This window comes from Balaenoptera musculus, chromosome X (genome assembly GCF_009873245.2).
Source record: "Balaenoptera musculus isolate JJ_BM4_2016_0621 chromosome X, mBalMus1.pri.v3, whole genome shotgun sequence".
Classification (NCBI taxonomy): domain Eukaryota; kingdom Metazoa; phylum Chordata; class Mammalia; order Artiodactyla; family Balaenopteridae; genus Balaenoptera; species Balaenoptera musculus.
The window spans coordinates 95,370,643-95,442,731 of NC_045806.1; the positions used below are offsets into that span (position 1 = coordinate 95,370,643).

General features: G+C 36.4%; 1 protein-coding gene and 1 pseudogene across 1 annotated transcript; one reads left to right on the plus strand and one right to left on the minus strand.

Annotated features, from left to right (window-relative positions):
- Positions 1–19,589: 19,589 nt before the first annotated feature.
- LOC118889154 (serine/threonine-protein kinase Sgk1-like) lies at positions 19,590–21,783 on the minus strand. Its single transcript, XM_036840876.1, is given in 2 exon segments — positions 19,590–20,993; positions 20,995–21,783. Coding segments are annotated over 2 exon segments (1,293 nt in total). The 5' UTR covers positions 21,741–21,783; the 3' UTR covers positions 19,590–20,446.
- A 46,969-nt stretch (positions 21,784–68,752) lies between these two features.
- Positions 68,753–68,876, plus strand: LOC118889329 (annotated as a pseudogene).
- The last annotated feature ends 3,213 nt before the right edge of the window (positions 68,877–72,089 follow it).

The following is a 72,089-nucleotide window of genomic DNA, read 5'->3' on the forward strand; positions in this document are numbered from 1 at the left end:
CTACAAATATTTGTTGAGTGCCTACTATTTGTCAGGCACTGTGCTAGGCACTGAAGGTATTTTGATGAGCAGAGACAGGCCTGTCATCCTCTCATAGAATTTGTAGTCTAACAGGGGAGGCAGAGAAGCTAGGAGTCCCACAAACAAATGTGTAATTACAAACTGAGGCATGAGTTGTGAAGTAGAGGCATTTGGGACCATAGCAGGGAGAGTATCATGTAAAGAATATGGCCTCATTCAGATGATTAGAAAACAGTTCTCTGAGGAAATGACATTCCAGGTAGAGGAAGCAGCATATAAAGGCCCTGTGACCCTTGTTCTTAAAGTCTAGAATGAGAAATAGATTAATTATTCATGGAACAACTACTTTGCTTATAACTTTGTGTACTGTTCATAATTTTCAAAGAGTTGTTTAGACATGCTCTTTTACCTTCTTGTTGACCAAACAAATAAAAAAGTAACTTTCTTCTGGTAAGGTCACTTCTGTTTTTGCTGAGATCCTTAGATTAAGGAAACCTGATTTATCCATCAGGCTATCTTCTTAAGCATCTTCTTTCCACTCTTCTTTCCTCTTACTCTTACACAAAGATTCATTGGATGCCTATAATATGCCAAGTACTAGTATTCTTCTCTTCACAACCAAATTCTTGTTAGAGTAGTCTATACTTGATGCCTCCATTTTCTCACATTCTTAACCCATTGCGTTCTGCTTTCTATCCCCATCATTTCCCTGAAACTGCCAAATCCAGAATTCTGTTTTTCAGTTCCTCATTGTACTTGGTTTCTCTGCAGCATTTAGCCCTGTTGTTCAAGCAAACAAACAAAACACAAAAACCTCTTCTCTTTTGCCTTCTATGACAGAGTTCTCTCTTGCTTCTTCTACCTCTCTCATTAGTTCTTCATCATTTTTGCTGGCTCCTCTTTACCTAATACTAGAATGTTGTTGCTTTCCAAGTCATCACTGTCATCATTTATTTTTTTCTTGCATGCATAGTCTCTCTAGGTAATCCTATATATTTCAGTGGAATACATAGGAATTTGTATCTTCAGTAGCCTCCTTTCTCCTAAGCTCTAAATTATTGTACCCAACTGTGCACTAAATATCCCTCCCTGATACCCTGCATATATTTCATATTTAACATGTTTTAGAGTGAAATCATTATCCCTCCTTTCAGTGCAGTCTCTAACCTGAAGCCACAGTGACCTTGTAAAATACAAATATGATTGTTATCATTGCCTCTGCTTGAAAGTCTTCAATGGTTTCACATTGCCATCCTGAGTATCTTGTAGTCATAGTATAGTTTGATCTCCACTCCTTCTCCACATCAAACTACTAGCCAACCACAAAACATATCTGGGGCCTTTGCATGTGCCGATCTCTTTACCTGGAATACCCCTTTCTCATTTTCCCTTTTTCTGCTTAAATTTCACCTTTTCAATTAACTTCTACCTGGCTACTCTAGAGGGAAATAGTTGGTTTATTTCTCATATCTTTGGGCTTTCATGTCATGTAGAATATACTTCCACTGTGGCACTTAGACATAAATATATGTCTATACATGTTATATAAATATGTAAATGTAACATGAGATTTCTTAGAGTAAACTGTGTGCTCAAATGTAGGAATAGAATCTTACATACACTATGCAAAATAAAGTGGTATTTAATACATATTTAATGTATAAATGAATCTGGGGATTCCAGGAAAGGCCATATATAAAGAATTAGTTGTCGTAGGCTGATACTTGAGAATTTTGCTTTACTCAGTTACTTAGTTAGATACTTAACTCATCTTGATGATGAGAAAAAATTAACCATAATTGCATGAAGTATGTTTCCAACTTCAACTTATAGATTATCCGTTGTTCCTGATTAATGGATTTTACTATCTATAATTAATAAAAATAGCCCATCATTCAAAGTGATTTCTTGAGTCACATTTTTTTCTTTTGTCTGAAGTCTAATGTGAGGTAATCTGCAGTAGAGTACAGTGCTGTTGATTTTCTCAGACACACTTTGCCAGTTTATTAGTGAGTTAAAAGCCTATAAGGCCTGTAGCTTCTTTGGGGTTCATGGGAAAGAGTAGAGTTCTTTTTTCCAGGAAACAAAAACATAAACTTTTTGAATGTAACTATTAATTGACATATTCTTGAATATTTCTGTCAAAGGAATGAAATGCAAAGTATTTTAAATAAAGTATTTTAATTAAAATTAAATTTATTATAAAAGGCAATTCGGTGTATACATTATAAAGTGATCAGATATTTGCAGAAAATATAGAAATTTAAATCTGCATTTGTACTAAATTTAACTAAATGGAATATATCTGAAAGTTGCATTTAAAAGGTCCAAATGCCACAGTAAAAAGCAAAATGGATGTTGCATATATTGAAGTGAACCTGTTATATAAAACAGGTGTTGAAGAATAAAACCAATACCTATCTTAAGATTATTTTATTTGAAAGAACTTCCCCTCACCCTGTATGTTGTTCTGTTTTGAATGAAGTATTATAATCCTCAATATATCTTAAACTACATTTGGTAAAATCTATGTTACCTGACAACAATTTAAAAACTTTTGACTAGCATTTTGATAATGCTTAATCTAAATATAAAAATAAATATAAAGTAGAAAGTTTTCTGGCAAAATGAATCTAAATACTAACCAGACTACAATGGATTGGTGTGCAATATTTACATTTTTCCCCTGTTATTTTGGGAGGTAGTGAAGGTAATTTTTGTCTGACATGGCTTTAGTAAGCACTGGTGATTTTGGCATGCTTAAATAACTGCCTTATATGCATTCATTCTAAAAAGAAAGATCAATGGGGAAATAAAGGCAAATCAACCTGGTGAATATTTCTTAAACATTGTTGCATATTAGAATCACCACGAGAAGTTGTTGACAATGAGATCCCTAAAGTCTTCTGTAAGATTCTGATTCTGTAGTTCTGGAATAAGACACAGGAATATGGATTTTGTATGTATGTATGGATACATTTTGGATACTGTCCTATGACAATATTCAAGTCCATCTGAATAGCAGTCAGACACAATGTAAACTACTTTACACAGGGTCGGATGGTTTACAGATGACAGAGTTAGGGCTCATGAGGCATCTTGGAAGAATTTCATTGAGAATTTTCTCTATAGAGAGGGCATATCAAGAGTAAAAGTCAGTAAGTAAATAGTTTTATTTTTTTTTATTAAAAAAATTTTTTTGGCTGCATTGGGTCTTTGTTGCTGCACGCAGGCTTTCTCAAGTTGCAGCTAGCAGGGGCTACTCTTCATTGCGGTGCATGGGCTTCTCATTGTGGTGGCTTCTCTTGTTGCGGAACATGGGGTCTAGGCACTTGGGCTTCAGTAATTGCAGCACACAGGTTCAGTAGTTGTGGCATGTGGGCTTAGTTGCTCCACGGCATGAGGGATCTTCCCAGACCAGGGATCGAACCCATGTCCACTGCACTGGAAGGCGGATTCTTAACCACTGCACCACCAGGGAAGTCCCAGTAATTAGTTTTAAAAAGTGAAAAAATTTCTCATTTTCATTTTAGATTTTCTAGTAAATGTTATTTCTATATCAGCAATTTTAAATTATATATTAAAGAATTAGAACTTCTGATCCTAGCTAAAATAGAGTAACAAAGGCAAGGTTTATCCTATGTGTAGCAACTAAAAGCAAATAAACAAACAGAAAAATGAAACAACAGTTTTTGAGATAATGAACTTCAGGTAATGAATGGCAGTAATCTCAGAGAGATGGGAAACAAATGAAGTCAGCACTATGATGGCTCCAACTTAATGTATTGAGACAGTATCCAGGTATACCACAGCGAGGTGGACTGAGGTGGAGCAAAGGCATTCAGTGGAGAAAGGATAGTCTCCAACAAATAATGTTGGAATAACTGGATATCCATATGCAAAAAACCCCTTCAATCCATATCTCACACTATATATAAAAAATTAATGCAAAATAGGTCATAGTCCCAAGTACATAACCTAAAACTATAAACCTTTTAGAAGAAGACATAGGAAAACATATTTCTGACTTTGGGTTAGACAAAGTTTTTTTAGTTATGAAACCAAGAGCATGATCAATACAAAAATAAAATCTATAAAATGTACTTTATCAAAACGTAATCTTCCCTACAAAAGACACAATTAAGAGACTGAAAACACTAGCCAAAAATAGGAGAAAATCTGTGCCCAGAATACAAAGGGCTTTCATTCAGAGTTCACAAAAAATTCAGCAAACGTAATAAGAAAAGAAACAACCCGGAGGAGCTTCAAGATGGCGGAAGAGTAAGACGTGGAGATCACCTTCGTCCCCACAAATATATCAGAAATACATTTACATGTGGAACTGCTCCTATAGAACAGCTACTGAACGCTGGCAGAAGACGTCAGACCTCCCAAAAGGCAAGAAACTCCCCACGTACCTGGGTAGGGCAAAAGAAAAGAAAAAAGAAAAAACAGAGACAAAAGAATAGGGACGGGACCTGCACCAGTGGGAGGGAGCTGTGAAGGAGGAAAAGTTTCCAGACACTAGGAAGCCCCTTCGCGGGCGGAGACTGCGGGTGGCAGAGGGGGGAAGCTTCAGAGCCACGGAGGAGAGTGCAGCAACAGGGGTGCAGAGGGCAAGTGGAGAGATTCCCTCACAGAGGATCGGTGCCGCCCAGCACTCACCAGCCCGAGAGGCTTGTCTGCTCACCCGCCGGGGCGGGCGGGGCTGGGAGCTGAGGCTCGGGCTTCGGTCGGATCCCAGGGAGAGGACTGGGGTTGGCGGCGTGAACACAGCCTGAAGGGGTTAGTGCACCACAGCTAGCCGGGAGAGAGTCCAGGAAAAAGTCCGGAGCTGCCAAAGAGGCAAGAGACTTTTTCTTGCCTCTTTGTTTCCTGGTGCAGGAGGAGAGGGGATTCAGAGCGCCGCCTAAATGAGCTCCAGAGACGGGCGTGAGCCGCGGCTATCACCACAGACCCCAGAAACGGGCATGAGACGCTAAGGCTGCTGCTGCTGCCACCACCAAGAAGCCTGTGTGCGAGCACAGGTCACTATCCACACCCCACCTCCCGGGAGCCTGTGCAGTCCGCCACTGCCAGGGTCCCGTGATCCAGGGACAACTTCCCAGGGAGAACGCATGGTGGGCCTCAGGCTGTTGCAACGTCACGCTGGCTTCTGCTGCCACAGGCTCATCCTGCACTCCGTACCCCTCCCTCCCCCGGCCTGAGTGAGCCAGAGCCCCCGAATCAGCTGCTCCTTTAACCCCGTCCTGTCTGAGCGAAGAACAGACGCCTTCAGGCAAACTACATGCAGAGGCAGGGCCAAATCCAAAGCTGAACCCCATAAGCTGTGCAAACAAAGAAGAAAAGGGGAAGTTTCTCCCAGCAGCCTCAGGAGCAGCAGATTAAATCTCCACAATAAACCTGATGTACCCTGCATCTGTGGAATACCTGAAGAGATAATGAATCATCACAAATTGAGGAGCCGTGTGGATGACAGGCTCTTGGTGCTCCAACCAGGTGTCAGGGCTGTGCCTCAGAGGTGGAAGAGCCAAGTTCAGGAAATTGGTCCACAAGACACCTCCCAGCTCCAAAAAATATCAAATGGCAAAAATCTCCCAGAGATCTCCATCTCAATGCCAAGACCCAGCTCCACTCAATGACCAGCAAGCTACAGTGCTGGACAATGTATTCCAAACAACTAGCAAGACAGGAACACAACCCCACCCATTAGCAGAGAGGCTGCGTAAAATCATAATAAGGCCACAGACACCCTAAACACACACCCAGACGTGGACCAGCCCACCAGAAAGACAAGATCCAGCCTCATCTACTAGAACAGAGGCATTAGTCCCCTCCACCAGGAAGCCTACACAATCCACTGAACCAACCTTAGCCACTGGGGGCAGACACCAAAAACAACGGGAACTACGAACCTGCAGCCTGCGAAAAGGAGACCCCAAACACAGTAAGTTAAGCAAAATGAGAAGACAGAGAAACACACAGCAGATGAAGGAGCAAGGTAAAAACCCACCAGACCAAACAAATGAAGATGAAATAGGCAGTCTACCTGAAAAAGAATTCAGAATAATGATAGTAAAGATGATCCAAAATCTTGGAAATAGAATGGAGAAAATACAAGAAACGTTTAACAAGGAGCTAGAAGAACTAAAAACCAGACAAACAGTAATGAACAACACAATAAATGAAATTAAAAATTCTCTAGAAGGGATCAAGAGCAGAATAACTGAGGCAGAAGAACGGATAAGTGACCTGGAAGATAAAATAGTGGAAATAACTATTGCAGAGCAGAATAAAGAAAAAATAATGAAAAGAATTGAGGACACTTTCAGAGACCCATGGGACAACATTAAATGCACCAACATTCGAATTATAGGGGTCCCAGAAAAGAAGAGAAAAAGAAAGGGACTGAGAAAGTATTTGAAGAGACTATAGTTGAAAACTTCCCTAATATGGGAAAGGAAATAGTTAATCAAGTCCTGGAAGCACAGAGAGTCCCATACAGGATAAATCCAAGGAGAAACACTCCAAGACACATATTAATCAAACTATCAAAAAGTAAATACAAAGAAAAAATATTAAAAGCAGCAAGGGAAAAACAACAAATAACACACAAGGGAATCCCCATAAGGTTAACAGCTGATCTTTTAGCAGAAACTCTGCAAGTCAGAAGGGAGTGGCAGGACAGATTTAAAGTGATGAAGGGGAAAAACCTACAACCAAGATTACTCTACCAAGCAAGGATCTCATTCAGATTTGACAGAGAAATTAAATCCTTTACAGACAAGCAAAAGCTAAGAGAGTTCAGCACCACCAAACCAGCTTTACAACAAATGCTAAAGGAACTTCTCTAGGCAGGAAACACAAGAGAAGGAAAAGACCTACAATAACAAACCCAAAACAATTAAGAAAATGGTGGGGCTTCCCTGGTGGCGCAGTGGTTGAGAATCTGCACGCCAATGCAGGGGACACGGGTTCGAGCCCTGGTCTGGGAAGATCCCACATGCCGCGGAGCAGCTAAGCCTGTGCGCCACAACTACTGAGCCTGCGCGTCTGGAGCCTGTGCTCCGCAACAAGAGAGGCCGCGATAGTGAGAGGCCCATGCAGCGCGATGAAGAGTGGCCCCCGCTTGCCACAACTAGAGAAAGCCCTCGCACAGAAACGAAGACCCAATGCAGCCATAAATAAATAAATAAAATTATTTAAAAAAAAAAAAAAAAAAAGAAAATGGTAATAGGAACATACATATCAATAATTACATTAAATGTAAATGGATTAAATGCTCCAAACAAAATACATAGACTGGCTGAATGGATACAAAAACAAGACCCATATATATGCTGTCTACAAGAGGCCCACTTCAGACCTAGGGACACATACAGATGAAAGTGAGGGGATGGAAAAAGATATTCCATGCAAATGGAAATCAAAAGAATGCTGGAGTAGCAATTCTCATATCAGACAAAATAGACTTGAAAACAAAGAGTATTACAAGAGACAAAGAAGGACACTACATAATGAATAAGGGATCAATCCAAGAAGAAGATATAACAATTGTAAATATATATGCACCCAACATAGGAGCACATCAATACATAAGGCAAATACTAACAGCCATAAAAGGGGAAATTGAGAGTAACACAATCATAGTAGGGGACTCTAACACCCCACTTTCACCAATGGACAGATCATCCAAAATGAAAATAAATAAGGAAACACAAGCTTTAAATGATACATTAAACAAGATGGACTTAATTGATATTTATAGGATATTCCATCCAAAAACAACAGAATACACTTTCTTCTCAAGTGCTCATGGAACATTCTCCAGGATAGATCATATCTCGGGTCACAAATCAAACCTTTGTAAATTTAAGAAAATTGAAATCATATCAAGTATCTTTTCCGACGCCAACTCTATAAGACTAGGTATCAATTACAGAAAAAAATCTGTAAAAAATACAAATACATGGAGGCTAAACAATACGCTACTTAATAACCAAGAGATCACTGAAGAAATCAAAGAGGAAATCAAAAAATACCTAGAAAAAAATGACAATGAAAACACGGTGACCCAAAACCTATGAAATGCAGCAAAAGCAGTTCTAAGAGGGAAGTTTATAGCAATATAATCCTACCTTAAGAAACAAGAAACATCTCAAATAAACAACCTAACCTTACACCTAAAGCAATTAGAGAAAGGAGAACAAAAAAACCCCAAAGTTAGCAGAAGGAAAGAAATCATAAACATCATATCAGAAATAAATGAAAAAGAAATGAAGGAAGCAATAGCAAAGATCAATAAAACTAAAAGCTTGTCTTTGAGAAGATAAACAAAATTGATAAACCATTAGCCAGACTCATCAAGAAAAAGAGGGAGAAGACTCAAATCAATAAAATTAGAAATGTAAAAGGAGAAATAACAACTGACACTGTAGAAATAAAAAAGATCATGAGAGACTACTACAAGCAACTATATGCCAATAAAATGGACAACCTGGAAGAAATGGACAAAATCTTAGAAATGCACAGCTTTCCGAGGCTGGGCCAGGAAGAAATAGAAAATATGAACAGACCAGTCACAAGCACTGAAATTGAAACTGTGATTAAAAATCTTCAAATAAACAAAAGCTCAGGACCAGATGGCTTCACAGGTGAATTCTATCAAACCTTTAGAGAAGAGCTAACACGCATCCTTCTCAAACTCTTCCAAACATAGCAGAGGGAGGAACACTCCCAAACTCATTCTACGATACCACCATCACCCTGATTCCAAAACCAGACAAAGATGTCACGAAGAAAGAAAACTACAGGCCTATATCACTGATGAACATAGATGCAAAAATCCTCAACAAAATACTAGCAAACAAAATCCAACAGCACATTAAAAGGATCATACACCATGATCAAGGGGGGTTTATCCCAGGAATGCAAGGATTCTTCAGTATACGTAAATCAATCAATGTGATACAACATATTAACAAATTGAAGGAGAAAAACCATATGATCATCTCAATAGATGCAGAGAAAGCTTCCAACAAAATTCAAAACCCATTTATGATAAAAACCCTCCAGAAAGTAGGTATAGAGGGAACTTTCCTCAGCATAATTAAGGCCATATGTGTCAAACCCACAGCCAACATCATTCCCAATGGTGAAAAACTGAAACCATTTCCACTAAGATCAGGAACAAGACAAGGTGGCCCACTCTCACCACTATTATTCAACATAGTTTTGGAAGTTTTAGCCACCACAATCAGAGAAGAAAAGGAAATAAAAGGAATCCAAATTGGAAATGAAGAAGTAAAGCTGTCACTGTTTGCAATTGACATGATATTATATGTAGAGAATCCTAAAGATTCTACCAGAAATCTACTCGACCTAATCAATGAATTTGGTAAAGTAGCAGGATACACAATTAATGCACAGAAATCTCTTGCATTACTATACACTAATGATGAAAAATCTGAAAGTTAAATTAAGAAAACACTCTCATTTACCATTGAACAAAAGAAGTAAAATATCTAAGTATAAACCTACCTAAGGAGACAAAAGACCTGTATGCAGAAAATTATAAGACACTGATGAAAGAAATTAAAGATGATACAAACAGATGGAGAGATATACCATGTTCTTGGATTGGAAGAATCAACATTGTGAAAATGACTATACTACCCAAAGCAATCTACAGATTCAATGCAATCCCTATCGAACTACCAATGGCACTTTTCACAAAACTAGAACAAAAAATTTCACAATTTGTATGGAAACACAGAAGACCCCAAATAACCAAAGCAGCCTTGAGAAAGAAAAACGGAGCTGGAGGAATCAGGCTCCCTGACTTCATACTATACTACAAAGTTACAGTAATCAAGACAGTATGGTACTGGCACAAAAACAGAAATATAGATCAATGGAACAGGAGAGAAAGCCCAGAGGTAAACTCACGCATATATGGTCACCTTATCTTTGATAAAGGAGGCAAGCATATACAGTGGAGAAAAGACAGCCTCTTCAATAAGTGGTGCTGGGAAAACTGGACAGCTACATGTAAAAGAATGAAATTAGAACACTCCCTAACACCATACACAAAAATAAACCCAAAATGGATTAAAGACCTAAATATAAGGCCAGACACTATCAAACTCATAGAGGAAAACATAGGCAGAACACTCTATGACATAAATTACAGCAAGATCCCTTTTGACCCACCTCCTAGAGTAATGGAAATAAAAACAAAAATAAACAAATGAGACCTAATGAAACTTAAAAGCTTTTGTACAGCAAAGGAAACCATAAACAAGACGAAAAGACAACCCTTAGAATGGGCGAAAATAGCCACAGCAATCAGAGAAGAAAAAGAAACAACTGACAAAGGATTAATCTCCAAAATTTACAAGAAGCTCATGCAGCTCAATATCAAAAAAACAAACAACCCCATCCAAAAAAGTGCAGAAGACCTAAAAAGACATTTCTCCAAAGAAGATATACAGATTGCCAACAAACACATGAAAGAATGCTCAGCATCATTAATCATTAGAGAAATGCAAATCAAAATTACAATGAGAATCATCTCACACTGGTCAGAATGGCCATCATCAAAAAATCTACAAGCAATAAATGCTGGAGAGGGTGTGGAGAAAAGGGAACCCTCCTGCACTGTTGGTGGGAATGTAAATTGATACAGCCACTATGGAGAACAGTATGGAGGTTCCTTAAGAAAATAAAAACAGAACTACCATATGACCCAGCAATCCCACTACTGGGCATATACCCTGAGAAAACCATAATTCAAAAAGGGTCATGTACCACAGTGTTCATTGCATCTCTATTTACAATAGCCAGGACATGGAAGCAACCCAAGTGTCCATCGACAGATGAATGGATAAAGAAGATGTGGCACATATATACAATGGAATATTACTCAGCCATAAAAAGAAACGAAATTGAGTTATTTGTAGTGAGGTGGATGGACCTAGAGTCTGTCATACAGAGTGAAGTAAGTCAGAAAGAGAAAAACAAATACTGTATGCTAACACATATATATGGAATCTAAAAAACAAAAACAATAAATGGTCATGAAGAACCTAGGGGCAAGACGGGAATAAGGATGCAGTCCTACTAGAGAATGGACTTGAGGATACGGGGAGGGGGAAGGGTAAGCTGGGACAAAGTGAGAGAGTGGCATGGACATATATACACTACCAAATGTAAAATAGATATCTAGTTGGAAGCAACTGCATTGCACAGGGAGATCAGCTCAGTTCTTTGTGACCACCTAGAGGGGTGCGATAGGGTGGGAGGGAGGGAGATGCAAGAGGGAAGAGATGTAGAGATATATGTATATGTATAACTGATTCACTTTTTTATAAAGCAGAAACTAACACACCATTGTAAAGCAACTATACTCAAAGATGTTAAAAAAAAAAGAAGCAGGGCTTCCCTGGTGGCGCAGTGGTTGAGAATCTGCCTGCCGATGCAGGCGACACGGGTTCCAGCCCTGGTCTGGGAAGATCCCACATGCCGCGGAGCAACTGGGCCCGTGAGCCGCGACTACTGAGCCTGCGCGTCTGGAGCCTGTGCTCCGCAACAAGAGAGGCCGCGATAGTGACAGGCCCGCGCACCGCGATGAAGAGTGGCCCCGGCTCGCCGCAGCTGGAGAAAGCCCTCGCCCAGAAACGAAGACCCAACACAGCCAAAAATAAATAAATAAATAAAAATAAATAAATAATTAAAAAAAAAAAAAGAAGCAATGTGCAGGGTGAATTAGAGTAGAGACAGGCATGTACTATCAAAAACCCATTTGTTAGCTCCCTTTGTAGGATGTGATGATAGGCATGTAGAATGACTATTGAAAACAAGAGAGAGAACGAGAACAATGGGTCATAACAGAAGGTCAAGTTATGTCTCATTTAACCAGTTAGAACTCTTGGTATCATACGTGACTTTTGTGAAAAAACATGTCTGTCAGTTATAAACACATTTTTAACATTAACTGGTTATTTAACCTATAGGCTTAAAATGTAGTGGGTTCCCAGAGTTGAATCAGTGAATGCTTCTGAAAAGAAATTAAGAACGTGCCACAGGGGGAGGGAGTAGGTTAAGCTGGGTCGAAGTGAGAGAGTAGCACTGACATATATACACTACCAAATGTAAAACAGATAGCTAGTTGGAAGCAGCTGCATAGCACAGGGAGATCAGCTCGGTGCTTTGTGATCACCTAGAGGGGTGCATTAGGGAGGGTGGGAGGGAGACGTAGGAGGGAGGGGACATGAGGATATATGTATACATATAGCTGATTCACTTTGTTATACAGCAGAAACTAACGCAACATTGTAAAGCAATTATACTCCAATAAAGATGTTAAAAAAATATTTTTTAATTTAAAAAAAAATAAAAAAAGAAAAGAAACAACCGAATAAAAAGTGGGCAAAATATTTTAACAGATACTTTACCAAATAATATATACAGTTGGCTAATAGAAACATAAAAATATGTTCAACATCATCAGTTATTAGGGAAACGCAAATCAAAATCACAACATAATACCATAACAATCTATTAGAATGGCTAAAATTAAAAAGTCTGAACATATGAAATATTGGTTCAACTGGGACTTTCACATATTGCTGGTGTGAATATAAAATTGCCCAATCACTTTGGAAAACAGTTTGGTAGTTTCTTAAAAATTAAGCATACATCTATCATGATCCAGCCATTCCACTCTTAGGGGTTTACCCAAGAGGAAAGGAAGTATATGTCTACATACAGACTCTACACAAATGTTCATAGGAGCTTTATTTGTAGTAGCCTCAAACTTGAAACAACCCGAATGTCCCTCAAAAGGTGAATGGATAAACAAATTTTGCTATATTCACAAAATGGAATACTACTCATCAACAAAATGAATAAACTACTGATACCATAATATCAATATATACCACATATATACATACTGAAATATACTATTCATACCTAATATGAATAATCTCATAATAATTTTGATAAGTGCAAGAAGCCAGAAAACTAAGAGTATCTAGTTTATTATTCCATTTCTATAAAATTCCAAAGAATGCAATCTAATCTATAGTGACAGGAAGAAAATGAGTGGTTGCTTGAGGGGGGAGGAAGAGAGGGCTTATTAGTGCTATAAGTAGAGTCTTAGGGGTGATGTATATGCTCACTGTTTTGCTTGTGTTATTGGTTTCACGTGAGTATAGATATCAGAACTAACCAAATTGTACACATAAAAATATGCAGTTTATATTTTATCATTTATACATCAATAAAGCTTTTAAAATGCATCGGGCCTTTTTCTTCAAATAAACTCTATTTGGAAGCCCAATAAATAAAACCAAAAACAGGGCAGAAGCCTCTTACCATCTTATTTCTGAAGAGATCCAAGGAACTCTCATTTGAAAACCTCTAATATAGAACATCTGACTTCCAGAAATATATTTGGCTGTATAGATAGATATATGATATTTTACTTTAGCTCAAAGCCTCCTGCCCAGAAGTCTTGCGTTGCCAGTAGTCTTACGTACACTTACAGTGAAATCTGAACCATTTAGAAATTATCTGAAAATGAGCTATTTTGGATACCTGCGTGTTGGGCATATTCCTTTAAACATTATTTTCAAAAGATAATTTTAACACTGTTTTTCATAATATGTGACCCACTTTTCCATCACCTTAAAGAGAGTAAATATGCCCTTTTATTTAGTCTACCTTTTATTAATGGTTCAGGGCCATCATTATGAGCATCAAGCTTTCATTATGCTCAGGACTTCATTAAATGTGCTTCCATATTTTCTCCAGTAATAAGTGGCTTAAGACAAGAGCATTTTTTTTTCCTTTTTGTGGGAAGAAAAGGTGATTACATCTGCCACTTCTATATTTCTGTCTTCTGTGGTATCATATGTCACTTTTGCAGAGTGTGACTTCCTGGTTCAACATCCCTTCCTTCATTCTAATATATAGACTCTAATTGGTAAACCACATAACCAAGATTGTTAGAATTGTATGGACAGGGGCTATGAATAGAGGACTGGGAAGTTTTCCTTTAAGTAAAATACATGAGTTTTTGTGCATGGGCTATTTTCACTGAATGAAACAATTCATTTTTTATCCTCTGGTTTTCAGCTCTGTAATGGACAATTTGGTTTGCTGCAGAATTCATTTCCAAACAGGTGAGATATTATTTTGTTACATGTACAAAGACCTGCAATAGAGAGGCTAATTTTATACACTTTCACCACCAGAGTCCCTACTGAAAATATTTATTACTTCAGCTATCAGTAAAAGTCAGGAACATTTTTGGGGATCTGACAATTTGAAAGTACCATTCTGAGAATATATGTCTGATGAATTTCTTGGTCTTGTTAGTTGTCAAACTAACAGGTAGTGTGCTGTTAGTTGCTCTCTTGGTCAGTAATTTATTTTATGTCTCTCCTTTGATATTAAGTATAAGCTATCAGAAGAGATGTACAAAACATGAATGATTCTTAAAGTTTCAAAATAGATTAATAACCTCTTCTTCAAATTTCCTTTTGCAAAATAAGTCTGACCTTGTTTTTTTTTAAAAGTCACATTTTTGTTCCTCAATTCTAAAGGAAGCTTCAGAAAGCACTGACAATAGAAACAGTGGCTGAATTCAGCAACTCATTTGGTAAAATGCCATTTCTCTATATTGAGGAACAGAGTAAGCTTATTTTCGAGAATAGTTGGAAAATATTCTGGGCCAGTAAGTGTATTATAAATAAGAACCATAGTTATCAATTTAGTTGTTCTAATTTCCCACCACAATATACTACCAGAAGTCTTGGTTGAGTGCCGAAAGGCCTCACAGATTAGTGTTTATCTTGATAAATTCACTGTGGTTCAGGGTTTGGTCATCAGGAATTTGATTCTCTTAGCACATCAAAAGTAATTGTTTTGGGCTTCCCTGGTGGCACAGTGGTTAAGAATCCACCTGCCAATATAGGGGACACGGGTTCGAGCCCTGGTCCTGGAAGATCCCACATGCCGCGGAACTACTAAGCCTGTGAGCCACAACTACTGAGCCTGCTCTCTAGAGCTCGCAAGCCACAACTACTGAGCCAGCATGCTACAACTAATGAAGCCTGCGTGCCCAGAGCCCATGCTCCACAACAAGAGAAGCCACCGCAATGAGAAGCCCGCGCACCGCAACGAAGAGTAGCCCCTGCTCGCCGCAACTAGAGAAAGCCCGCGCGCAGCAACAAAAGACCCAATGCAGCCAAAAATAAATAAATAAATAGGGGCTTCCCAGGTGGCACAGTGGTTGAGAATCTGCCTGCCAATGCAGAGGACACGGGTTCAAGCCCTGGTCTGGGAAGATCTCACATGCCGCGGAGCAACTAGGCCCGTGAGCCACAACTACTGATCCTGAGCGTCTGGAGCCTGTGCCCCGCAACAAGAGAGGCCACGATAGTGAGAAGCCCACGCACCACGATGAAGAGTGGCCCCCACTTGCCGCAACTAGAGAAAGCCCTCGCACAGAAACGAAGACCCAACACAGCCAAAAATAAATAATAAATAAATAATAAATAAAAATTTTAAAAAAAGGGCCACAGTATGTGGCTTGCTGTCTAATAGAGTATGGATGAGGAACATAAGGAGAAATCTTAAAAAAAAATAAATAAATAAATAAATAATTTGTTTTTTCAGTAATTGTTTCTTTTGTGAGAGTGAGGAAGGGAGGAAGCTTGGATTAACATTAGTCAAGGTAGCAAAGATGGATATATAAAACAAAATGTCTATTTATTCTGAGAAATAAAAATATCAAGAAGGCTAGAATGCTTGTTTCTCCACATCTAGAGAATCTCTCCCTGTAATCAAGACAAATAGTCAGATTAAAAATGCTTTGGTTGTGGAATCAGAATAGTGCCACATAAAACACTCTTCCCTGGACAATATTTAGGTAGACACTGCCCACATCTGGCTCTTTGGGCTTCACAAATTCTGTAATTTTGGCTGACTCTTCTGTTCACCCATACAGTTCATTAAGTTTCCAAACAAGATAAAATTCAGCTGATTATGTACCCATTTAATTTAACTAAAATTACACTCCTGCCTTGCCTCCTTGGGTCATCTTGATTGGACTTTTTGTGTCTCTAAACTTTTCTGAATCACCAATTTACACATAATTCCCTATTTATTTTCTAAGGTGTTTATTCACACAATATTAGTGAATTTTACTGAATTACATTTCAGAAGACTATCTTATTTTCTTATTTTCCTTATCTCTAGTTCTTAGGGTCAATTCATAATCACCACTAATATTAAAAATGAAAAGCATATGGTGCCCTCCCCACAAATCTATAATACCTATACATTTCGTCTGCCTAATTTTAAGAGTTTGGCTTAATATTTTTGCTAACTATATGATACCTTTAAAATCAGTTCATATTGAAGATTTACCTGAATATATTATTAGTTTGTCAACATATATCAATGACACACTGTGGACAATGCATGCTATTAATTTTTGAAAGTTACAAAGTACATTGATCATATAATATACAGGAAAACTCAATATATCACTATTTGTTATAGAGAAGATTTTTGTATAGGACATATCTTTCTTGGGCTCTATTCAATAAAATATAGTTACTTAAATGTCCAAGTGACTTATTCTAAGGAAGTCTTCTTTATTATGAATAGTTTCCAGCGTGTACTCCGAAGACAAAATACCAAGGTACCTCAATGTATTGTCATGATGATCATTCCATAATTATCAACTATCAATTATCAAAATCCATGTTTGATTTTTACACATATTAGTTTATTTATATCCTACCTAATATGCCTCTGGAAAGCCTTTATTCTCTGTTAGTTGGTGTGTGTTTCAGGGAAGGTAAGCTAATTTTAGTATAACCCTAAGGAAATAGATTCTCAGAATATCCATTTGAAGGGAACTTAGAGTACTTGAGTCCTTGATAATTACTCTATACAGTATGCACAAATCACCTTTATATCACTGTCTTTTGAGTAGTCACTCAGTATTTGCTAACATTTTTGATGATGAGAAATTTATTCCCTCATAAAGCAACCCATTCCACATATTTAATTGGCAAAAGTTTTACTTCTGTTTGGCTAAAATATATCTTTGTAATTTCATTTGTTGGTTCCAATTCTGTAGTCTAGAGCAAAATAGAAATAAAACACAATAAATTGTTTAATCCTAGAAATTAAGAATGTAAAACTTTGGAAAAATGAATAATAAAAAATAAACCCAATTAGAAAACCAATAAAAGTTGCTTGCAGTTATCTGATGTTTTAGATAATCAAAGCCAATGATATATTTAGAAAACGAAAGAATAATAGATATACTGTTGACTCTTGATCGATGTGGGGGTTAATCTGTGTATAAGTTATAGTTGATCCTCCATATCTGATGTTCCTTCACATCCACAGATTCAACAAACCATGCACCGTGTAGTACTGTAGTATTTACTATTGAAAAATATCCGTGTGTAAGTGGACCCATGCAGTTCAGACCTGTGTTGTTCAAAAGTCAACTGTATACAAAAAAGTAGTGATAGAAATATATATGTGACAGTAGCAATCATATGGAGAAATATACACCCATGGTAAATGATTTACATAGGAAGAAGGATGAAGATTGGGCTCCCTCAAGGTGGTTGGAGAGGGTGAAACCAGGTAAAACTATCATATATATATATTTTTTTTTAACAGCTCTTAAATGTTATATATATATATATATATAACATTTAAGAGCTGTTAAAAATCTTAGATATTATCTAATATCCAATGATTTTATTTAATAAGTGAAGATACTCTGGACTATTGTTGACTATTGTTTAGAGAAGTCATATTTCTAGACTCACTCAGTGGGTCAGCAGAAATAGCAAAGTGGAAATTATGCTTGGAAACAACCTAATCAACCTAGCAATATACTATTTAGATTTGCTAAAGTGCTACCAAAGTCTTCAAGTTAACCAAATGGAGAGATTTCCTTATGTGGTCTCGTATATTTTTTTCCCCTCAAATCTTATCAATTCTATAGAATTTCTACACAAAAGTGAAGAAACATGGATCAAATAGGATTTTCTTCCAGGGGCTGACCTTGTGCCTTTTCACAAGCTAAGTTAAATAGATAAAAATGTTAATTTTTCTTTTGCAGATAAAGTGTTTGTCACAGCAGTTTCCAGGAGAAATAATGTGATTTGACTGCAGAAAAACTCATTCTGATCAGTCAGACTATATCTTTTAACACATCAGGACTGAGCTTCAATGAGTACATAGGAATTCTGTTTCCTGCAGACTCCTTTTTGTTCCCCAGAGAAAAGATTTTACTTAGTATTCATTCTAATTTTCCATTATGTAAACATTAATGGTTTGTTTTTACTTTCTTTTCCTAATGCTGATAAGTAATTCAAATAGAAAGTTATTTATTGCATGTGTGGAAGAAAATATAAATAAAATGTCAGGAAGCTTGTAATTTTTACAAATACCACCTTGTAAGGCAAATCTTGTCCTTAAACCTCAACAGTTCATTGATTTTAAAAGTACTTTCTAGTTCCCTTCAGGTTAGGCATATTGAAAATGGTCTATTATTTTTTTCTTGAAAGAATTTATTTTTTCTCTCATCTCCTCTTTTTTTAAATATATTTTTAAATTAATTAATTTATTTATGTTTGTCTGCGTTGGGTCTTTGTTGCTGTGTGCGGGCTTTCCCTAGTTGCGGTGAGTGGGGGCTATTCTTCTTTGTGGTGCACGTGCTTCTCATTGCAGTGGCTCCTCTTGTTGCAGAGCACAGCTCTAGGTGTGCAGGCTTCAATAGTTGTGGCTCGCGGGCTTAGTAGTTGTGGTTCACAGGTGCTAGAGCACAGGCTCAGTAGTTGTGGTGCACGGGCCCAGTTGCTCCACGGCATGTGGTATCCTCCTGGACCAGGGATTCAACCCGTGTCCCCCACAATGGCAGGCTGATTCTTTTTTTTTTTTTTTTTTCCTGCAAATATTTTTCAAGGTTTTATTGCAAACCAAAGTTGGTTTATCACACACACAAAAAGGTGTGTAGTAGGGAGGGGGGAAAGAATTGTACATTATTATAACCATGTTAATTACAGTACATTAAAATGGTGGTTTACATTACAAACAAGCCTGTAAGTTTAAATATACTAGTGTTATAACCCAATGTACAGACTTTCTTTTTTTTTTTTTTTTTTTTTTTAAATTTTTTTTTATTTTTAATTTTTTTAATGCTATTCTTGTCTGCTTACATTCTTTTTATGTATGTATGTATGTATGTATGTATGGCTGTGTTGGGTCTTCGTTTCTGTGCCAGGGCTTTCTCTAGTTGCAGCACGTGGGGGCCACTCTTCATCGCGGTGCGCGGGCCTCTCACTATCGCGGCCTCTCTTGTTGCGGAGCACAGGCTCCAGACGCGCAGGCTCGGTAATTGTGGCTCACGGGCCTAGTTGCTCCGCGGCATGTGGGATCTTCCCAGACCAGGGCTCGAACCCGCGTCCCCTGCATTGGCAGGCAGATTCTCAACCACTGCGCCACCAGGGAAGCCCCAGACTTTCTTTATACAATACATATAATTATCAGGAATGCAAAAAAGAAACAAAAAAAACAGAAACATAAATAATGCCCATTTTACAGGTGATATTTTAAACAATGAAAACACCAGGCTCTGACTGACAACTGGGGCATTGGTCCATAAAAACCTTTTCTAAAAATAGAAATATTTGTAGCAGCAATGCTTCTTTAAGCATCTGGATACAAGTCATTGCAAGACCATTTTCGATAAATTTTAGTTATTAACTATATCTCACACACAAAGAAAAACAGCCTACACATAAATTTATCTTCCAAATATGGAAGAAACAAACAATGTCCCACGTTGTAGTGTCCTGCAAGTGTCACATTGATGCTTATAACTGAGTCCTTCTGTGAGCAAGCATACCACACTCATACGGCTGATCACACAGGAAGTCCACAAGGAAAAACAGAATGGAAACACACGGCAACAGGAAGAACTTTGGAGCTAACACGATCTCATCAGAAAAGGCACGTTTCATAAGATTCGTTACATCACGGCCCGGGACAGACCTTCAGAAGCTCCTTCTCAGAACAAGCGTCCTCCTTCGAATGAGACCACTGCACCTGTCTGGGGCGGCCCTCTACTGCTCACTTCAGAGATAGCACCACATTGGAAGGAAGAATAAGGAAAACCCCACGAGCTCACCGGGGAGGATGTGCTCTTCGAAAAGCTTCCAGCGAACAGTGTGCAATAAGATTGCCAAGATGTGCAAGCTTCCAGGGATGTGCAAATTCTCTTCTAAGATGTCCTGTCAGCTGGCAGCTCTGCCAAAAGGCTAACTGAAACATTTCAAAAACGCCCGTAAAAATCCTTCGCAACCAACCCTAAGACCATTCAGAGGAAGGAGTCCACGGGAGGTGCGTAGGAAAAGCCCAGGAAGGCCTCGGCCGCTTCCTTGACGCTGGCTGTGAGGAGGATGCTGTCGGGCGACCGACCGATGGAGTTGGGGACCGGCTCTTCGGTAAACTCGGGATCAAAGTGCCGCAGGTCGCTGGGCCCACTCACATTTGGGTTAAAAGGGGGAGTAATCTTCTTATTAATGAGATCATCCCAGTTAATTAGGGAGAAGAAGACGTGATTCTTAATCTCCATAAAGTCATCCTTGGCACCAAGCCTCTTTGTCCTGTCCTTCTGCAGGAGGCCCTCCAGGACGTGTCTTGCAGAATTTGTAATATTTGGCTTCAGCTGGAGGGGTTTGTTCAGAATGTTGTCGTACATCTCAGCTGTGTTTCGGCTATAAAAGGGAGGCAGGCCATACAGCATCTCATATAAGACGGCCCCCAGACACCACCAGTCCACGGTCCTATCATAAGGCTGCTTATGAAGCACCTCAGGTGCAAGATACTCGGGTGTGCCGCAGAAGGTAGACATCGTGCCATTGTTCAATGTTCTCCTTGCAGAGTCCGAAGTCAGTAAGGACAATGTGTCCCTGTGAATCCAGCAAGATATTCTCTGGCTTTAAGTCTCTATAAACGATGTTCAGGGAGTGCAGGTAACCCAAGGCACTGGCTATTTCAGCAGCATAGAACCGAGCCCGTGGTTCCAGGAAGCATCGCTCCCTCTGGAGATGGTAGAACAACTCTCCACCGTTAATGTAGTCTAGGACAAAGTACAGTTTATCAGCCGTCTGGAAAGAGAAGTGAAGGCCCACCAGGAAAGGGTGTTTCACGTTCTTCAGGAGGACATTCCGCTCCGACATAATATGCTTTTCCTCCTTCTTTTTCAGGATCGCTTTCTTTTGTAAAACTTTGACTGCATAGAATGCTTCTTCGGCTTTGTGTCTTGCCAGGAGAACCTTTCCAAAACTGCCCTTCCCGATCACTTTCAAGAAGTGAAAGTCAGATGGTTTAGCATGAGGATTGGATGATGGGCCCAGGTTAATTTGCTGAGAAGGACTTGGTGGAGGAGAAGGGTTGGCATTCATGAGCTCAGGCTCCTGAGGTTGGGAGATTTTCAAAATGGACTGAACTTCAGGGTGTTTGCATGCATAGGAGTTATTGGCAATCTTCTGAATAAAGTCGTTCAGGCCCATCCTTCTCTGTTTCATGAAAGCGATGAGAATTGCCACCATGCCCCTCATCCTGGAGTAAGTGAGGGTGTCCCTAGCAGCCTCGGTTTTCACCGTCATCACCACACAGAGGGAGCACGAGGAGTCGTCAGACACGGGAGACCGGCTCGGCCAATGCTGGCAGGCTGATTCTTAAACACTGCGCCACCACGGAAGTCCCTCATCTCCTCTTAAAGAGTGTCTTCTAATAGAAACTTTCACAAAAATGTGACTATTGTAGCCTGGTATATATAATTTTGTGTTTAACTTTTAGACCTTCTATTAATTAGATTAAAAGGCAAAGTCTATTAGCTATATTTTCTTAGGCTCGATTTCCATAGTCATAAATGTTGACACTGTAGCTATTTAAAAGCTCTGTAAAGAATAATGAGGGTACAGTAAATCTAAAAGATATTTCCATAAAAAGTAGAATAAAATCAAACATAACAGTCCAGAAGTCACCAGGCTCTAGCATTCAATGTGGGCTCTTGCTCAGGGAAAATGAGGGATTTTTAAGAAGACAACTAATGAAACTATTCTTAGTTTTTTGTTCTTTCCATTTTTATGACATACATTAAAAGCCTAACTCACAGAAGCCATGGATACTATTCCTTAAGGAAAAGGTAGTTGGAGATTGGTTCAAGATGGCGGAGTAGAAGGACATGCTCTCACTCCCTCTTTTGAGAACACCAGAATCACAACTAACTGCTGAACAATCATTGATAGGAAGACACTGGAACTCACCAAAAAAGATACCCCACATACAAAGACAAAGGAGAAGCCGCAATGAGACGGTAAGATGGGCACTATCACAATAAAATCAAATCCCATAACTGCTGGGTGGGTGACTCACAAACTGGAGAACACTTATACCACAGAAGCCTACACACTGGAGTGGAGGTTCTGAGCCCCATCTCAGGCTTCCCAACCTGGGGGTCTGGCAATGGGAGGAGGAATACCTAGAGAATCAGACTTTGAAGGCTAGTGGGATTTGATTGCAGGACTTCGGCAGGACTGGGGGAAACAGAGACTCCACTCTTGGAGAGCACACACAAACTAGTTTGCGCATCGGGACCAAGGGGAAAGAGCAATGACACCATACGAGACTGAACCAGATCTACCTGCTAGTGTTGGAGGGTCTACTGCAGAGGCGGGGGGCAGCTGTGGCTCACCAAGGGACAAGGACACTGGCAGCAGAAGCTCTGGGAAGTACTCCCTGGCGTGAGCCCTCACAGAGTCCACCATTAGTCCCACCAAAGAGCCGAGTAGGCTCCAGTGTTGGGTTACCTCAGGCCAAACAACTAACAGGGAGGGAACACAGCCACACCCATCAGCAGACAAGAGGATTAAAGTTTTACTGAGCTCTGCCCACCAGAGAAACAGCCAGCTCTACCCACCACCAGTCCCTCCTATCAGGAAACTTCCACAAGCCCCTTAGGTAGTTTCATCCACCAGAGGGCAGAGAGCAGAAGCAAGAAGAACAGCCTGTGGAACAAAAACCACATTCACAGAAAGATAGACAAGATGAAAAGGCAGAGGGCTATGTACCAGATGAAGGAACAAGATAAAACCCCAGAAAAACAACTAAATGGAATGGAGATAGGCAATCTTCCAGAAAAAGAATTCAGAATAATGATAGTGAAGATGATCCAGGACATCAGAAAAAGAATGGTGGTAAAGATCGAGAAGATGCAAGAAATGTTTCACAAAGACCTAGAATTAAAGAACAAACAAACAGAGGTGAACAATACAATAACTGAAATGAAAACTACACTAGAAGGAATTAATAGCAGAATAACTGAGGCAGAAGAACGGATAAATGACCTGGAAGACAGAATGGTGGAATTCACTGCTGTGGAACAGAATAAAGAAAAAAGAATGAAAAGAAATGAAGACAGCCTAAGAGACTTCTGGGACAACATTAAACACAACAACATTCGCATTATAGGGGCCCCAGAAGGAGAAGAGAGAGAGAAAGGACCAGAGAAAATATTTGAAGAGACTATAGTCGAAAACTTCCCTAACATGGGAAAGGAAATAGCCACCAAAGTCCAGGAAGTGCAGAGAGTCCCATACAGGATAAACCCAACGAGAAACATGCCAAGACACATAGTAATCAAATTGGCAAAAATTAAAGACAAAGAAAAATTATTGAAAGCAACAAGGGAAAAATGACAAATAATATACAAGGGAACTCCCATAAGGTTAACAGTTGATTTCTCTGTAGAAACTCTACAAGCCAGAAGGGAGTGGCATGATATACGTAAAGTGATGAAAGGGAGGAACATATAACCAAGATTACTCTACCCAGCAAGGATCTCATTCAGATTTGATGGAGAAATCAAAACCTTTACAGACAAGCAAAAGCTAAGAGAATTAAGCACCACCAAACCAGCTCTACAACAAATGCTAAAGGAACTTATCAAAGTGGGAAACACAAGAGAAGAAAAGGACCTACAAAAACAAACCCAAAACAATTAAGAAAATGGTAAAAGGAACATACATATCGATAATTAGCTTAAACATGAATGAATTAAATGCTCCAACCAAAAGACACAGGCTTGCTGAATGGATACAAAAACAAGACCCATATATATGCTGTCTACAAGAGACTCACTTCAGACCTAGGGACACATACAGACTGAAAGTGAGTGGACGGAAAAAGATAATCCATGCAAATGGAAATCAAAAGAAAGCTGGAGTAGCAATACTCATATCAGATAAAATAGACTTTACAATAAAGAATGTTACAAGAGACTAGGAAGGACACTACATAATGATCAAGGGATCAATCCAAGAAGAAGATATAACAATTATAGATATATATGCACCCAATATAGGAGCACCACAATACATAAGACAACTGCTAACAGCTATAAAAGAGGAAATCGACAGTAACACAATAATAGTGGGGGACTTTAAGACCTCACTTACACCAATGGGCAGATCATCGAAACAGACAATTAATAAGGAAACAAAAGCTTTAAATGCCACAGTAGACCAGATAGATTTAAATAATATTTATAGGACATTCATCCAAAAACAGCAGATTACACGTTTTCTCAAGTGCGCACGGAACATTCTCCAGGATAGATCACATCTTGGGTCACAAATCAAGCCTCGGTAAATTTAAGAAAATTGAAATCATGTCAAGCATCTTTTCTGACCACAACGCTATGAGATTAGAAATGAATTATAGGGAAAAAAACGTAAAAAACACAAACACATGGAGGCTAAACAATACGTTACTAAAAAACCAAGAGATCACTGAAGAAGTCAAAGAGGAAATGAAAAGACACCTAGAGACAAATTACAATGAAAACACGACGACCCAAAACCTATGGGATACAGCAAAAGCAGTTCTAAGAGGGAAGTTTATAGCAATACAAGCCTACCTCAAGAAACAAGAAAAATCTCAAATAAACAATCGAACCTTACACCTAAAGGAACTAAAGAATGAAGAACAAACCAAACCCAAAGTTAGTAGAAGGAAAGAAATCATAAAGATCAGAGCAGAAATAAATGAAATAGAAACAAAACAATAGCAAGGATCAGTAAAACTAAAAGCTGGTTCTTTGAGAAGATAAACAAAATTGATAAAGCATTAGCCAGACTCATCAAGAAAAAGAGGCAGAGGACTCAATTCAATAAAATTAGAAATGAAAAATGAGAAGTTACAACAGACACAGCAGTAATACAAAGCATCCTAAGAGACTACTACAAGAAACTCTATGCCAATAAAATGGACAACCTGGAAGAAATGGACAAAATCTTAGAAAGGTATAACCTTCCAAGACTGAACCAGGAGGAAATAGAAAATACGAACAGGACCAATCACAAGCAATGAAATTGAAGCTGTGATTAAAAATCCTCCAGCAAACAAAAGTCCAGGACCAGATGGCTTCACAGCATCATTCTATCAAACATTTAGAGAAGAGCTAACACCCCTCCTTCTCAAACTCTTCCAAAAAATTGCAGAGGAAGGAACACTCCCAAACTCATTCTATGAGGCCACCATCACCCTGATACCAAAACCAGACAAAGATACTACAAAAAAAGAAAATTACAGATTAATATCACTCATGGTTATAGATGCAAAACTCCTCAACAAAATATTAGCAAACAGAATCCATCAACACATTAAAAGGATCATACACCATGATCAAGTTGGATTTATCTCAGGGATGCAAGGATTCTTCAATACACGCAAATCAATCAATGTGATACACCATATTAACAAAATTGAAGAAGAAAAACCATATGATCCTCTCAATAGATGCAGAAAAAGCTTTTGACAAAATTCAACACCAATTTACGATAAAAACTCTCCAGAAAGTGGGCATAGAGGGAACCTACCTCAACATCATAAAAGCCATATATGACAAACACACAGGAAACATCATTCTCAGTGGTGAAAACCTGAAAGCATTTCCTCTAAGATCAGGAACAAGACAAGGATGTCCACTCTCACCACTATTATTCAACATAGATTTGGAAGTCCTAGCCATGGCAATCAGAGAAGAAAAATAAATAAAAGGGATACAAATTGGAAAAGAAGAAGTAAAACTGTCACTGTTTGCAGATGACATGATACCATACATAGAGAATCCTAAAGATGCCACCAGAAAACTACTAGAGCTAATCAATTTGGTAAAGTTGCAGGATACAAAATGAATGCACAGAAATCTCTTGCATTCCTATACACTAATGATGAAAAATCTGAAAGAGAAATTAAGGAAACACTCCCATTTACCATTGCAACAAAAAGAATAAAATACCTAGGAGTAAACCTACCTAGCGAGACAAAAGGCCTGTATGCAGAAAACTATAAGACACTGATGAAAGAAATTAAAGATGATACCAACAGATGGAGAGATATACCATGTTCTTGGATTGGAAGAATCAATATTGTGAAAATGACTATATTACCCGAAGCAATCTACAGATTCAATGCAATCCCTATCAAATTACCAATGGCATTTTTTACAGAACTAGAACAAAAACTCTTAACGTTTGTATGGAGACACAAAAGACCCCAAATAGCCAAAGCAGTCTTGAGGGAAACAAATGGAGCTGGAGGAATCAGGCTCCCTGACTTCAGACTATACTACAAAGTGACAGTAATTAAGACAATATGGTACTGGCACAAAAACAGAAATATAGATCAATGGAACAGGATAGAAAGCCCAGAGATAAATCCATACACCTATGGTCAACTAATGTATGACAAAGGAGGCAAGGATATACAGTGGAGAAAAGACAGTCTCTTCAACAAGTGGTGCTGGGAAAACTGGACAGCTACATGTAAAAGAATGAAATTAAACACTCCCTAACACCATACACAAAAATAAACTCAAAATGGATTAGAGACCTAAATGTAAGACCGGGCACTATAAAACTCTTAGAGGAAAACATAGGAAGAACACTCTTTGACATAAATCGCAGCAAGATATTTTTTGATCCACCTGCAAGAGTAATGCTAATGAAAACAAAAATAAAGAAATGGGACCTAATGAAACTTCAAAGCTTTTGCACAGCAAAGGAAACCATAAAGAAGACAAAAAGACAACCCTCAGAATGGGAGAAAATATTTGCAAATGAATCATAGGACAAAGGATTAATCTCCAAAATATATAAACAGCTCATGCAGCTCAATATTAAAAAAACAAACACCCCAATCCAAAAATGGGCAGAAGACCTAAATAGACATTTCTCCATAGAAGACATACAGATGGCCAAGAAGCACATGAAAAGCTGCTCAGCATCACTAATTATTAGAGAAATGCAAATCAAAACTACAATGAGGTATCACCCCACACCAGTTAGAATGGGCATCATCAGAAAATCTACAAACAATAAATGCTGGAGAGGGTGTGGAGAAAAGGGAACCCTCTTGCACTGTTGGTGGGAATGTAAATTGATACAGCCACTATGGAGAACAGTATGGAGGTTCCTTAAGCACTAAAAATAGAATTACCATATGACCCAGCAATGCCAGTACTGGGCATATACCCAGAGGAAACCATAATTCAAAAAGACACATGCACCCCAAAGTTCATTGCAGCACTATTTACAATAATCAGGTCATGGAAGCAACCTAAATGCCCATTGACAGATGAATGGATAAAGAAGATATGGTTCATATATACAATGGAATATTACTCAGCCATAAAAAGGAATGAAATTGAGTCATTTGTTGAGACGTGGATGGATCTAGAGACTGTCATACAGAGTGAAGTAAGTCAGAAAGAGGAAAACAAATATCATATATTAACGCATATATGTGGAACCTAGAAAATGGTACAGATGAACCAGTTTGCAGAGCAGAAATTGAGACACAGAAGTAGAGAAAAGACGTATGAACATCAGAGGGGAAATCGGAAGGGGGTTGGGATGGGGGTGTGATGAATTGGGAGTTTGGGATTGACATGTATACACTGATGTGTATAAAATGGATGACTAATAAGAAAATAAATAAATAAACATTAAAAAAAAAGAAAAAGGTAGTTCAGTAACTGCTTTAGCTAAATTTACCTTTCTTTAAAAAAGTTAGTCAGGGATATTCCCTGATGGTCCAGTGGTTAGGGCTCCATGCTTCCACTGTTCACTGTTATATCCCTGGTCAGTGAACTAAAATCCTGCATGCTGGATGATGCAGCAAAAGAAAACAAAAATTAGAAATACCAACTAAACTAAAAGGACCCTGAGTTGGGTTTTTTTGTCCTCTGCTTGAAGCTTTAGCACTTACAAGTTCTGTGATTGAAAAAGTTGCTTAATTTCTTTGAGCACTGTTTGTTTGTTTTTTTTCTTCATTATTTGATGCTGTATCATATGTTCAGATAAGACAGGAAAGAGCTCTGGAGTTATAAAACAGTTATGTGTTTAGGTATGGGAGTAAGGGTCAGGCAATGGTAGTGGGAAATGATATAGTTCCTCAATAAGGACCTGCTCTGTTGCTAACAAGTCGATTTCCTTAGTAGAAAGCAAGACACATGAAGGCAGATTTGGCCTAGAAACAGTTGAATGGAACAGACCTAAGTTCAGAAACTTTGTCATGGTGAATGTATGAAATATATCTGTACTCCCCAAAACCCAGATGGGCCAACCAAAGATTGTACATCAATAAGATATTCCAATTGGTTTAACTTAGATGAGATCTAGGTGTAGTGGCAAGCTTTGAAATGTAGCTGAGAGAACTATTATCTAGCTCCACCAGCATAGGCAGTTAGCTTCCTATGCTTTTGTTCTTGTTATTTTTAGTTCTTAAGGGTTTGTTTTTTATAGGTTGACTTAAATTGTTTTCAATATAATTCATCCCTGTAATAAACTAAAATAACATATTAATTTGCAAAGCTTCCCTGAAGTCCTCTCCTCAATTCCAGATATAACCACTCTTAAAGGTTTGTAGTATATTCTCTAGACCTTTCTTATTTTTTTATTTGGCTCTTGAAAAAGCCTTCTTATTATTTGTGGTATACACCGATAATTGCCTAGTAAAACTGTTAAAGACAGTACTTGGTATCGGCAGATTAAAACATCATCACTCCATCATTATCCATTTTCTTTCTTACTAGCTACAGAACTCCTACTTAACCCAGGATGGTAAAATCTCTAGCTCAGACCACTTGACTTCCCAGGTTCCCTTGTAGTTACCATTGGCTATGACCCAATTCCGGTCGAGGAGATATACGTGGGCCTTTTATTGGCTGGAGATCCCAGTAAAACTGTAGTTTTTCTGATGAAAAAGTCCAAGACTCAATTGGCATGTGTCTTTTGCCACTCCTCCTTTTCCCTCTTCCTGCAGCCATTTAATAAGCACTATAACAGAAGTCTGGATCCTTAATGATGTTGTAAAGCTGCCACAACAGTTCTTGATAGCTATCTCCAGAATTCTTGTTACATGAGAAAAAGAAACTTTTGTGTTTTTGCATGTTATTTGGATGTTCTGGTACATAAAGCTTAGCACTATTAGCTGATATAAAAACCATTTCCTTTTGTGTGGCTTGCAAAGTTATGGAGACTCCTCACATGGAACTGACACATATTTTGACTGCGAGGGCCTAGATGTGATCCTTACAGGAAAGATTGTATATCTCCTGAACTATCTGTACAATGACAAATCTATATGGCAAGATAGGAAGGGGCTGACAGGGAGACATTGCTTTGGGATCTGTGTAAACTGATGGGAGATCCCTGAAATATGGCCACATTTCTGATCATAGACAAATCTATGGAGGAAAGGAAGGGTGCCTTTGCTGCCTCACTCACCTCACAACAGAGCTAGTCCTTAGGGTACAGTACCAAGATAAAGTAATGTGATGAACAAATTCATTCCAGAGTTCTACTGATGACTAAGTTTTCTTTTCCCTTTCTGGGAAAGTATTTCTAGGAAAGATATGGTTTAATCCATTGATATGAATTTCTCCTGGTAGAAGTGTAGAGGTCTGTGGCACCAGGTAGAAGGGCTATTCTACTGATAGATCAGAGGACTTTTTTGTGGTGGCTAAACTCACACAGCAGTCATGATGTCTTAATCTGCCTATACCTAGTACTGTCTTTAACAATGGAAGGAGAAAAGAATTTTACTTTATTTTTGTTGACCTGGTGGTCACGTTTATGAATTTTTGAGGACTAAAACATATTTGCTAACAAGTGTCTTCCATTCAGCCTTCTAGCTTTTCCAGCCTTCACTTTGAGATAAATGAAGTTAAATTCTGGAGACTTATGGTTTCTAATCTCTGCTAGACCCTCAGCATTGCTTGGTAATTATTATACTTGTCCCTTGTCAACCTAATGATACTTTATATGACTGTTCCAAACTTTAATCACTGTTTTCTAGGACCCTATATCATGTTTTCCTCCTTGCCTCATACTACCTGATTTCAAAATATATTACAAAGCTACAGTAATTGGAACAATATTGTAGTGGTATAAAGACCAACGGAATAGAATAGGGAGTCCAGAAATAAATCCATACACTTACAGTCAACTGATTTCTGCCAAGGGTGCCAAGAACACACAAAGGGAAAAGGATGATCTATTCAACAAATGTTGTTGGGGAAACTGTATATCTACATGCAGAAGAATGAAGTTGGACCCTTATCTCCCCCATATACAAAATAAAAACCTCAAAATGAATTAAATATTTAAACATAAAACTTGGAACCATAAAACTACCCGAATAAAACATAGGCAAAAGCACCTTGATACTTCTCTGGGCATTTTAAAAAATATGACCCCAAAAGCATATTCAGCAAAAGCAAAAATAGACAAGTAGGATTGCATCAAACTAAGAAGTTGTGTATAGCAAAGGAAATAATCAACAAAGTGAAAAGGCAAACTACAGATTGAGAGAAAATATTTGCAACCCAAATATCTGATAAGTGGTTAATATCCAAAGTATATAAAGAATTGAACTCAATAACAAAAGCAAAATTAAAAATCCACAACCAAATAACCCTATTTAAAAAATGAACAAAGAAACTGAACATACATTTCTCAGAAAAAAAAAAAGATACCAATGGCCATCAGGAATATGAAAAAGTACTAAACACGACTATATCAGGAAAATACAAATCAAAACCACAATATTATCTTGCACATGTTAAAATGGCTATTATCAAAAATACAAACGATAACAAATGTTGTCCAGGATATGGAGAAATTGAGACCTTTGTACACTGTTGGTTGTAATGTAAACTGGTACAGTTATTATAGAAAACTGGAGAGTTTCTTCAAAAAATTAAAAAATACAACTACCATATGTTCCAGCAATCTCACTTCTAGGTATTTATCCAAAAGAATTGAAATCAGGATCTTGAAGAGATATCTGTACTCCCACGTACATCACAGCAATGTGTACAATAGTCAAGATGTGAAAACCATCTAAATACCCACTGAAAGATGAATGAGCAAAGAAAATTGGTATGTGCATGTAATGGAATACTATTCAGATTTTTAAAGAAGAAAATTCTGCTATATATGATAATATGGATGAACCTGGAGGACATTATGCTAAATGAAATCAGCCAGACTCAGAAAGACAAATACTGCATGATCTCACTTATATGTGGAATCTTTAAAAAAAAATCAAACTCACAGACGCAGAGAGCTGAATTTTGGTCGCGGGGAGCTGAGGGGAGCGGAAAATTGGGAGCTTTTGGTCAAGTGGTACAAAGTTTCATTTATGCAGGATAATAATTTTTGGTGATCTGATGTATAGCATGGTGGCTGTAGTTAATAATACTGTATTGTATATTTGGAGTTTGCTAAGAGAGTGACTTTTATGTGTTCTCACCACAACAAAAAAAATAGTAACTATGTGACATGGTAGATATAGATTAATTAGCTTAAGTGTGATGATCATTTCACAATGTATAGGTATATCAAAACATCACACTGTACACCTTAAATATATACAGTTTTTATGTATAAATTATACCTCACTAAAACTAGAGGAAGGAGGAGAAAATGAAGCCCATGTTGACCAAGGTTAGCAACCCCAAATCTAGATGCTGTTGATTAGAGAAACTATATATGAAGATCCTTTTTAATTTATTTTAAAAATCCCTATAAATTTCAGAAAACCAAACAACACGAAAGCATTACTTTATCATCAAAATCCATTGCTATATTTTACAGCAGGGAATGGCAAAATTTTTTTTGTAAAGGGTCAGATAGTAAATATTTTCAACTTTTGGGCTTCATGGTCTCTGACATTGTAGCTGGAAAACAGTCATAGACAATATGCAAATTAATGGGTATGGCTGTGTTCCAATAAGACAGTAAAATAAGACAGTAACATTTGAATTTCATGTAACTCTCACATGTCACAAAATATTCTCTTTAAAAATGCTATTGCAATAAGCCTCAAAATGATACAGCTTGAAAATTACTTTCTTAGCTTAAAATAAAGATCTATACAATTTTTTCTGGATGTATATAATTAACATTATTTTATTCAGTAATTGAGTAATTTTAAAAGAAAGTGAAACTTTTAGACATGCAAAATGAACTTTTCAGAAGAACAGAAAAATGATGGATCAATAGCTATGATATAATTTCTCAAATGAGTTTTTTATCTATAGGAATGTATTGACCATTTCTTCTTTACTTCTTTATTGTACATACATCTTTTGAGTTGTTCTTCAAGGCAGAGGCTCTATCCTATCCATGTTTTGGTATTCACCACCTGTCTGAGTCCCTGGTGCATAGTAGGCCCTTAAAATATACTTGTTGAATTGAACAAAACTAATAAAATTAATCCAGTTTATGGCTATACTTCTGAAATTTAATTTTTTGTGGAAATGTAAAAATTTATTTATATATATGGAGTTTAAAAAATGTTCCATTTGGAATTCTGAAAATAAAAGTATCTAATTTTGAATTAGAACAAATTAGTTGTTTTACCAAGAAAAACCCAAATTAAATAGAATAAAATAATAGAAACCAAAATCTTATGCCTAATAAAGTAAAAATCAAGCCATGGTTAAAATACAGGAGGATTTCCAAGTAGGAACGCCACCAAGGTAGGTAGACCTTGAGGTAGAAATCTTCTTAGTGTGTTCAAAGACCAGAAAGAAGGCCACAGTAGTTGAAGTGGAGTGAGTGAAGAGAGGAATGGTTGGAAATTTGTTTGGAGAGATACCGAGGGTCTTAATCACATAGGGCCATGTCAAGGTCTTGACATTTCATTCTAAAAGTTATGGGAAGGCATTTGAAAGGCTTTAGCAGTGGAGTGGCATGGTCAGATTTATGTTTTAAATGGAACATGTTGGCTGTTGTGTGGATGCTGGAGAAACAAGAATGGGAAAAGGGAAAACAGTAAAGAGGCTAGTGTTGTAGTCCAGACCAGAAATAATGGCGACCTAGAATAGGGTGGAAGTATTTGAGTTGGTGAAACGTGTTTCGATGCAGCATTGATTTCAGAGAGAAAGTGGATTGTGTTTGATGGTGGACTATTTGTGAAATATGAGAAAGAGGAAAGTCAAGGATGCTGCCAAGATTTTTGCCATGAACAACTAGGTGAATGGTGGTCTCATGTAGTAAGATGAGAACCATTGTAGTATTTACAAATTTTGGAAGCAGGGGTTAAAAGTTCTGTTTTGTATGTATTATATTTCAGATTCCTATTAGACATCCAAGTGGATATATAGGGTAAGTAGTTGGATATGAGAATCTGGATTTCAGAGGTGAGATTAGAGCTGATGATACATATTTGGCAGATTCAGGCAAAGCTACCCATCAGCTCCATTTTCTTCCCTCTTTCCTTGAAGATATTCATTACTCTGAGGCTGGTGTGTAGCCTTCCTCTGAATGTGTTTTTATTGATTTGTTTTTCATTTTTTTATATAGCCATATCTGTATATGGTACTATTTTGAATGCTTTCAAAATGAGAAGACATGCTGTATACATGTATATATTTTTTTTCAAATTTCTTTTGCAGCTCAATTTTGTTTTTGAGATTTACTTAGTTGATCCAAGCATCTACAGTTCATTAACTGTTCAATTTACTGTATGACTAAATAAGATTTTAATTAGCATTCCTTTTCTGAAAGAGTTAGTTTCTGATTTTTCTTAATGCAATCAGTGTGGCAATGAACATCGTTGTACATGTTTTTTTCATGTACCCATGTGCAAAAGTTTCTCTTGGGAATATAAATAGAAATGCAATTGCTGGAAACTAGGATATTCACATATTCAGGTTTACAAGATGTTTTCAGATTTATCTTTAAAGCAGTGTACCAACTTACACAATGGCAGGACTCTAGAGTTCCTTCTCTCAATATCTGAAATTAGAGTAAATGTGATTATGTATGATGTTTACATTATTTTTTGTTAGATACATTTCATCTGGTTAAGAAAGTCTCCATAGATTTCTGATTTTCATAGATATTTTATCAAGAATTGATGTAGAATTTTATCAACTGCAGTTTGTGAATCTGTTGAAGTTGTCACTTTTTTGTTCTTTTAATCTGTTAATATGGCAACTTGCATTATTAGACTTTCTAATGTTTTTCATGCTTGCATTTTGGGATAAATTCTGCTCAATATCCATTTACCTATCTATTTACTTATTCATCCACTCATCCATATAACATTTAATTAAATATCTTCAGGTAGGTATCAGGTTTATCTTGTTACACAGGTTTTCCTCCTATTCTATTATCTGGAACACAGGGTTTAATATTAGGGATTATCCACTAGTTTAGTGGACTTACCTGAAAAAAATATGTGGCCCTGATACCTTATGTGAAAGTTATTAGTATTCTTATATGACTTATAAAGGTTTAAGTGTATCTTCTAATATGTTCTCCTTTTCATTTTTAATGAAATGCTTATTTTTCCTTCTTTCTTTTATTCTTGATCAATTTTGCCAGAGATTTGTCTAAGTTAATAGCTTTATCCGATGAAGCAGTTTTTGGTTTTGCTGATCCTCTCTATGATTTCTTTGCTTTTCTATTTCATTAATTTCAGCTTTATTTGTTATTTACTTATTTTTTCCTTTGTGTTTATTTTTTAAAAATTAAGTTGAATTGTTAGCTCACCAATATTATATTTTTGTAATATTTGATATATTAATACATATTCAAATATACATGTTTATAAAGTATATATAATATTTATAAGAATATTTGAAATGCATATGTGAATTATGAAGCATAACAATAATAAAATGAACATCTGTGGATACACTATCCAAACAAATAAGTAGAAATAATCAATAATGTTGAAAATAAGTTCTAACCTGTTTTTATCTCAATAACTCATTACGTATATATTAGGAAATATTTCAAACATGCAGACAAAGATATAGATTCATCTATTCTTTTCTCCAGCTTTATTGAGATATAATTGGCATATAACGTTGTGTAAGTTTAAGGTGTACAACGTGATGATTTGACACAAGTATGTATTGTGAAATGTTTATCAAAATAAGGTTACTTAACATATCCTCCACCTCACTTAATTACCATTTTTATTGTTGTTATGGTGAGAACATTAAAGAACTACTCTCACAGCAACTTTCAAGTATACAATACAGTATTATTAACTATAGTCACCATGGGGTTCCTTAGATCCCCAGAACTTATTCATTGTATAACTGAAAGTTTGTAACCTTTGACCAGTATCTCCCCATTTCCCTCCTCCCTCAGTCCCTGGAAACCATCATTCTACTCTCTTTCTATGAGTTTGATGTTTATAGATTCCACATGTAAGTGAGGTCATACAGTATTTGTCTTTGTCTATCTGACTTATTTCACTTAGTGTAATGCCCTCAATGTCCATCCATGTTGTCACAAATGATAACATAGATTCCACATAGCTCCCTTTTCAAATATTAGTTGATCATACATGTGTGGGTTTATTTCTGGGTTCTTAGTTCTTTTCCTTTGGTCTATGTTGACTGTTTTTATACCAGTACCATACTGTTTTGATTTCTACAACTTTGTAATATAGTTTGAAATCAGGAAGCATGATGCCTTCAGCTCTGTTCTTTCTCAAGATTGCTTTGGCTATTCAAGATCTTTTGTGATCCCATAGAAATTTTAGGATTTTTTTTCTATTTCCATGACAAATGCCATTGGAATTTTGATAGAGATTGCACTGACTCTATAGATGGTTTTGGGTAGTATGGACATTTTAACAATATTAACTCTTCCAATCTGTGAATATGGGATACCTTTTCATTTATTTGCAACTTCTTAAACTTCTTTCATCAATGTCTTATAGTTTTCAGTGTATAGATCTTTCATTTCCTTGGTTATATTTATTCCTAAGCATTTTATTGTTTTTGATGCTACTGTAAATGGGATTCTTTATTTCATTTTTAGATATTTCATTATTTGCATATAGAAATAAAAGTGATTTTTGTATATTGATTTTGTATCCTAAAATGTTACTAAATTTATTTGTTAGTTCTAACAGTTTTTTGGTGGAGACTAGGATTTTCTATGTACAAAAGGCTGGGGAGGCTTGTCAGTCACCCCATTCTCCCTTTCTCGGGAAGGGGAACTCTTTCTACCTGGGGGGTTCCCTCTTGGCATTGAGCAGTGCTGGCCTGGGAGGTGGGATGATGCAGGTAAAATCAAGCTCTTCTTCCTTCCCATTTTGCATGGTTATTTTCAGGGTTTCTGTTCCACTGTGTTGCTGACGTTTCTTAAAGTGGACTCCTGAGCTCTCCCAGAGCTGTTTTTGTTTGTGAATAGCTCTCTAACTGTTGATCTTTGTGGAAGGATGAAAGCTGGGGTCTGCTGCTTCACCATCTTGGTGACATCACTCCCTCTATCCTGTTTAAAATGTACCCAAGTTTCATTCAGGTACAGCGAGGCCAACAGATTAGAAGATGATTCCCATTGAAAAATATCATTTATTATTCACAATTCCCAAGAGGAGGGGAGCATGCCATGCCACGTAGAGTCACAAGAGAGAACACTGGGGTCAGTCATAGACAGAGAGAAAGAGAGTGAGGAGAACTGTGGGAAAGCCTTTATTGTGGTTTTCTTGGTAAGGAATGGGCAAGGCTATATAAGTGGGCTGCCCAGATTTAGGATTGGCTAGCTTGATAATTTCAGTGTGCTCAGAGGTCTAATAGGAGCTGCCCCTAGTTCTCTGATGCTTGATCCTAGGGTGATTAGGGCAGGAGGTTAGTGTCTTACAATTGTTAGTACACAATAAAGAAGGTGTTTGGGGTGTATGGGCTCTGGATTGGTTAGTTTGCTCATGAAAGCTATGCTCACTGTATAGTTGCTTCTACCTGTAGAAATCAGCTAAGTCTGGGAAAGGTGGTCCCTCTCTAGTCAACAAGATCCCATAATGACAAAATATCAGATAGAGAAACTAAAAAACATTTTAAATTCATATACCTACAAACTCTACTTTTTGTTTTTATTATTACTTTATCTTTTATGCTATATATACTAAGATACAATTTGTATAAAGCTCCAACAATGAAACTAGTCAATATATCATTTAGGTACATATACATATGTAACAAAGATTTAAAATCCATTCATTTTTTAATTAAAAACTTTTTTCTAATATGTACATTTAAGACCATTTATTTCTGATTACAGCAAGAGCTGTACCTCAATTTTTCCCATTTTGTCTTTAATGAAATTCAGATAGGAATGTTTTTATATTTGTATAATTTCTACTTGGCACATGAGTTATTTAGAAGTTTTCCTTTTTTTCTGAAGGTGATATGTTTATTTGATTGTATATTTTTGTTTAATAATTTAAGGAATTTGGTCTTCATTCCTAGATTCTTTGGTATTTATTGACTTTTATATATTTGTATTATATTATTATATCTCAAGTTCTTCTTCTAAGTTCAGTTTTCCTTTTTGCTAAAGTGAAAGCTATCTGTTAATAGCTCTTTCTACAAGGATTTATGAACTAAGTGCAAGGATTTCTAAACTTAGTTAAGGTAAGTCTTTTTTTTTAAATGACTATTTCACTCTCACTTTTGAATGGTAGTTTAGCTGGTTGTGGCCTTCTAGGTTGACAATTGTTTTTCTTCAGCATTCTAAAGATATAATTCCACTGTTTAGGTAGTCTCTGTTGCTGCCAAAAATTTGCTCTCGTTCTAGTTATTGTTTCTTAATAGGTAATCTCTCCCCCCTCTCTTTTTGCAATTTGGTTTTTCTCTTTTGATTTTATTTAATGTTCTGAAGTTTCACTAAATTTTACTTAATAATAATAGCTGCTATTATTATTGTTGTTACTAGTATTATTATCATTTAAATTCTGCTTAGGAGTTGGCATACTTCAATTTGAAGATTCATTTCTTAAAAACATTTCCAGAAATTTCTAACCATTGCCATTTTGGATATTCTCTTTCCCATTTTTTAAAAATGTTTTCCTTCTGGAACTTCTAATAAAAATATTGTATGTTCTCTAAGTCTGTGAGGCTGTTTCTGTTTTATAAATAAGTTCATTTGTATCATTTTTTTAAGATTTTGCATATAAGCAATACCATATGATATTTGTCTTTCTCTGTCTTACTTCACTTAGTATGATAATTTCCAGGTCCATCCATGTTGCTGCAGATGATATTATTTTATTCTTTTTAATGGCTGAGTAATATCCCATTGTATATATATACCACATCTTCTTTATCCATTCATCTGTTGATGTATAGCACAGGGAATGCTGCTTAACATTCTGTAATAACCTAAACGGGAAAAGAATTTGAAAATGAAGAGATACATGTATATGTATAACTGAATCACTCTGCTGTACACCTGAAATTAACACAACATGGTTAATCAACTACACTCCAATAAAAAATAAAAAGTTAAAAAAATATTGTATGTTTTCCTTCTATATGTCATATATTTTAAATTCTCTGTCAAGTTTCCTATCTCTTTACCTCTCAGTATTGCATTTTGGTGTTTTCTTTAAAAATTATTTTCCAGTTTTTAAATTTCTCTTTAGCTTTGTCTAATTTGCTATTTATCCATCTATTGGCTTTTTTAAAAATTACAATGACAATAATTTTTAATTTCCAAAAATTCTATGTGGATCTGTTACCAATCTATCTGCTCTTGTTTTTCTTTATCTTATTGTATTATTTTCTCTCTTTTTAGCTTGCATGTTTTTTCTCTCTTTTAACTTTTAATCATATTTATTTCATAATTTATCTATTTGCTCAATGTTCTATTTGCTCAATGTATTTATAATCTAATTCTCCTGTATTCTGGATCCATCACAGTTGGCCATTCTTTTCATGTGTTTCTATTTTTTATAGTGAGCTATATTTGGAAAGATTTTTTTTTCATCGTTGGTGTCCATGTACTCTGAATTTTAGAAAAGTCTTGGAAAGCAGACTTACATTTGCATGTTACAAATATCTCAGGAATTTCATTGATCTTGGTACAAAATTTATATTAATTTCCCTACTTTATATTTCTTACAGAACATACTTATTTTAAAATCAGACTATCTATCTCACATACATGGTATTTTAATTTCTCACAGGTATTTTTTATAAATCCAGTCTCATATATAAACAGATTATCTTGTTACTTCCATGTACATATGAGTGGAGTCTCTGTTTTCCCTGTTCCAGCTTTATTCAGCGGTTTTGCTTAAAATTCCCTATCTTAAGAGTCCCATGTGTGGAGATTACACTGTAATTTCCTAACTGTTAGGGTGTATATCTGTGTATTGGGACTCACCATACATACTAAGAGAATAGCTCACTATCCTACAACTTAGTTTCTGCCACCTGGGAATTTCCCTTTCTTTCTTTTGGGTTTACTATGTAAACTTATTCTGTGATAATTCATCCAGCATTTCTAGATATATAAAGGGAAGTTCTTGTTAGTTCAGTGTGTAGGTTGCCACCTATTCATTCTTTGACCTATTGCAATTTGGTTTCCACTGCCACCACTCCACTGAAACTGTTTCCCAGTTCTTAATTTCTGTGACTTCATGCTCTCATCTCTGTTATTTGACATTATTGACCCTGAGATCTTTGAATTTTTTTTCCTTTTTTTTCTTAAATTCTATAAAACCTCTCTTATTTCTTTGACTCCGTTTGGAAAATCCATCAGTCTTTTTTACCTGTTCCTTTTCCTTTTTAAAAAGAAATTTTAATAGAAATATTTAAAATATTTAAAACATATAAAAAATAATACAATGGAGCCCGGAGGAAGATGGCAGAGCAGAAGGATGTGCTCTCACTCCCTCTTGCAAGAGTATCAGGATCACAACTAGCTGCTGGAAAATCATTGACAAGAGGACACTGGAACTCACCAAAAAATATACCCACGTCCAAGGACAAAGGAGAAACCACAGTGAGACGGTAGGAGGGGTGCAATCACAGTAAAATCAAGTCCCATAACTGCTGAGTGGGTGACTCACAGACTGGGGAACACATATACCACAGAAGTTCACCCACTGGAGTGAAGGTTCTGAGCCCCACGTCAGGCTCCCCAACCTGGGGGTCTGGCAATGGGAGGAGGAATTCCTAGAGAATCAGACTTTGAAGCCTACTGGGATTTGATTGCAGGACTTTGACAGAACTGGGAGAAACAGAGACTCCACTCTTGGAGGGCACACACAAAATGGTGTGCGCATTGGGACCCAGGGGAAAGAGCAGTGACCCCAGGGGATACTGAACCAGACTTACCTGAAAGTGTTGGAGGGTCTCCTACGGAGGCGGGGGATGACAGTGGCTCACAGTGGGTACAAGGACACTGGCAGCAGAAGTTCTGGGAAATACTCCTTGGCATGAGCCCTCCCAGAGTCCGCCATTAGCCCCACCAAAAAGCCCAGGTAGGCTCCAGTGTTGGGTTGCCTCAGGCCAAACAACCAACAGGGAGGGAACTGAGCTCCGCCCACCAGAGCAACAGTCAGCTCTACCCACCTCCAGTCCCTCCCATTAGGAAACTTGCATAAGCCTCTTAGGTAGCCTCATCCACCAGAGGGCAGACAGCAGAAGCAAGAAGAACTACAATCCTGCAGCCTGTGGAACAAAAACCACATTCACAGAAAGATAGACAAGATGAAAAGGCAGAGGGCTATGTACCAGATGAAGGAACAAGATGAAACCTCAGAAAAACAACTAAATGAAGTGGAGATAAGCAAACTTCCAGAAAAAGAATTCAGAATAATGATAGTGAAGATGATCCAGGACCTCGGAAAAAGAATGGAGGCAAAGATCGAGAAGATGCAAGAAATGTTTAACAAAGGCCTAGAAGAATTAAAGAACAAACAAACAGAGATGAACAATACAATAACTGAAATGAAAACTACACTAGAAGGAATCAATAGCAGAATAACTGAGGCAGAAGAACGGATAAGTGACCTGGAAGACAGAATGGTGGAATTCACTGCTGTGGAACAGAATAAAGAAAAAAGAATGAAAAGAAATGAAGACAGCCCAAGAGACCTCTGGGACAACATTAAACAAAACAACATTCATATTATAGGGGGCCCAGAAGGAGAAGAGAGAGAGGAAGGACCAGAGAAAATATTTGAAGAGATTATAGTCGAAAATTCCCTAACATGGGAAAGGAAATAGCCACCCAAGTACAGGAAGTGCAGAAAGTCCCATACAGGATAAACCCAAGGAGAAACATGCCGAGACACATAGTAATCAAATTGGCAAAAATTAAAGACAAAGAAAAATTATTAAAAGCAGCAACGGAAAAATGACAAATAAAATACAAGGGAACTCCCATAAGGTTAACAGTTGATTTCTCTGTAGAAACTCTACAAGCCAGAAGGGAGTGGCATGATATACTTAAAGTGAAGAAAGGGAAGAACCTACAACCAAGATTAGTCTACCTGACAAGGATCACATTCAGATTCGATGGAGAAATCAAAAGCTTTACAGACAAGCAAAAGCTAAGAGAATTCAGCGCAACCAAACCAGCTCTACAACAAATGCTAAAGGAACTTCTCTAAGTGGGAAACAAGAGAAGAAAAGGACCTACAAAAACAAACCCAAAACAATTAAGAAAATGGTCATAGGAACATACATATCAATAATTACCCTAAACGTGAATGGATTAAATGCTCCAAGCAAAAGACACAGGCTTGCTGTATGGATACAAACATAAGACCCATATATATGCTGTCTACAAGAGATGCACTTCAGACCTAGAGACACATTCAGACTGAAAGTGAGGGGATGGAAAAAGATATTCCATGCAAATGGAAATCAAAAGAAAACTGGAGTAGCAATACTCATATCAGATAAAATAGACTGTAAAATAAAGAATGTTACAAGAGGCAAGGAAGGACACTACATAATGATCAGGGGATCAATCCAAGAAGATATATTATAAATATATATGCACCCAACATAGGAACACCTCAATACATAAGGCAACTGCAAACAGCTATAAAAGAGGAAATTGACAGTAACACAATAATACTGGGGGACTTGAACACCTCACTTACACCAATGGACAGATCATCCAAAATGAAAATAAATAAGGAAACAGAAGCTTTAAATGACACAATAGATGAGATTTAATTGATATTTATAGGACATTCCATCCAAAAACAGCAGATTACACTTTCTTCTCAAGTGTTCATGGAACATTCTCCAGGATAGATCACATCTTGGATCACAAATCAAGCCTCAGTAAATTTAAGAAAATTAAAACGATATCAAGCATCTTTTCTGACCACAACACTATGAGATTAGAGATGAATTACAGGGAAAAAAATGTAAAAAACACAAACACACGGAGGCTAAACAATACGTTACTAAATAACCAAGAGATCACTGAAGAAATCAAAGAGGAAATCAAAAAATACCTAGATACAAATGACAATAAAAACACGATGATCCAAAACCTATGGGATGCAGCAAAAGCAGTTCTAAGAGGGAAGTTTATACCTATACAAGCCTACCTCTAGAAACAGGGAAAATCTCAAATAAACAATCTAACATTACACCTAAAGGAACTAGAGAAAGAAGAACAAAATAACCCCCAAAGTTAGCTGAAGGAAAGAAATCATAATGATCAGAGCGGAAATAAATAAAATAGAAACAAAGAAAACACCAGCAAAGATCAATAAAACTAAAAGCTGGTTCTTTGAGAAGATAAACAAAATTGATAAACCATTAGTCAGACTCATCAAGAAAAAGAGGGAGAGGACTCAAATCAATAAAATTAGAGATGAAAAAGGAGAAGTTACAACAGACACCGCAGAAATACAAAGCATCCTAAGAGAATACTACAAGCAACTCTATGCCAATAAAATGGACAACCTGAAAGAAATGGGGAAATTCTTAGAAAGGTATAACCTTCCAAGACTGAACCAGGAAGAAATAGAAAATATGAACAGACCAATCACAAGTAATGAAATTGAAACTGTGATTAAAAATCTTCCAACAAACAAAAGTCCAGGACAAGATGGCTTCACAGGTGAATTCTATCAAACATTTAGAGAAGAGCTAACACCCATCCTTTTCAAAAACGTCCAAAAAATTGCAGAGGAAGGAACACTCCCAAACACATTCTATGAGGTCACCATCACCCTGATACCAAAACCAGACAAAGATACTACAAAAAAAGAAAATTAGAGACCAATATCACTGATGAATATAGATGCAAAAATCCTCAACAAAATACTAGTAAACAGAATCCAACAACACATTCAAAGGATCATACACCATGACCAAGTGGGATGCAAGGGATGCAAGGATTCTTCAATATATGCAAATCAATCAATGTGATACACCATATTAACAAATTGAAGAATAAAAACCATATGATCATCTCAATAGATGCAGAAAAAGCTTTTGACAAAATTCAATACCCATTTATGATAAAAACTCTCCAGAAAGTAGGCATAGAGGGAACCTACCTCAACATCATAAAGGCCATATACGACAAACCCACAGCAAACATCATTCTAAACGGTGAAAAACTGAAAGCATTTCCTCTAAGATCAGGAAGAAGACAAAGATGTCCACTCTCGCCACTATTATTCAACATAGTTTTGGAAGTCCTAGCCACAGCAATCAGAGAAGAAAAAGAAATAAAAGGAATACAAATTGGAAAAGAAGAAGTAAAACTGTCACTGTTTGCAGATGACATGATACTATACATAGAGAATCCTAAAGATGCCACCAGAAAACTACTAGAGCTAATCAATGAATTTGGCAAATTTGCAGGATTCAAAATTAATACACAGAAATCTCTTGCATTCCTATACACTAATGATGAAAAATCTGAAAGAGAAATTAAGGAAACTCTCCCATTTACCGTTGCAACAAAAAGAATAAAATACCTAGGAATAAACCTACCTAGGGAGACAAAAGGCCTGTATGCAGAAAACTATAAGACACTGATGAAAGAAATTAAAGATGACACAAATAGATGGAGAGATATACCATGTTCTTGGATTGGAAGAATCAACATTGTGAAAATGACTCTACTACCCAAAGCAATCTGCACATTCAATGCAATCCCTATCAAACTACCACTGGCATTTTTCAGAGAAACAGAACAAAAAATTGCACAATTTGTATGGAAACACAAAAGGCCCCGTATAGCCAAAGCAATCTTGAGAAAGAAAAACAGAGCTGGAAGAATCAGGCTCCCTGGCTTCAGACTATACTACAAAGCTACAGTCATCAAGACAGTATGGTACTGGCACAAAAACAGAAATATAGATCAATGGAACAGGAGAGAAAGCCCAGAGATAAACCCACACACATATGGTCACCTTATCTTTGATAAAGGAGGCAAGAATATACAGTGGAGAAAAGACAGCCTCTTCAATAAATGGTGCTGGGAAAACTGGACAGCTACATGTAAAAGAATGAAACTAGAACACTCCCTAACAACACCATACACAAAAATAAACTCAAAATGGATTAAAGACCTAAATGTAAGGCCAGACTCTATCACACTCTTAGAGGAAAATATAGGCAGAACACTCTATGACATAAATCACAGCAAGATCCTTTTTGACCCACCTCCTAGAGAAATGGAAATAAAAACAAAAATAAAACAACGGGAGCTAATGAAACTTAAAAGCTTTTGCACAGCAAAGGAATCCATAAACAAGATGAAAAGACAACCCTCAGAATGGGAGAAAATATTTGCCAATGAATCAACGGACAAAGGATTAATTTCCAAAATATATAAACAGTTCATACAGCTCAATATTAAAAAAAACAAACAACCCAATCCAAAAATGGGCAGAAGATCTAAATAGTCCAAAGAAGACATACAGATGGCCAAGAAGCACATGAAAAGCTGCTCAACATCACTGATTATTAGAGAAATGCAAATCAAAACTACAGTGAGGTATCACCTCACACCAGTTAGAATGGGCATCATCAGAAAATCTACAAACAACAAATGCTGGAGAGGGTGTGGAGAAAAGGGAACCCTCTTGCACTGTTGGTGGGAATGTAAATTGATACAGCCACTATGGAGAACAGTATGGAGGTTCCTTAAAAATCTAAAAATAAAATTACCCTATGATCCAGCCATCCCACTACTGGGCATATACCCAGAGAAAACCATAATTCAAAAAGACACATGCACCCCAGTGTTCATTCCAGCACTATTTACAATAGCCAGGTCATGGAAGCAACCTAAATGCCCATCGACAGATGAATGGATAAAGAAGTTGTGGTACATATATACAATGGAATATTACTCAGCCATAAAAAGGAACGAAATTGGGTCATTTGTTGAGGGGTGGATGGATCTAGAGACTGTCATACAGAGTGAAGTAAGTCAGAAAGAGAAAAACAAATATTGTATGTTAACGCATATATGTGGAACCTAGAAAAATGGTACAGATGAACTGGTCTGCAGGGCAGAAATTGAGACACAGATGTAGAGGACAAACGTATGGACACCAAGCGGGGAAAGCTTTGGGGTAGTAGTGGTGGTGGTGTGATGAATTGGGAGATTGAGATTGACGTGTATACACTGATATGTGTAAAATGGATGACTAATTAGAACCTGCTTTATAAAAAAAATATATATATATATATATATTATTATTCAAGTCATCCAAAAAAAAATTAAAAAAATAATAATACAGTGATCACCAGGATACCCAATATTGAGCTTAAACCATAGAATATTACCAGAACTTTTGAAACACCCTTTGTTCTCTCTTCAGTGTCGTCTCCCTTATTTTCTCCCAGAGGGGATCGCTACTATAAATTGTATGCATTATTGGCATACATTTCTTTATATATTTTTATATATATGCATCTATGAATAATATATAGTATTTTGTGCTTTTAAGCTTTCTGTAAATTATTATACTGTACATATGCTGCAACTTGTTTGCTAAATGTTATATTTTTTGAGTTTCATCCATATTGATATCTGTAGCTCTAATATATTAATTTTCACTGCTAGATAATACTGTCTTTTATGAATATGTCATAATTTATTTAGAGTTGACCGTAATGGCCTTAGTCCTTTGTTGCTTTCAGCTTACATATGCCTAGTTAAGTGGACTTATCGGTAATATCTAATTTTAAATAAATTCAACTTCACAAAATGGAAAAGTATCTTAACAACATTCTTGTGAAAAAAATCTTAGAGTTAACACAATACCAATAATGTAAGCTTAAATGAACAAACAGAACATTGCAGAGCTTATAATTCTATTCCTAGTAAAAACTTTTTGTCAGCTACAAAGCAATGTAAAAATATATAATATATATAAACAATATTAAGCATATGAAAACAATCAAGTATGAAAAGAAGTCAGGTTTAAAATTTCTACATTATAAAGAAGAATATTTTAAATATGGTTTACATCTGCTGTTATAAACAAAGAACTTGACTTACATGTTTATTGTGTCTTCAGATAGTAGTATAATAGCATATAGTAACAATGATTACCAAGCCATTTAAAAACTAAGCATGCAGAACATTAAAAATGGTAATAATAATTATAGTCATAATAACAATTTTTTATATCATTAAATAATGTCATTTTTCTCATTCTTTTTAATTTCTGTTTTTGTCAGTTTTAAGGTACATAATGTTTAGTAAGGTAGAACGTGAATAATTTAGAAATAAATGTACATATTTATTAAGGAAACATGCTCAATTTTTTTTCTGATAAGTGTGATAATCCACCTTGGACAGCAGAAAGCAGGCGGGACATGGCAGCCATCTTTGCTACTAGGGGGAGAAGGAGTCTACCATTTATAGGGGGAATTGACGTCAGGTTGGCTCATCAGTTACCAGGGAAACCAGCAGCTGGGGCAGGCAGCAAGCATGTAGGCAGTTACTAATTAAGCCCTATGATTAAGAGGATTGGATAGTCTTGTGAGTGAAGCAGGGACTGGTCAAGCAGGGAATGTACAGAGAGCAAGAGAACAGCCTTCTTGAAAGGCCTGATCATACAACTTTATTTCTTCAGGTGTTGCTCTTTAATCCAACTTCTCATGGTCTGCCATGTGAACACTTTTCTTTCAAGACTCAGCTCAAATTCTGCCTTTTCTTTGAAGGCTTTGAGTTACGTAGAGTTAAATGCTATATTAGTATTATTGTTTCCATGTTACAAACACTTAATGGAGAACATTTAATGTGTTTGTTCCCTTTTTGTTCCTACTATTGGTTTGGAATTTATATCTTTGTATTTTGTTTCTTTTTACTCATTACCATTAAATGTTTAACATGCGTACCTCACTTAACACGGTGTAATATTAACCAGTATTTCTACTCTCTTGAACAATACATGGTGCTTAGACTGCTTTAACTTAGAACCCTTGTCTCATTTCTTCCATGTCATGCCCAGATTTTAGTTCCTCTTTGTTTTTATATCCTTTCAAGTTAGTCATTACGATTTCTGCTCTTGTTTTAGGCAGACATTGTTTCTTCAGATTTATCTACATGTACGTCTTTCTTTACTCATTGTTTATTCTTTTTGTTTGTCTGAATATATATTTGCCCTCGTTCTTGAATATTGGCTTAGCTGGATATAAAATTCTAGGTTAGTATTTATTTTCCTTAGCACTTAAGGTTATCATCCCTCTGTCTTCTGGATTCCATTCTTGCTGTTCAGAAGTCTGCTCTCATTCCAGTTGACAATCCTTTGAGGTTAATATGTCTTTTCTCATTAGTTGCTTTTAAGATCTCTTTGTCTTTGATTTTATTTAACTTCACTATGATTTTTTCCCCTCCCCTCCATACTAAATGCTGATTGAAACTTGACATTCATCCTCAATACGAAGATAACCTTCTTAAACAAATTCTGGAAACTTGTCTTTGTTATACTTTATCCAACACTTCCATGAATTTTGTAGGGGGAGATATTTGAAGTTATATAATCTGCTTTATTGCCGGAAACTGAACTGATCTGTATAACATCATATTATACTGCAAATTTTGTTTAAACATTTCTCTTCTGCTAGACTATGAGTTCCTTTAAGGTGGGGAGGAGATAGTACCTCTTTTTGCATTCCTGGAACCTATTGTAGTACCAGGGGCATAGTAAGGTTCGATTAGTGTTAATTTAAGTGACAGTTATTGGGGGAATTTAAAGCAAAGTAGTGCTTTTTCTGAATTATCTGAGTGTTTACAAGTCAAAGCAAGCTTGCTTTCTTGTCTGTTACTTGGGCCATTTCACTAATCATACATTTTATTTTGGCTATTAAGACTTTGTTTGAATTCCTTTTCTTCCCTATTTTCATCTCAATGTAACAAAATTGTTACCTGATTATAAGTAGAATTGATAGTTCCATCTCTATTTAATGATATATTTCAGCTTCATAGAGCAATCAAAACTTGTTATAAAACTTAATTGGCAAATAGCATCTTCATTTATTTTCGAAAGCAAAATGAGCACAAAATTTATCTTTAAAACAAACAAAAGAAGATAGATTTTAGAAGCTTCTTCTCATACCATTTGGTAGTTATTATCATGCACTAGCCTCTTCTTTAAAATTCTGGTGCTCCATGCATATATACAGATATTTCTGATAACTAGAAAAACTCATATTAGTATTTATTAGAAACAATACTTCCCTCTGCCAATGTGTTTGGAAGTCTATTACATCAAATGCCATTTGTTGAAACCAATGTCTAATGACCTCTCTTTATGATTCCATTAGCTGCTAAATGGAAATTATTCTTTGAAGTGAAAATAAGGAAATAAAATTCATGCATAGTAGCAGCTGATTCAGTACTGAATCAGGGTTTTAGCACATTTACAAAATCCATAAAGGTCTTCTAAATGGCTATATTTTCTAGAGCTCTAATAACAAATTATATGATATAGATCTCTCTTTCATCATGTCAGTTAAGGATACATTATTTTCCAGGTGCTTTTCTCTATTTTCATCAAAATATGATATTTAATTTGAACTTCCATATGGGTGAGCAATTAAGAAACTGGCATTTGAATAGATCAATTTTTCTTATATTAAAGTTAAATCAGGTTACTTTATTTTCTTCAGAGGAAGAGTGAGAGAGTCGATGTGTGAGAACAGACATCATTTGTGAATTAACAAAATCTGACTGGGTTTATATTCTTAGCAGCAGAACCCATATAGAAGACACACTGAAACTGTAACTTTGGTCAAAACAATCACCTGCAATCTGTTTACAGAAAGACAAGAATGGCAATGACATAGCCATCGAAATAATTATATGATGGCAGTAGAATACAAGTTTAATCCAAAAGTATTTACTAAGCTCTTTCTATATGTCCAACATATTGTTAGCAGCGTGGGAAGACATAAAGTGGTTATTTCTCTGAAAGAGATTAAAGTTTCATTAGGAATGGAAAGAAATGTTAAAGCATGCATGTATGTATCAACTTAAGAGGAAATGTATATGATATCCCCTATGAAATTTCAGTGGATGATCATATCGAAGTGAGCTCATGCAGCTTGGAAAGGCTTCTTGGAAGAGGTAGCGACGTTATCATGGCATGAGATATCAAGAATGAGAAAGAGCTTAGTGCATTGAGTGCACAATTTGTGGAATTGTGTGGGTGAAGAAAAAACCTTTATGAACTGTAGAAATAGGATTCTCACTAGAAGTGGCAGTCAGGGCAGATTGTAGATGACTTTAAATGACAAAATATGGAGTCAGAATGTAGTTAGTAGTCAATGGTAAGCTGTTGAGGGTTTCTTTGAGGTTTTACTACATGATATTGTTAGGATTCCTTTGTTAAAACTCCTCTCACCTCAATCTCGCAAAACAAAAATCTTTCTTTCTTAACCCTCCCTCTTTCACTCACCACTGCAGGACACTAAACAGGGAAGTTTTGAGTAGAGGGATGGGGCTTGAGCAGAGAAAGAAGTTGAACCCAGGGCACTGGTAAGAGGGGACAGGTCTAGATAACGCAGACCAGACCAGTCAGGGTCTTAGAGATCTAGTGAGTTGCAAGTGACAAGCACATGAAAGCAGGGATCTAGAAAGAGAAGGGAAGAAAATTATACCACCTACTTCCCATCAAGGGAAAATAATTTACAATTTTTAGTATGAGTCCAGAGAATTGTAGTGCTTTCTTTATCTCAAAGAAAAGATCATCTTCCCTGTGGCACTTTGCCTCTCAGCTCCTTTATAATTTACATGAGTTATTCTTTTCTTTATTGTGGTAAAAAGACTTAACATGATATCTATCATCTTAATGAATTTTAAGTGTATACAGTACTGTTAACTATAGGCACTATATTGTACAGCAGATCTCTAGAACTTGTTCATCTTGTATAATTGAAACCTTATGCCCATTGAACAACCCTCCCTATTGCCTCCTGCTCCCAGCCTGTGGAAACCACCATTCTTCTCTTTGTTTCTGTGACTTTACATATTTTACCTCACATAAGTGGAATCATACAGTATTTGTCCTTCTGTGACTGGCTTATTTCAGTTGGCAAAATGCCCTCGTTTCATCCATGTTGTTGCATATGGCAGGATTTCCTTATTTATTTAATTTATTTTGTTTTTGGCTGCATTGGGTCTTTGTCGCTGCATGGGCTTTCTCTAGTTGCAGAGAGCGGGGGCTACTCTTCCTTGCGGTGCGTGGGCTTCTCATTGAGGTGGCTTCTCTTGTTGTGGAGCACGGGCTCAAGGCATGCGGGCTTTAGCAGTTGTGGCCTGCAGGCTCTAGAGCGCAAGCTCAGTAATTTTGGCACACAGGCTTTGTTGCTCCGCGGCATGTGGGATCTTCCCAGACCAGGGCTAAAACCCGTGTCTCCTGCATTGGCAGGCGGATTCTTAACCACTGCGCCACCAGGGAAGTCCCATGATTTCCTTTTATTAAACTGAATAATATTCCATTTTATGTATATTCCACATTTTTTGATCCATTCATCTGCCAATGGACAGATTGTTTTCATATCATGGCTATTGTGAATAATGCTGCTATATCACTTCGACGTGTTGATTTCATTTCCTCCAGATATATACCCAGAAGTGGGATTGCTGGGTCATATGGTAATTGTATTTTTAATTTATTGAGGATCTTCCATACTATTTTCCATAATGCTTGTACCAATTTACATTCCCACCTATAGTGTGTAAGGGTTCCCTTTTATCCACACCCTCATCAACACCTGTTAAAAGATTATCTTTTTGATAACAGCCTTCCTAACAGTTGTGAGGTGATATCTCATTATGCTTTAGATTTCCATTTCCCTTATGGTTAGTGATGTTGAGTATCTTTTCATGCACCTATTGGCCATTTGTATATTTTCTTTGGAGAAATGCCTATTCAAGACCTTTGCTATTGAGTTGTTGGGGTTCATTGTATATTTTGGAGGTTATCCCCTTTTCAAATATAGGGATTGCAAATATCGTCTACCAAACCATAGATTGCCTCATCATTTTGTCGATTGTTTCCTTTGCTGGTCAGTATAACACATCTTCACATAAAATTTATTTTTCGAACATCCCAGGAAACACTGAGCACAACCTCTGGCATTTAGCATAATATTAGGAGGCTTTAGCCACATCACCTCCAATTTGTAGAAAGTTAATGAAAATTTAGGATGCAGATAGACTGTGAGTAAATTCTTAAATATAAATGAGATACATTATGAAATTGATTGGTTAAGATATATATCCCTTCAGAATTTGGCATCATATGTTACAGTATATTGCTATAGTATAACTTTGGAAACAGGTAATGGGTCTAATACATTTTAACAATAATAATCTCTGCATAATCATTAACTATGTGATTTTCCATTAGGAGTACAGGGCATAGGATTGGATATAACATTGGTTCCCAGAGCCTACTGTGAAAAGTTGAGGAAAGGGAATTAAGCATTTTTGTAAATCTTACTGCCACACAAATGAAAAAGCAATCTAGTTCCAGAGTAGGAAGCTCAACATACTTGTCACTCCATAATAGGGTCTGAAAGAATAGTTTCTGATATTTTCTTACTATTAAAGGATCTTCCTTGTAATGTACGCTTGTAGCCTGGACCCTAAAGGTAGTGTAAAAGCAAGCATCCAGCACTTTTCCTTTTTAATCTCTACTCCATTATACTAATTCCTCTCTCCTTCCCTGACTTTAACCCCTCTTTTCAGTCTTTTCACCTTTCTTTCTCCCTCCTTATTCTACTCCCCAGTCTCTTTATTCTCTCCTACTGCTTGCTATTCACTCTGGAAATACTTTACACATTTATCTTAACCTTTATGAAGGTAAAGGTGAAGAAGCATAATCCCAATGAATCCTAAGAGCTAAAGAATTGCTTTTCAAGCAAAAAAGCACTGCTGTGACTTCCTTATAGATTGTTGTCTATGCCTGATCTAGAAGTCCTAGCATATAAAGAAATAAAATTTAATATTCAGTATAGAAAACTCAGATTGCTCAAACTTACCTTTAACATGCTTTTTTAAATGACTAAATCATCCACTGAGTAAATTCTCTCTTACTTCTGCCTCTTCTCGAAATCTCATGCCCACTTTTTTCTAACCAGGTAGGCCACAGACACAAAGGCATTGACTTTATTCTTTCAGCTTCTGAGAATGACTTTGTAAAACATCTCAAAAGGGTTAAAATTATAGTATCTGAAATCTGCCTGTAACAATGTTGCCTGATATGGTCTTTGGTTACTTTATTCACCTCTAATTTAATATAATGTAGCTATTATATTTTGCAGATAGTCTTCATAGTATCTATAAAATAATATTAGAACATATGCGCTGAGAAAATTTGCTCATGTGAGGGGAGGAATAAAGTAGGTGGCAAACTTTCCAGGCATGGTCATCCAGAGTAAAATGTCTACAGCCAGATTTATAGAAATTCAGAAGTCAGTAGATAAACACTAAAGCTGTGATAAGAATTTATTTTTTACAGAGGAAAAGAATGGCAATAACAGTTATATTTTTCCCCAGAGCACTTTACAATACATTCCTTTTCTGTATCAAAACCCAGTGAGGGAGATTGTTATAAATGCTTAAAATGCTTTTTCAAGTGGAAAGCAGCAAAGGCCCTTCTTATATCCTAAAACTTGAACTGAAAACTCTCAGGGGGTTTTGTCAAAGTTATATGAAACTGAATTAATATGAATAGGAAGTGAGTAGTGTTCTCAAATCTCACTGATCCAACTCACATAGTTATAAATCTTGAGATTGAGTATCTCAGAAGAAGCTCCAGAAAAACACTCCTATTTTTTAATCAAAAAAGAAATGCATTATAGAGGCTTTTTCTAACATGGACATTTCTAAGAAAATATTTACTCCCATGTGTGGAGATAAAGGTGGCAACCTGCAGGGCCTGCTTCTCTTTCTCTGACCTCAGCTTGGTTCAATGCCTTTAGAGACCTGTCAGGAATTAGCCTTCAGGGTACCTCCTGAAATTTTAGCGAGTTTACCTGAAATAATCATTCTGCACACCATGTGTGGTGCTTTATGGAAATATAAATGCTAAATGAATTTGATTTTCAATTTGTGAACTTTTCTCTAGAGCCCTTTTATCTTTGGGTTCCAAGGCACTGAAGATATTGCCTAGGGGAAACAAACACCTATGCTGCTACTTATCATACATAACAATGTTGCTTAATTTTTAAAAAATCTGACTCTCTGAGCTACCAACTAGTGACTATGTGTGTACAGTTATTGTTCATCAGAAATTCTTATTGGGTAAATGAATGGTAATGGTGACACAGGACTGTTTCTGGGGCTAATCTAATTCTACCATTCATTCATTTGTTTATTCAGCACCTACCATGTGCCAAGCCCCGTGTTAAGCATTGGAGATGAAGCAGTGAACAAGTCATTTTCAATATCTTGTGATGCTTGTAGTTTCTTGGAGGCTACAGGCAGTAAATATGTGATTACAATAATGTATGATGAATGTAATGCTAGGGGAATGACAGGGTGCTATGGGAGCATACAATCAAAGGGTTAATCAAATCAAATACTCTTAACCTAGTCTAGAGTAAATAAATATATCCCTGAGGAAGGGATGTTTAAGATAAAACCCAAAGATAAAAAGAAGCTAGTTAAATGAAGAAGGGTCTGGAAAAACATTTCAGGTAGCAAGAAGAATGCGTGTAAAAATCTCCAGGCAAGAGAGAACATGACATGCTCTAGGAACTGAAATCTATCATATATGGCTGTAGTGTGTATTGTGATATAAAGAATTTCAAGAGGTAGTTAGAGGCTAGATTATGCAGGAAAACGGGAAGTTTGGGCTTTTTCCTACCACGAGCTGCTTTTGTGGTTGTCATCTCTCTGACAAGAGTATGTATGTTTAATGACTTTGCAGCTACTTTTTATGAGGGCTGTACGGGGGCTGTCAGACAGTGATCTACTCTAATGATCATCTTGAGTAATATTTGGCTAACTTCATTTTTTACGGCTGATTTCCTTTTAAAAGAGGATTTGATAACCAGGTTATTAATTGCTATATATAAAGTAAACTTCAAACCTTGGAGATCTTTAGTAAAATTTACTCATTCATCTTCCAATCTCAAAATTAATATTTCTGTTTGTATTAACATACCTTAAAAGAGTGCTTATGGCATGCACACACAATATTTAAAATCTTTTACTTCTGACATTTGCCTATAATTTGGCCATTCTATTATGTGTAAATGATAAAAAACCTAAATATTCTGTATGAGGTAATTAGTCACCAGCAGGTGAGAATACAGTTATTATTCTTTTAGCTGAACATTGTCTTGGTAAATTGAAGACTGGTTACTTATATTGCACCAGTCTTAAAAGTAAAGGGGTAATTAACACACAAAAATCAGTTGTATTTCTATACATTAGCAACAAACAATATAAAAAGGAAATTAATAAAAAAAATTCCATTTGCAATAGCGTCAAAAAGAATCAAAAAGAATAAAATATTTTAGAATAAATTTAACCAAACAGGTGCAAGACGTGCACACTAAAAACTACAAAATATTTCTGAAAGAAATTTTAAAAGACCAAGACAAATGGAAAGATATGTTCATGGTTTTAAAAACTTAATATTATTAATATGGCAATACTATTCAAAGGGATTTACAGATTTAATGCAATTCCTATCAAAATCCCAACAGCACATTTTGCAGGAATTGTAAAGCCAATCTTAAAATTCACATGGAGTTGCAAGTGACCCTGAATAGCCGAAGCAATCTCTATAAAGAACAAAGTTGGAAGATACACGCTTCCTCATTTCAAAACTTACTTACTACAAAGATACAGTAATTAAAACAGTATGGCACTGGCATAAAGATAGACATATAGATGAATGGAATAGACTTGAGAGTACAGAAATAAACCCATACATCTATGGTTAATTGATTTTTAACAAGGGTGGGAAAAAATACCAACTTGAACTAACAGTGCTGTGACAACTGGATACCCTGCACAAGAATGAAGTTGGATCCCTACCTAATGCTACATATAAAAAGTAGCTCAAAATGGATCAAAGACACAAATATACAATTCCTAGAAGAAAATGTAGGGGTAAATTTTCATGACCTTGGATTTGGCACTGGATTCTTAGATAAGACACCAAAAGCACAAGCAACAAAAGAAAAAAATAGACAAATTGGATTTCGTCAAAATTATAAACTTTTTGTGCCTCCAAGGACATTACCAAGAAAGTGAAAAGACAACCTACAGAATGGGAGAAAATATATACAAATCTTATATCTAATAAGAGTCTAGCATCCATAATATGTAAAGAACTCTTAAAACTCAATAACAAAAGACAACACAATTTAAAAAGTGGACAAAGAACTTGAATAGAAATTTGCTCAGAGAAGGTATACAAATTGGCAACAAGCACATGAAAATAATATTAGTCATTAAGGAAATGCATATCAAAACCTTGATGAGACACCACTTCATACCCACTATGATGGCAATAATAATAATTTTAAAAATGGAAAGTAAGTGTCATTGGATAGGATATGGAGAAAATAGAACCCTCATACATAGCTGTAAATGTAAAATGTAAAATGGTACAGCCGCAGTGGAAAACAATTTGACAGTTCCTCAAAAAGTTAAACATAGAATTATCATGTGCCCCAGCAGTTCCACTCTTAGTAATATACCTCCAAGATTTGAAAACAGGTAATCAAACATATACATGAATATTCCTAGTGAACTTTTAAAATAGCTGAAAGGTGGAAACAACTAAAATGTCCATCAAAAAAAAAAAACTGATGTCAGGACAGAATCAACTCACAGCAAAAGCTTTGTATTTTCTCCCTGAATATGGCTTGTTTTTCCATTCTCTTAACAACTTATTTCTTAGAGTAAAGGTTTATAATTTAAGGAAGTACAATTTATCATTTTTTCCCAGTTAAGGATTTTTGCCTTTGTACTGTAGATAAGAAAATTTTTTCCTAACCCAAGGTAAAAAATATTTCCACCCATGTTCTTTCCTAGAACAGATATTGTTTGAGGTTTTACTTTTAGATCTATGATACACTTTGAGTAAATTTTTATATATGGTGCAAGGTATAACTCAAGGTTTATTTTTGGTATGTAGATGTCAGATTGTTCTAGTTCCATTTGCTAAATTCTGCCAAATTTTGATAACCTCTATTTTCAGTAGGACCTTGTTGTTTATCCATTCTATATATAATAGTTTGCATCTGCTAATCCCAAACTCCCAATCCATCCCTCCCCCACACCCACTCCCTTGGCAACCACAAGTGTGTTCTCCATGTCTGTGAATCTGTTTGTGTTTCATAGATAAGTTCATTTGCATCATATTTTAGATTCCAGATATAAGTGATATCATATGGTATTTGTCTTTCTCTTTCTGACTTACTTCACTTACTATGATAATCTCCAGGTCTGTCCATGTTGCTGCAAATGGCATTATTTCATTCTTTATTTTTTTAACATCTTTATTGGAGTATAATTGCTTTACAATGGTGTGTTAGTTTCTGCTTTATAACAAAGTGAATCAGTTATAAATATACATATGTCCCCATATCTCTTCCCTCTTGCATCTCCCTCCCTCACACCCACCCTATCTCACCCCTCTAGGTGGTCACAAAGCAGCAAGCTGATCTCCCTGTGCTATGCGGCTGCTTCCCACTAGCTATCTATTTTACGTTTAGTAGTGTATATATGTCCATGCCACTCTCTCACTTTGTCCCAGCTTACCCTTCCCCCTCCCCGTATCCTCAAGTCCATTCTCTAGTAGGTCTGCATCTGTATTCAGATCTTGCCCATAGGTTCTAAATGAACTCTTTTTTTTTTTTTAGATTCCATATATATGTGTTAGCATACGGTATTTGTTTTTCTCTTTCTGACTTACTTTACTTTGTATAACAGTCTCTAGGTCCATCCACCTCACTAAAAATACCTCAGTTTCATTCCTTTTTATGGCTGAGTAATATTCCATTGTATATGTGTGCCACATCTTCTTTATCCATTCATCTGTTGATGGACACTTAGGTTGCTTCCATGTCCTGGCTATTGTAAATAGAGCTGCAATGAATATTTTGGTACATGACTCTTTTTGAATTATGGTTTTCTCAGAGTATATGCCCAGTAGTGGGATTGCTGGGTCATATGGTAGTTCTATTTTTAGTTTTTTAAGGAACCTCCATACTGTCCTCCATAGTGGTGGTATCCATTTACATTTCCACCAACAGTGCAGGCGGGTTCCCTTTTCTCCACACCCTCTCCAGCATTTATTGTTTGTAGATTTTTTGGTGATGGCCATTCTGACTGGTGTGAGAGGATATCTCATTGTAGTTTTGATTTGCATTTCTCTAATGATTAATGATGTTGAGCATTCTTTCATGTGTCTGTTGGCAATCTGTACATCTTCTTTGGAGAAATGTCTGTTTAGGTCTTCTGCCCATTTTTGGATTGGATTATCTGTTTTTTTTAATATTGAGCTGCATAAGCTGCTTGTTAATGGTGGAGATTAATCCTTTGTCATTTGCTTCATTTTCAAATATTTTCTCCCATCCTGAGGGTTGTCTTTTCATCTTGTTTATGGTTTCCTTTGCTGTGCAAAAGCTTTAGGTTTCATTAGGTCCCATTTGTTTATTTTTCTTTTTATTTCCATTTCTCTAGGAGGTGGGTCAAAAAGGGTCTTGCTGTGATTTATGTCATAGAGGGTTCTGCCTATGTTTTACTCTAACAGTTTGATGGTATCTGGCCTTACATTTAGGTCTTTAAACCATTTAGAGTTTATTTTTGTGTATGGTGTTAGGGAGCGTTCTAATTTCATTCTTTTCCATGTAGCTGTCCAGTTTTCCCAGCACCACTTATTGAAGAGGCTGCCTTTTCTCCACTGTATATTCTTGCCTCCTTTATCAAAGGTAAGGTGACCATATGTGTGTAGGTTTATCTCTGGGCTTTCTATCCTGTTCTGCTGATCTATATTTCTGTTTTTCAGCCAGTACTATACTGTCTTGATTACTGTAGCTTTGTAGTATAGTCTGAAGTCAGGGAGCCTCATTCCTCCAGCTCCGTTTTGCTTTCTCAAGATTGCTTTGGCTATTTAGGGTCTTTTGTGTTTCCATACGAACTGTGAAATTTTTTGTTCTAGTTCTCTGAAAAATGCTATTGGTAGTTTGATAGGGATTGCACTGAATTTGTAGATTGCTTTGGGTATTATAGTCATTTTCACAATATCTATTCTTACAATCCAAGAACGTGGTATATCTCTCCATCTGTTTGTATCATCTTTAATTACTTTCATCAGTGTCTTATAATTTTCTGCATACAGGTCTTTTGTCTCCTTAGGTAGGTTTATTCCTAGATATTTTATTCTTTTTGTTGCAATGGTAAATGGGAGTGTTTTCTTAATTTCACATTCAGATTTTTCATCATTAGTGTATAGGAATGCAAGAGATTTCTGTGCATTAATTTTGTACTCTGCTACTTTACCAAATTCATTGATTAGGTCGAGTAGTTATCTGGTAGCATCTTTAGGATTCTCTATGTATAGTATCATGCCATCTGCAAACAGTGATAGCTTTACTTCTTCATTTCCAATTTGGATTCCTTTGATTTCTTTTTCTTCTCTGATTGCTGTGGCTAACACTTCCAAAACTATGTTGAATAATAGTGGTGAGAGTGGGCAACCTTGTCTTGTTCCTGATCTTAGTTGAAATGCTTTCAGTTTTTCACCATTGAGGGTGATGTTGGCTGTGGGTTTATCATATATGGCCTCTATTATGTTGAAGAAAGTTCCCTCTATGCCTACTTTCTGGAGGGTTTTTATAATAAATGGGTGTTGAATTTTGTCAAAAGCTTTCTCTGCGTCTATTGAGATGATCATATGGTTTTTCTCCTTCAGTTTGTTAATATGGTGTATCACGTTGACTGATTTGTGTATACTGAAGAATCCGTGCATTCCTGGGATAAACCCCACTTGATCATAGTGTATGATCCTTTTAATGTGTTGTTGGATTCTGTTTGCTAGTATTTTGTTGAGGATTTTTGCATCTATGTTCATCAGTGATATTGGCCTGTAGTTTTTTTTCTTTGTGACATCTTTGTCTGGTTTTAGCATCAGAGTGATGGTGGCTTCGTAGAATGAGTTTGGGAGTTTCCTCCCTCTGCTATATTTTGGAAGAGTTTGAGAAGAATAGGTGTTAGTTCTTCTCTAAATGTTTGGTAGAATTCTCCTGTGAAGCCATCTGGTGCTGGGCTTTTATTTGTTGGAAGATTTTTAATCACAGTTTCCACTTCAGTGCTTGTGATTGAAGTCTGTTCATATTTTCTATTTCTTCCTGGTTCAGTCTCGGAAGGTTGTGCATTTCTCAGAATTTGTCCATTTCTTCCAGGTTGTCCATTTTATTGGCAAATAGTTGCTTATAGTAATCTCTCATGATCCTTTGTATTTCTGCAGTGTCAGTTGTTATTTCTTTTTCATTTCCAATTCTATTGATTTGAGACTTCTCCCTTTTTTCTTGATAAGTCTGGCTAATGGTTTATTAATTTTTTTTTTCTTCTCAAAGAACCAGTTTTTAGTTTTATTGATCTTTGCTATCGTTTCCTTCATTCTTTTTCATTTATTTCTGATCTGATCTTTATGATTTCTTTCCTTCTGCTAACTGTGGGTTTTTTTTTGTTCTTCTTTCTCTAATTGCTTTAGGTGTAAGGTTAGGTTGCTTATTTGAGATGTTTCTTGTTTCTTAAGGTAGGATTGTATTGCTATAAACTTCCCTCTTAGAACTGCTTTTGCTGCATCCCATAGGTTTTGGGTTGTCGTGTTTTCATTGTCATTTGTTTCTAGGTATTTTTTGATTTCCTCATTGATTTCTTCAGTGATCTCTTGGTTATTAAGTACTGTGCTGTTTAACCTCCATGTGTTTGTATTTCTTACAGATTTTTTTCCTATAATTGATGTCTAGTCTCATAGCGTTGTGGTCGGAAAAGATACTTGATACAATTTCAATTTTCTTAAATTTACCAAAGCTTGATTTGTGACCCAAGATATGATCTATCCGGGAGAATGTTCCATGAGCACTTGAGAAGAATGTGTATTCTGTTGTTTTTGGATGGAATGTCCTATAAATATCAATGAAGTCCATCTTGCTTAATGTAACATTTAAAGCTTGTGTTTCCTTATTTATTTTCATTTTGGATGATCTGTCCATTGGTGAAAGAGGGGTGTTAGAGTCCCCTACTATGATTGTTTTACTGTCGATTTCCCCTTTTATGGCTGTTAGCATTTGCTTTACGTATTGAGGTGCTCCTATGTTGGGTGCATAAATATTTACAATTGTTATATCTTCTTGGATTGATCCCTTTTACATTATATAGTGTCCTTCTTTGTCTCTTGTAATAGTCTTTATTTTAACGTGGATTTTGTCTGATATGAGAATTGCTACTCCAGCTTTCTTTTGATTTCCATTTGCATGGAATATCTTTTTCCATCCCCTCACTTTCAGTCTGTATGTGTCCCTAAGTCTGAAGTGAGTCTCTTGTAGACAGCATATATATGGGTCTTGTTTTTGTATCCATTCAGCCAGTCTATGTCTTTTGGTGGGAGCTTTTAATCAATTTACCTTTAAGGTAATTAATATGTATGTTCCTATTACCATTTTCTCAATTGTTTTTGGTTTACTATTGTAGTTCTTTTCCTTCTCCTGTGTTTCCTGCCTAGAGAAGTTCTTTTAGCATTTGTTGTAAAGCTCGTTTGGTAGTGCTGAAATCCCTTAGTTTTTGCTTGTCTGTAAAGGTTTTAATTTCTGCATCAAATCTTAATGAGATCCTTGCTGGGTAGAGTAATTTTGGTTGTAGGTTTTTCCCTTTCATCACTTTAAATATATCTTGCCACTCCCTTCTGGCTTGCAGAGTTTCTGCTGAAAAATCAGCTCTTAACCTTATGGGGATTCTCTTGTATGTTATTTGTTGTTTTTCCCTTGATGGTTTTAATATTTTTTCTTTGTATTTAATTTTTGACAGTTTAATTAGTATGTGTCTTGGCGTGTTTCTCCTTGGTTTTATCCTGTATTGGACTCTCTGCACTTCCTGAGTTTGATTGAATATTTCCTTTCCCATATTAGGGAAGTTTTCAACTATAATCTCTTCAAATATTTTCTCTGCCCCTTTCTTTTTCTGTTCTTCTTCTGTGACCCCTATATGTCGAGTGTTCGTGAGTTAAATGTTGTTCCAGAGGTCTCTGAGAGTGTCCTCAATTCTTTTCGTTCTTTTTTCTTTATTCTGCTCTGTGGTAGTTATTTCCACTATTTTATCTTCCAGGTCACTTATCCGTTCTTCTGCCTCAGTTATTCTGCTCTGGATCCCTCTGGAGAATTTTTAACTTCATTTATTGTGTTGTTCATCCTTGTTTGTTTGCTCTTTAGTTCTTCTAGGTCCTTTTTAATCATTTCTTGTATTTTCCCCATTCTATTTCCAAGATTTTGGATCATGTTTACTATCATTCCTCTGAATTATTTTTCAGGTAGACTGCCTATTTCCTCTTCATTTGGTCTGGTGGGTTTTTACCTTGCTCCTTCATCTGCTGCATATTTCTCTGTCTTCTCATTTTGCTTAACTTTCTGTGTTTGGGGTCTCCTTTTTGCAGGCTGCAGGTTCGTGGTTCCCATTGTTTTGAGTGTCTGCCCCTAGTGGGTTAAGCTTGTTCAGTGAGTTGTGTAGGCTTCCTGGTGAAGGGGACTGGTGCCTGTGTTATGGTGGATGAGGCTGGATCTTGTCTTTCTGGTGGGCAGAACTGCATCTGGTGGTGTGTTTTGGGGTGTCTGTTAACTTATTATGATTTTAGGCAGCCTCTCTGCTATTAGGTGGGTTTGTGTTCCTGTCTTGCTAGTTGTTTGTCATGGGGTGTCCAGCACTGGAGCTTGCTGGTCGTTGAGTGGAGCTGGGTCTTAGCGTTGAGATGGAGATCTCTGGGAGAACTCTCACCAATTGATCTTACGATGGGCCAGGAGGTCTCTGGTGGACCAATGTCTTGAACTCGGCTCTCGCACCTCAAAGGCTCAGGCCTGACACCTGGCTGGAGCACCAAGACCCTGTCAGTCACACGGCCATCTGGTCATCACGTTGTGGCCTAACACCTTGGCAACATATGACTCTCTATTTACTTTCTTGATAGTGTCCTTTGACTTGCAAAACTTTTAATTTTGATGAAATTAACTTATCTATATTTTCTTTTATTGCTTGTGCTTTTGATGTTGTATTTAGGTATTTACTGACTTATCAAATATTACAAGTATTTAAGTCTATGTTTGCCTCTAAGAATTCTGTGGTTTTAGGTCTCACTTTAAATCTTTGATCCAATTTGAGTTAATGTTTGTAAACAGTTAGGCAGGTTTCCAAATTAATTATTTTGCCTGTGGATATCTACTTGTTTCTACACCATCTGGTGAAAAAACTATTCTTTTCCATTTAATTGTCTTGACACTGTTGTTGAAAATCAATTGACCATTAATATGAGAGTTCAGTTCTGAACTCCTGAATCTATTCATTCATTCTGTCTATCATTCTATCATCTATCTATCTATCATCTATCTATCTATCATCATCATATATATATCTTATATATAAAAAATATATATATATACATCAAGATACTATATCTCTGTGTGTGCATGTGTGTGTATCTTTTGCCAGAACCATATTGCTTTGATTATTTTGCCTTTTAACAATTTTTGAAATTGAGAAGTATTAGTTCTCCACTTTTTTTTTTATGATTGTTTTGGCTACTTGGGGTCCCTGGCAATTACATGTGACTTTTCTTATCAGATTTCCATTTCTGAAAAAAAAGCTATTGGAATTTTGATAGGAACTACAAGGAAAGTGTAGATCAATTTGGAAGAATTGGTGTCTTAACATGTTAACTTTTCCAATTCATGAACATGGAATATCTTTGTATCTATTTAGTTTATCATTAATTTATTTTATCAACTTTGTAGTTTCCAGTATAGAAATCTTGCACTTACTTGGTTAAATTTATTTCTAAGTATTTTATTTTATTTATTCCAATGTAAATGAAATGGTTTTCTTAATTCATTTTCAGAGTGTTCATTTCTATTATAAAAATACAACTGAATTTTGCATGATGATTTTGTATAATGCAGCTCTGGTGAACTTGTTTATTATTTCTAATATGATTTTGTGAATTGTTTGGAAGTTTTATACAGATCATGAAGTCAGCAAATAGAGGCAGTTTTACTTCTTCCTTTCTAATCCGGACATCTTTAATTTACTTTTCCTTGTGTAATTACCCTGGCAAGAATTTCCAATACAGTGTTGAATAAAAGTGGTGAGAGAAGGCATCTTGTACTGTTCCTGGTCTTGTGGGAGTATGCTTTCAATCCTTCGCCATTAATTATGATATTAGCAGTGGGTTTTTCATAGATGTCCATTGTTAGGATGAGGACGTTCCCATTTATTTCTAGCTTTTTTCTTTTTATATTCTTTTTTTTTTTTTAACAGTAGGTCCTTGTGGTTATCTATTTCAAATATAGCAGTGTGTACATGTCAATCCCAAACTCCCAATCTATCCCTCTCCCCACCCTTTCCCCCGGTAACCATAAATTCATTCTCTAAGTCTGTGAGTCTGTTTCTGTTTTGTAAATAAGTTCATTTGTATCATTTGTTTAAGATTCCACATAAAAGTGATATCATATATTTGTCTTTCTCTGTCTGACTTACTTCACTTAGTATGATAATCTCCAGGTACATCCATGTTTGCCGCAAATGGCATTATTTTGTTCTTTTTATGGCTGAGTAATATTCCATTGTATATATGAACCACATCTTCTTTATGCATTCATCTGCCAATGACACTTAGGTTGCTTCCATGTCTTGGCTATTGTAAATAGTGCTGCAATAAACATTGGGGTGCATGTATCCTTTCAAAGCATGTTTTTCTCCAGATATATGCCCAGGAGTGGGATTGCTGGATCATATGGTAGCTCTATTTTTAGTTTTTAAAGGAAACTCCATACTGTTCTCCATAGTGGCTGTACCAATTTACATTCCTACCAACAGTGTAGGAGGGTTCCCTTTTCTCCACATTCTCTCCAGCATTTATTGTTTGTAGACTTTTTGCTGATGGCCATTCTGACTGGTGTGAGGTGATACCTCTTTGTAGTTTTGATTTTCATTTCTCTAATAATTAGTGATACTGAGCATTTTTTCAAGTGCTCTTTGGCCATCTGTATGTCTTTTTTGGAAAAATGTCTATTTAGATCGTCTGACCATTTTTTGGTTGGATTATTTGTTTTTTTTTTGGATATTGAGCTGTATGAGCTGTTTGTTTACTTTGGAGATTAATCCCTTGTCAGTATAAAATTGATGCCTAATAAGAACCTGCAGTATAAACAAACAAACAAACAAAACAACTAATACTAAACTTTCATTGGGTTATTTGTATGGAAATATGTTAATATAAATGTTTCAGATATTACATGAAATTTCTATTAGAATTTATTAGAAAAGACACCAACCTTAGCTAACTTCTTATATTTTTATGATATGAGAAGCAATTTAGGAATAACAGAGTATTGAGAGAAGCCTTTGGAAACCCTCCCTTGATATAAAGTAGATCAATTAAGTTAGCTTTGTTTCAGATTCTTTTATTCCCCCACTGGACTTCCTTTCATTTAGTCTTATAAAAAGGTATAGAAAAATCTAGTTATTTTCTAGAATTAAACATATGGAGGGATTATATTACAGCTCTATTCCTAGATATGATTTTCACCCTCCTGCTTTTTTACTCCATAATTAGTTGAGTGGTAACTTGACTGAGTTTTAAATGTTATCAACACTGGAAACTCTAGCTTTGAGTATACATATTTTCTCCTACAGTATCTGAATGGTCTAAAATTAAATCACTTCCCTGACCTTATTGATTTCTAGAGCTAGAACTTTAACTTGGACGTCCTTGAAGAAGCTGGGAGCAGTAATTTTAGGTGTAGAGGCTCCAGCCTTCCTAAAAAGGGTGACTAAGGAAAGGGAACCATCTGAAATGATTGTGCAGAATGATATGCAAATGCCTGCAGCTGCTGAAAATGACCAGGAAAGGCCTGCAAATGTAGTATCTATATGAAATATATTTACTAGGGGAATGAAAAGAAGTATTTTATGAAGATAACAGTGGGCTTGGGCTCCTGCAGAATTAAGAAGACATAGACCAATTCTTAATTCTTGTAGCTGACTTGGTTGGCTTTGGTGCTTGACAAGCCTGAACCAATTCTGTGCAGAGAGTATTTTACTTGTGCTATCATAAGGTAAGAACATGTAATATAAAGGCCAGGGAGGGTGGAACTTCCTTGAGGAAGAAGTGCCCAGTGGATCTGCATGAGTGTGCTAGACATGTGGATGGGTATGCATAGTTTAAACAAATATAAAAAACTATTTGTTAGAGCAACTTTTCTCTCTGAATCTTGGGAAAATCATCTCCCATTTAAACTTGAATGTAATGACAACATTGTTTCATTTGTCTTTGGGGGTGGGGAGGAGGAGGCCAGCTAAAGGAATCTGTGCAGAACCATTGTCATTCCTCATTTGAAGTAATAAAAATAAAAGAAAAGGAAAGTTGGATTCTAAAGGCTCAAATAAAATTCTAAAGAGGCAAAATAAATAAAAGAGTATGTACTTTTTTCAGTGCCTTAAAAATATCACTAAGCACCCTTTAGCAAAGGCTCTCTAGGCAAATTAAGACAATTAAGAAGCTTGCTAACCAAATGCAAAGCACATGTCTTGTTTTATAGCCAAGAAGAAACGCCTAAAAGATCTGACTTACAGGCTGAGGGCCTCAGGAGGCAGTCCCACAGAGATTCATAAACAGAGAGGTTTTGTTCCTTAAACCAGGGATTGGCAACCTTTTTCTGTAGAAGTCCAGGTAGAAAATATTTTAGACTTTGTGAGACGTATATTCTCTGCCCCAACTATTCAACTCTCCTCTTGTAGCATGAAAGCAGCCATAGACAATACATAACCAAGTGGATGTGGCTGTGTTCCAATAAAACTTTATTTACAAAAACTGGCTGTGGTGAGATTTGGCCCCAGCTGTAGCTTGGCAAGTTTTGCCTTAAACCAAAAGCCTTCGGATAATTTGCTGTAAAAAGGCAAGGGTACATTCAGCATAAAACCCAGTTATGCCTTCTTATATGAGCAAATAAGATTTCTGTACTTCGCCCTTCCTCCTTCACCCCTGTACTTGCTTCATAGCCTAAAGGCAATGTAGAATGCTGGTCTAGTGGGAACTCTGCAGCTTTTTAAAAAAAGGTGCCACTTTTGAGCTTTTCCTGGAGGTGCCAAACATGAAAGATAAAGGGCACACTAGTTGTCTTTTCTGGAAAAGCAAACTCATTTCTTTTTAAGTGGCTCAGAATGGCATTCGACTCAACATCAGTTGAGCTCCAGGGGATCCTCATGAACTTCTACAAAAACTGTGTATTCAGAGATGCTTCTGAATATTTCAACCTCATCTATCCTCAGTTACTTGCTCTAGGTCCAGCTGACCTTGAAATGTGATGTAGTGAGAAGAGCCTGAGCTCAGATCTCAGCTTTAAAACACAGTAGCTGTGTGACTTCGTTATTTATCCTTTAATTTGTCTATTTCCCAGTTTCCTCATCTGTAAAATGGTAAAATGATCATGCCCATTTCACAGAATTTTTATGAATATTAAATAATATGAAATATATGATGCATGTAGAGCTCTGTACCTATATAGATAGATATTATATATTTATATACAGTCTAATAAAAAGGTATAGGAAAATATAGTGATTTTTCTGGAATTAAACACATGGAGAGATTTTATTACAAGCCTATTCCTAGTTATGATTTTCACCTCAATTTTTTTTAGTCTATAATTGGATGAATGGTAACTGAAAGGTCTGGTTTATGTTATATATACATATGTCTATATATATCTCTCAGAGGTCAGTCATTCAATTCTTGTTTATCTTTGTAACCATGGCAATGACTTCATCTACCATTTGCTATCTGAAGTGTGATACAAAAATATGAAGAACTGACTTCATTTTCCTTCTTCTTTACTGACAGTGATTACCATGGATCTATAACATGTAAGCACAAGCACAAGATGCTGATAGCTCATACATGTGCTTCACTTAGTCAGCTTTTTCTTGTGGTACTGCCATAAGTGACACTCTAGAATCCAGTACAGCTGCCTTGGAGACATCTGTGACTGCCCCAAAGGAGGCTGGGCATGAGTGTACTGCTGGACTATCAGAGACAAATTGCAGAAAAGGCATACACATGCTCAAAGTATTAATAAATGACCATCAGCAGGATTTGTTGACCATTTGAGTCCCTGTCAACTCTTAGAAGTTCAGTCGTGTTAAACATGTTGGATTGATTAGCACTGCTTCTACTCAAGAACACGCCATCCTTTTTGTTTTTTTATTTAATAATGTGACTGTTCACCCTCTTGTCTAGGTAACAAGGTAATTTTCAAGGATTATATTACAGTTGCTTGTTGTTTGTACATAGTCAGAATTTGTTTCTTCAAATGTCAGAATAAGGTTAGTAGAGATGTTTGTCATGGCGCAAGGTATTTCATCAAGTGAAACTAGGCAGGTCAGATTTCTTAAATGTTGGAAGCTACACAGTTAATTCAGGTCATCAAAGGTTGTACAAAAGTGATGAAAATAATAAACTGCTATATTAAAACGTCGATTCACATTTTTTTTCTGATTCCAGTGGTTTGTACATCAACTTTTTCTTCTGAATCAACTTTTAATGTATCTTTGTGCAGTGGCAATATCACAGCTCATGAAGTTTATCTGAGGCACAATTATTGCTGATTGAAATGTTTAGAGTAATGATTTTTCCCACATAATGTTAATTATTTCTATAATATAATTATGCATTTTGATTTAGGAATTTTAATGAATATTTGAAGGATAGATGTGACTTGGGAGTTCATTAGCTATGTGGTTTTCAAGGCCTGTTCAGAGGAGGTAGAGACTGAACATATAGTTGAAAGAACACTAGTCTTGGAGAAAGGTCATGTGGGCTCTATCACCTGGGGTCTGTTTTTCCTAGGCTTCCTCCACTAAATCTTTCTAGGCTGCCATTTTCTCATCTGACAGATGGAGAAAATAATACCTATCTTATATTTTTCATGGACTTGGATTTTCAGAGACAGTTACAATTTCAAATATTCTAACACTTTGACAGGACATTCGTCTTAATTTCTGGCTCACAAAGCCCAGTTACATCAAGTGTTGTTGCATAACTAGGGTCGTAGGGAACTAGAAGCTACAATTCAACCTGGCTTTTATGTCTTTCATTTTATGTGCAATTATTATACTCTTTGTATTTATGGCTTTTAGGCTCAAGATAAAAGCTCCCGAAGCATGAGAGTTGAAAAAGCAGTCATTCACATCTCCTAGTAACCTTCATTTTGTCATTCCTTTTGCAGTTTTCCTGAGAAATATGACAGTTTTCAACTCTCACAGAGACCGAAAGGATGATTGAGGGAATCACAGTCTTATAAATTTTTGAGTTGGAAAGATCAGTCCTTTGCTTTCAGGTGAGAGAAAAGAAGTCCTGACACAATTCATTTATAACAGTCCATCCTGTGTCCTTTGTGGAAGAAGAAGAATCAGTAGAAGAAAATGGAGTGGAGAATTATTGGCAGAGATTGCCAAGGGATAGGAAAAGTGGCCAGCTGGTCAGTGTTAGGGTTTGCACAGGTACACTAGAGAAAAACAGAAAAGTTGTATCTCCCATGGATATACAGAATCTGGAAGCAGGAAGCGAACAAATGAACTGGGGTTCACATGAAGTATTAAGGGGAACTAGGTAAAGACCTGTTTGGAAAGGCAATGATACAACTACAACCTACTAATTTAAGAAAGAAAACTCCCATTGAAATATAATGCAACAGGCTTTAACCTCTAGGATTGCATTTCTGAAACATAACTGGACATCAAAACAATTCTTATCCCAACAAAACTTCCTTAGTTTCAGTGGCTGCAAAACTTCGTAGGCTTCAATAGCTGCAGTATAACAATAGCTATGTTAGAATGAAGTGAAGCAGGACAATTAAAAGTAAGGAATGAGTAGAGTCAAGTGGGGGCTGAAAGAAATATATTAAGTGTCATTGAGGACTACTCTTAAAAAATTAGGACTAACTATAAATGCAGGGAGATTACGCTGGTGATGTACAGAGGTAAGCAGAAGTTTCTCATCTGCAAAAAGCGTCCTTCTGACTAGGAAAAGTTCTTTGTGGTGGTAACATTACCAAATGGTATTTTTATATATGCCAGTGTACCTATGGCAATGAAGATGTGGTAGTTCATCAGTTACTTGATTATGATTTTCTTTTATTTCTTATCAGCTGGGTGATCATTTATTTATTCAACACACATATTATATTTACTGAGTCATATATTTGATATAATATAAAAATACAGATGAATATGACACAGTCACTTGCCATTGAACTTTTCAGCCATATACACATAATTTTATATACACATATAAAATTGAAATTCACTTATGAGACATTTTATCTTTGAAAATAGATAAAGAAAAAACCAAGATGACTAAGTTAAAAATAATCAGGAAGTTGTCTTTGACACTTTTGTCAGATAGTTATCTTGGAAACTCTGTATTTCAAAAAGTCATATTACTTTTCCTATCTCTGTGGAAGATAGAGTGCTTTATATGATTTTCCATAAAATTCAAAGTTTACTCTGGCTATGTTTTGTTGCATGAATCTCTTAGGTACAAATACTTTGCTCTTTGTAATAATGGTTGTTTACCTTGCTGTAAGCAAAAAGATCTGCTTAAATGTTTTTTCATTGATTTTGTTTTTCTACACACCTTCCATTTGTAATGAATCATAATGCTTATGTTGTACCAAAATGGACAGCATTGGCAATCTGATTTATATACACTAGACTATTTCTATTGACAAAACAAATAGGACAATAGAACCAGAATGCTAGAAGGAAATTCGAAATGTTATTAATTTACTTGAGCTACAGTCCATACCTATTCAAAAAATGGATAAATCTCTAACCATTTTAAGGTTATTCAATAAAAAATTTCCTACAATTCCCTTTTGTTATATTTGCCTAACATTTGTTGCTGACTTCATCAATTATATAACTAAGTAAAACATGCAACCCCAAATGTTTTTCTCTCATATTGTAATGGTATGTGTTTAAGTAAATGGGATAAAGTAGAGTGCTAACAGGCAGCATTTCCCCATTGTCGAAGATGATTTTAGAGTTCGCAACTGTAAAGAGATTCAACCTTCTCCCTGAACAAGCTGGGGTCAATGTACTTTTTACTTAATAACCATCAGTTAGCATCAAGAGTTCATGCTGAAACAGCAGCAACTCAGTAAGATTCTTCTGCCAAGCCACTATAGCAGAGTCATCATAATCACATTTATCTAGTGCAGGGTAAAGAACACCAAGATCAAACCACAAAGCAAAAAGTGTAATCAGGAACTGGGCCAAAATACCAGGTTATTGAAAAGAGAAGTTAGAAATCAAGGTATAGTAAGCAGGAAGTAAGGATATTAGATGCACATTCCCAAATTGAAGTTAAGACAGGTAAGAATCTTAAGCTGGGAGGAAAAAGAATTAGAGAAGCAGATTGTCAACAGAAAATGAGGTCTGAAACTGTGCAGGTAGTGGTGGTTTTGATGAAGGCAGCGTTAGTTCCTCTATCTTGACCTTGCATTTCAGATTAACCTCAGCATACTAGCCATCTTCCCTTCAGAATTCAGGCAGAGTCCAAAGTGGCAAAACCTCCTGCTTGCCTGATCAAAGAATTGGCAAGCTAAACCATGTGACACATATACGTTTGCAATCACCTAATTTGGTGAAATATAAAGTTTAGTATGATTTGGCACTGGTATCTAGACATAACCAAGTCTATTTCTATGCTATGTCAAACAGAAGGAGAATAATTATTTGAAGTGAATTAATCCCTGGGAGTACGTCTAACTATCCTTATTTTGGGGATTATGCAATCTAGGTACCTGAATTGTATCCTGAGGCCTATAATCGGTAAATCAAATACAATTTAACATATAAGAGTACTGAGAATTGAAAATG